Source organism: Paramisgurnus dabryanus, chromosome 15 (genome assembly GCF_030506205.2).
Source record: "Paramisgurnus dabryanus chromosome 15, PD_genome_1.1, whole genome shotgun sequence".
Taxonomy (NCBI): Eukaryota; Metazoa; Chordata; class Actinopteri; order Cypriniformes; family Cobitidae; genus Paramisgurnus; species Paramisgurnus dabryanus.
Window position 1 is genome coordinate 11,428,075 of NC_133351.1, and position 60,948 is coordinate 11,489,022.

The 60,948-nt window shown below is 37.0% G+C and overlaps 3 protein-coding genes across 5 annotated transcripts; 1 reads left to right on the forward strand and 2 right to left on the reverse strand.

The window, feature by feature from the left end:
- Positions 1 to 25,358: 25,358 nt before the first annotated feature.
- On the reverse strand, positions 25,359 to 33,322 carry inhbb (inhibin subunit beta B). Of its 2 annotated transcripts, XM_065251980.1 has the most exons (3): positions 32,843 to 33,322; positions 32,411 to 32,732; positions 25,359 to 27,466 (listed from the first exon to the last, which is right to left on the reverse strand). In XM_065251980.1, exons 2-3 carry the CDS (start codon positions 32,595 to 32,597, stop codon positions 26,685 to 26,687), a joined length of 969 nt encoding a protein of 322 aa, XP_065108052.1. In that variant the 5' UTR covers positions 32,598 to 32,732; positions 32,843 to 33,322; the 3' UTR covers positions 25,359 to 26,684. The 2 variants fall into 2 exon arrangements, with proteins under 2 accessions (XP_065108052.1, XP_065108051.1); XM_065251979.1 differs by having other exon boundaries at positions 32,411 to 33,322.
- Positions 33,323 to 34,315: 993 nt separating this feature from the next.
- klhdc3l (kelch domain containing 3-like) lies at positions 34,316 to 40,935 on the reverse strand. Of its 2 annotated transcripts, none has more exons than XM_065251978.1 (8): positions 40,818 to 40,935; positions 39,580 to 39,772; positions 39,342 to 39,424; positions 39,009 to 39,087; positions 38,829 to 38,875; positions 38,622 to 38,742; positions 36,977 to 37,157; positions 34,316 to 36,293 (listed from the first exon to the last, which is right to left on the reverse strand). In XM_065251978.1, exons 2-8 carry the CDS (start codon positions 39,740 to 39,742, stop codon positions 35,702 to 35,704), a joined length of 1,266 nt encoding a protein of 421 aa, XP_065108050.1. In that variant the 5' UTR covers positions 39,743 to 39,772; positions 40,818 to 40,935; the 3' UTR covers positions 34,316 to 35,701. The 2 variants fall into 2 exon arrangements, with proteins under 2 accessions (XP_065108050.1, XP_073668103.1); XM_073812002.1 differs by having other exon boundaries at positions 39,580 to 39,792; positions 40,818 to 40,925.
- Positions 40,936 to 42,338: 1,403 nt separating this feature from the next.
- On the forward strand, positions 42,339 to 59,314 carry ralba (v-ral simian leukemia viral oncogene homolog Ba (ras related)). Its single transcript, XM_065251977.1, has 5 exons — positions 42,339 to 42,495; positions 57,068 to 57,224; positions 57,435 to 57,643; positions 57,765 to 57,939; positions 58,280 to 59,314. The coding sequence occupies exons 2-5, from the start codon at positions 57,111 to 57,113 to the stop codon at positions 58,400 to 58,402; spliced, it is 621 nt and encodes a 206-aa protein (XP_065108049.1). The 5' UTR covers positions 42,339 to 42,495; positions 57,068 to 57,110; the 3' UTR covers positions 58,403 to 59,314.
- Positions 59,315 to 60,948: the final 1,634 nt, after the last annotated feature.

Below are 60,948 nucleotides of genomic sequence, written 5' to 3' on the forward strand. Positions count from 1 at the left end.
TTTTAGAACTGTCGAAATTAAAATAAAATAAGGATGAATTTAAAAGGCACCAAACACTTACTTCCATGTTTTCCCTATTTAAAGACTGTTACATGAGTAGTTACACGAGTAAGTATGGTGGCACAAAATAAAACACGGGATTTTTTAAGTTGAAAAAAAAAGAACTTGTATGTAGTTTGCAGCACTTCGACCTTGAGCGCAGTAATATTTACGGAAGTTTGAGCGAGAGGGGGAGTAGTCAGGAGTGATGATGTTACTGCGCCCCGAGGTCGAAGTGCCGCTAAGTGCTCTTCCGCCATACAATATAGTTCTAATTTTTTATCTGCTTAAAAAATCGCCACATTTTATTTTGTGCCAAAAAAACGTACTTGTGGAACTACTCATTTAAGTCTTTAAATAGGGAAAACATGGAAGTGTTTGGTGTCTTCTAAATTCATCAATGTTTGGATCCTAAGGAATGAAGGGGGCTAGGCTAAATGCTAACACATTCACGATGCGCTGTACAAAGATCAAGTGTAAGCATTGAAAAAAGATAAGTATGTATTCATTTGTCTAAGTTGAGGTAAGAACATAAAATATTGAAAAACGGTGGTGTTTTCCTTTAAAGAACCATCCTTTCAATATTTGCATTATTTGCTTCTGGTTTGTACCTTTTTAGTTCACAGAAATTCTACAAAGTATGTTGTTTCCCAAAACCGTGTCTCCTTTTTGTCATAACACATACATGTTTCCCTAATCTAAGATAGAGTAGCCTATAGGCTAATAAAATTTCTGGACTCCATCATCAGGGGATTAGGAAAATATAAACAGATGGTTCAATAATTTGGTAATAAATGCATTTTTCAAAAAATTATATTTAAAGTTTTGACTGCAAATGTCACATCCATAATGCTGGAATTGCTCATTTGTTCTTCCTTTTTTGCAGATACTAAAATATTATAATTTTTAGTCACACTATAATTCTCTTTGTTAAATTTGTCCTTAACCAAGGCTATGTGTACACAATGATGTAGTAAAAAACATACTTTTTTATAAAAAAATTCACATACACATGACAAGGCTGCACTTCAAAAAGTAAGAAGTTGGATAAACTTAAATGGAAAGTTTACCTCAAAATGTAAATAATGTCATAAATGACCCATCCTCATGCCGTTCCAAACTCGGAAGGACCCCGTTCATCTTCAGAAACACCGTTTAAGATGTTTTAGATTTAGTCCGAGATCAAAGTAGTCCATGTGACATCAGTGGGTCAGTTAGAATGTGTTGAAGCATTGAAAATACATTTTGGTCCAAAAACCCCCCAACTTTACACAACTTTTATCAGCATTGTCTTCTCATCCGGTTCTGTTGTGAACCACGTGCACAAGACTAAAGTCACGTGACTGCAGTGGCGCGGCTTATTTTTGGACCAAAATGTATTTCCGATGCTTCAACACTTTCTAACAGACCCACTGATGTCACATGGACTACTTTGATGATATTTTTATTACCTTTCTGGACATGGACAGTAAACCGTACATTGATTTTTAGTGAAGGGTCAACAAGCTCTCGGACTAAATCTAAAACATCTTAAACTGTGTTCCAACGATGAACGGAGGTCTTAAGAGTTTTGAACGACATGAGGGTGAGTCATTAATGACATTATTTTCATTTCTGGGTGTGAACTATCACTTTAAAAAATGATTTCATCTGGTAACACCTAAAAAAATTGTTAAAATGTTTTTCACTTAAACATATAAGTTAAAACAATTAAAACCAATCAAAGTAATTTTTTTAGTTGATCCAACTTTGTATGTTAAATCTTGCTGTCTACAAGAAAGTATTGCAATACTAAAAATGGCTGTTTTATCATTTGAATATTTTTCATGTGGGCCATGAGAAAAAGTTTTTTGGCCAGTGCATGCTCTTTTAAAGTTAAGAGACACAAATACAAACAGTTATTGACAGAATAAGAGTAAAGCTGTAAAAATTGGGTAATAAATGTTTAAACTTTGGCATCTTGAGCATGATGCTAGCAACACCATGGTCAGGGCTTTAATCCTCAGAACACAGAAAATATATAAATGTATAAACTGCCAAATACATAAATGTAAATGTAATTAAAGATGTTAATGTCAAAACTCCTTTATAATGTTTGCCCGAGAGCAAATGATCCTTGGCGCTATCTTCTGTAGATAAACTACATTTGAAGTCAGTGTGCTTAGGCAGCAGGCTTGACAATGAGAAGAGACCAATTCATAAACAACTAGGAGATCAATGGCAATGGGGAGGATCTCGAGTTCAAAGCTGGGTCACAGCATTTAAATCCATATAGAAGAGATGGAACAGGTGTTGGCTACCTCAGAAAGGCGGTTGGATGTGGGCGATGAGGGCTTTTTCGGTATCTATTCAGGTAGTCCCTCTTAATCACACCTGGGCTTGTCAGCACCCCCAGGATGCAGCTTTGAGATCACAGCATTATGGGAAGATCAAGGGAGACAAAGTCTGCATGGTCAAGACATCGTATACCATGCAAGTCAATAGTTTTCCACCCATTAAAGAAATATAGAAAAAATGTCTTTACTCAGTCAAACAGAAGCCGAATGGTTTAGCAACCACAACCTAATTTCCTCTAATCGACCATGAAGCATTTCCTCGCTTTCCTTGCCATGAAAAGCCGAACTGATGTGTGTCTTATGGAAACCTGCATGCTGTCTGCTTCTTTCAGCCCAACCTCACCTATATCCTTATATTTTTTCATAGGGAAGCTCAAAACCTCAGCAAACACAACAGAGCGCTGTAGCTTTTGATTAACGATTCTTTTATTGACATGCTCCCTCACATGTGGTTTGGCCATTGTATTGCATGTGGTTAACCATGATATAGTAGGCCTTACGTAAGGCAGAATATCAGACTTCAGCAGCAGACCATTGCCTATTTTAATCCTATTTATGACATTGTCATGTGCTAATAAAAGGGCATCATATGTGAGCCTGTCATTATTGTGTTTTCAGCTTAAGTCGAAATAAAAGACTTTGCAACTAAACGGGGCATTGTGGAGAGCCTTCAGGTCTTAATAATGGGTGTTGATAAAACCATGACAATAGAGAGCTTGATTTAAGCTTCATTTTTTTATAAGTATGACGTTTTACATTTCTGGGTTGTAAAACACTGCTTAATGAATAATCCATTGTAATTTTTAATACAGGTGTATCCTTCCTGTGGCCTAAAATTCTGATAGACGCGACTGTGCAAAGGCTACCCAATCTCACGAAATTATGTACCTATAGTCAAGTAATTTTTTTCATTCTTTTTCGTGATACTGTCACGAATTTCCGAGTTTTTTGTTATCGTATCACGAATAACATTCTGATTATGTGTCATTGTCATGTATTCCTATTTTCAAATCATTGCACTGCAAAAAATGACTTTCTTACTTAGTATTTTTGTCTTGTTTTCAGTAGAAATATCTAAAAATTCTTAAATCAAGATGTATTTTCCTGATGAGCAAAATGACCTAAGAAAAAAAATACTAGTTTTTAGACAAAAAAATATACAATTTAAGTGAATTTGTTCTTAAAACAAGCAAAAATATCTGCCAATGGGGTGAGAAAATTTTACTTTAATTAAGTGGTTTTTTTCACCCCATTGGCAGATGATTTTGCTTGCTTTCAGGACAATTTCACTTAAATTGTATATTATTTGTCTTAAAACTAGAATTATTTACTAAGGTCATTTTGCTCATCAAGAAAAAGCATTTTAATTTAAGAATTTTTAGATATTTCTACTGAAAACAAGACAAAAATACATTGCAGTGTGTCGCTTCAGTTTAGGGTTAGATTTGGTGTTTGCATTAGGATGTCACTTTAAGTATTGGTTTATACTATTTTTTCTGATAGATTTTTTTATATTTTCTGATTTTTAAACCATTGTCGCCTGGCGTTAGGGTTAGAGTTGGGTTTGGGTAAGGATGTCAATTTATGTAAATCTAACCCTAAACCGAAGCGACAATGGTAAGAAAATAGGACAAAACAGTTGAGTAACAAATACGTGAAAATGACACGTAAACAGAAATTCGTGATACGATCACGAAAAAACGGAAATTCGTGACAGTATCACGAATAATAATAAAAATATTACGTGATTATATGTACGTAATTTTGTAGCGGGTTTGGTAAATGGATGGATAGATGGATTCAGGATTCTGCTGTATTTAATGTAAGCAAATTTGTGACATTGACCATATCAACAATGCTGGATACTATTCACGGCCTATCCAACATCCCAACTGAATTAATTAAACTGTGTGAATCACATCCGAAAAAGTGAGCCCTGCAGTGGCTGAAAAGGCGGTGTCACAGGATGCTTAGCTCATTCTGACCGGAGAAACGTGCCTCGGTTATGTAAAAAAAAAAAAAACATTAAAAAGTTGACTTTGGGCCTGTGCCACCATGTTGGAAATAATTGAAAGGATTTGTTGTTGTTTCCCGCTGAGACTTTGTTATTAAGGCAAATGGTGCAAAATAGCATGAAATTAGCTTGTAAAGCACAGCACATTAAAGGAGTGGAAAGTGTTGACTCTTTCCAAACGTATGCAGAAGCGTGTTAGTTTAAAGAGCATCGTTCTTGAGTTTCTCACTACCTGCTGTGTCAGTCAAAATGAGTTATGTGGCCTTTCTGCTATCAATAAACCAATCAAGAAAATTCAGAGACTGACTTAACCTCCTAAGACCTCCTATTATATTTATTGGTTCTTCCTAACCCCAACTTAGCTGGAAGAAATCTGAAAAAAGACTTAACCAAAGCTCAGGTCTTAGGAGGTTAAAATGTCCAGTATTGACGTATGGATTTGGTGAATTGCACATTAAAGACATGGCTTGTTAACCTTGTTGTTACAAACCTGTATGAATTTCTTTGTTCTGATGAACACGGTGGAAGATATTATGAGGTATGTTTGTAACCAAACCAATCATGAGCCCCATTCACTTGCGTAGTAGAAAAAAAATCTTAAGGAAGTGAATTGTGCTCATGAACGATTTAGTTACCTTAAAATATCTTCCTTCGTCTTCATTAGAACAAATAAATTTTTAGAGGTTTGTAACAACATGAGAATGAGAAAATTATGTGAGAATTTTCATTTTTGGGTAAACTATCACTTTAATACAATTGGGTGATTCTCGCAAAATTAGACTTATGAGGTGTCATGAAACATTTTGATAAAAAAGTAAATGAAAAGTAAGAGGATCAAAATAAGAAGCATACAGTTACAAACATCTCTTCATGTGCTATTTTGCATATGATTTCAAATGACATCATACAAACCAATATTGGTTGTCTTTTCCACATTTAAGGGGAAAATTTTCATTACCGCAACGTGTCCATGATTGGATTTGGGTTCTTTAACATTGAAATATTTATAATAAAAAAATCTAAAACATTAAAGCTTCAGTGCATGTAATACTATAAACATTTACAGTAAAGAAATATGTGGTATTTGGTGATCATTGGTAAATGTAGAGACAATAATAAGAAATATGAATGTGTCCAAGACCAATTTTATCATCCTCCTCAACAATTTTCAATCATTGTTTAAGCCTTCAAGGAACTAACATTAAAAAAAAAAAAAAATAGTTGGAAGAGACATAATTTACTGTGACACTCAACCAGGTAAGCAGTTCTTATTTTTTCTCTCCAGATAAAAGTTTTTTTTAGAAATTTTGTTTGTAATAGTACCTAGACAACTTTTTAGTTCTCATAACCGAAACATGAGTTTGTAAATGCATATATTTAATGTAATGTCATGTTGCGGTAATGATCATTTTTGATAATGATAATCTAAAAAAAAATGTATAATTCTATATTTTTTAAATCCTCTAACAATAATGGTTATAGTAAGTTGTGCAAATATGTGCAAAAAAACTATTGGCTTCAAGGGCTTTTTAAAAATTCTGATGCTGGACACCTTAATCTGGATTTTGTTAGAATCACCCAATTTGACTACTATACCAGGACTAAAAGTTACATATAAAGAATGCATATTACGTTTCCAACCCTTGCTATCCCTATCCCTACACTTTCAGAAAAAGATACAAAGCTGTCACTTTTAAAAAGCTCCTAATATGTATGTATTTGGTAACAATATGTACCTTTTTTTGCATTAATATACACTTTAGGGCTGCTTAACGATTAATTTCCAAAAAATAGTTTTTGTTTGCATCATATATGTGTGTGTACTGTGTATAATAAGGATGAACATTTTGTATGCACATTTTCAACAAACATCATCCTGTTTGATTTATAAGCTTGTTTCCTCATGGGGACCTCAAAATGATCCCACAATGTCACAAAAATATTGGTTTTCCAATACCACAATTCCCCACAACGTGATAATTACCAGGTACACCACACACTCACACGAATATATACAAGAAATATTCACTTGTGTATATACATTTTTATATTTAGATATATTTTATATTATATATAAATATAAATACTTAATTTATTTTTTAATTATACATGCATGTGTATCTATTTATATAAACTTAATTATTATTCACAGCACACATACATATTGTCAGAATCCTGCCGGATCCTGTTGGTATTTAGATCTAGTTTAGCATGGCAGGGTTCTGACAGTACATATGTTCTATGTGGGAAATGTGTGGTTGTAGTATTGGTTTATTCTGACCACGCATTTCCCGGGTCTCGTCACTTTTTCCCCGATCCCTTACTCGTGATTATTTTCCAGGTGTATGTAATTCACTTTGTCCCTATTTATTGTCCGTGTGTTTGCTGTTCTTTGCACGTTCGTCTTGTCTCATGCCCTGTCGATTCCTGTAAGTTTGTATATCTCCAAGTCTAGGTCTGTTTTGTGTTTAAGAAGTTTATTGTTAGTCTTGTTAAAGTTTAGTGTCAGTTTAGTGTAGTGTTGTTTCCCTTGTCTTGTTTTGCCCCCTCGTGGGTTTTGTTTTTCTGTTTATCCCTGTGTTTTTTAATAAATTCTTTTGTAGTTTATGTCCGCATCTGGGTTCGTGTTTTGTGTTCCCCGATTCCTGACACATATATGATATAAAAAAACTTTTATCCTGCCAACGATTAGTCGCGATTAATTGTTATGCAGCCCTGCTCTTTAGGTGCAACGGTGTACTTTTAAAATGGGTACCGCCCCAGTGACCACTTTTCTACCTTTATTTCTGAGAAGTGTACTTACTCATGTAATCATTCTATAATGTAAAATTGACTAATTTGGGCATTAAGTATATGCATTATTAAAGATGACCAGTATTTTATTTGATTAACCTTTTAGTTAAAAATCATAAATATGATGGACACGCTATGGTTGATTTTATCATTGACAATAAACATTTACATGAATCCGAATAATATAGAATTTCACATGCTTGAAGTCTATTTGTACAGAAAATGTTACATTATAAACACAGAAAACAAATTCATTTAAATCTTAAGTGTCTCTTTTGTCAATGCATTGTATATTGATTGTCACCCGATGAACGCTCAGTATAACCAGGTGCTTAACCGTGTGTCTTATGAGGCGTCGGCTCTTCTTTACCAGTCCTGAGCAATGAGCCGTTGTTTAACTTGGCAGAAATTGGGCCCTCCCAGGAGCTACACCACAAAAGAGGTTCTGTTATTCACAGGAGAGCTTATTGTTGAAAAATTACCCTGAGGGGAAACAAGAGAATGACAGTATTCTGCAGGAAATATTTTTAGCCAATGATATCTACTTGGCTGGGCCGATACCTGTGGATTGGTCTCTAGTGGGCACTTGGAAATGAATCAGGGGGTTTACAGGGGAGTTCCTCCCTTAACTTGTTTGGTTGTCATGTAATTGATGGGTAATTCTTTCTTGATTGTCTAACACAAGCTTTAATTCCCATGTGTCAGTGATACCGTCTTCAGTTTGTCTTTATATATTAAATCGTTCAAAACCACATGCAGGAAATCTTTCTGACATATGTTGATAGTCACATCTTGACAAGAGGGTTAACGTATAGGGATGGCCTGCGGGTATACCATCAGAATTTGTTAGTTGTACTATAATTATTATTTATGGTCTGTATGTCATTATTATTACAGCAGCAGGAATGAACTTTGAGCTGAAATGTATACTTTGCCATTTTATTTTTAAAGTTAATTTATAAGTTAAATTATTTTTTTTTTGTAAACCAACAACAACAATTCTGCCAAATTCCTAATAAAAATAATGTTTTTTATTTGCATTTATTTACCGAAAATGTAAATGGGGACAAATGGTCAAAATAACAAAAAAGATCCATTGTTCACAGATCTTAAATTCTGCAAAGAAAAGAAATTATATATATACTTTTAGACAAACACAATGCTAATATTTTAACATTTATTAACAATTCAAAAGTGAATATTTGATAAAATATCCCTCATGGAATAACTTTTAATATAACTGTGTGTCAAGCTCTGTATTTTTTATTTTAATTTATTGTGTCACACATTTGCATAATTCGTTTTTACCCTGATGACAAACACGGTTAACGTAACTGTAAAATATTGTATTGTGTGTGAAGTTTTCCATGTAGCGTTTCCATTTTATGATCAGTTTAAATAAGGATCAAAGGTAAATTAGTTTGTTTCTTTAGTGTCTTCTTATTTTGGCATCTGTCCTCCAAACCTCGTCCAAAAAGGAAAGGAAACCAACACATATAACCCAGAGTGATATCTACAAAGACTCTGGTTTAGCTGTCGTTTCAAAAAGAGGCCCTTAAGTAACTCTACTGTCAACGTTAGAGGGGTTCTGGTTTTTGAAAGTGTCAAGATCAAAAGACACTTCTTACAATACATGCTTTTCTTATTGCTAAAGATGCCATAAGCTTTTAATGTTGGAAAGCAATTACTGTAATTAAGAACAAGCCTTACAACTCTTGGATCTCTGCAGAGGCTTTGAGGAATGAACCGCAAGCATTAAAAAAAAGAAAAAACACTGACAATAAAGGGGATGCATATAAATACAAAGTTCTTTTTGTGGAAGAGCAAATATAAAGCCGGGCCGAAGGGTCTCTCATCCGTTCAAAGAGTTCAGAGCTGAACAAATTAAAGGGAGAGTCGTTCAAGCATGTGTTTACAGTGAGAGACTTTGCAAAAAGAGGATATAAAGAGAAATTTCTATGAAGTTTTCAGTGTGCCAAAGATCGCAGGTTCTTCAGTACTGATTGTATAAACTAAAATAATAATAATAATAATTAAAAGAGGGTTTTTGTTCAGGGAAAATACAGCTCACAAAATACATAGTTTTTTTGTGACAACATGCCCGGCTATTGAGGTATGTTGTCACAATGCAATCTGCCAAAGATATGGGACAGCTATTAGTTTATTTAATTGGAAAATTGGAAGATTTAATTCACAAAAAATGTTTTTAAGTGTTTGTTTGTAAGACTCCTAAAACAAAATGTTTAAAAGCAACATACAAAAACACTAACTATTTCTATGTTATTTCCTTGTAAATACACCCATAATGCGGAAATTTACAGACATTAACTAGCATAACGGATTACAACATTCCAGTCCTTTGGCCACAATACTTGTAAAAACAAATAATTGTTTATTGTCTTAAAAATATTTAGCATTAACCTCTTTATTCCCTTTTATGTTTTCTCTTGCATTTTGCTTTAGTCATTTATGAGAATAGTTTCACCTTCTCAGTTTTCTCTTTCATTTCATTTTCTTGACACAATAGATGCTTAAAGGGACACTCCACTTTTTTGGAAAATACGCTCATTTTCCAACTCCCCTACAGTTAAAGTTGATTCTTACCGTTTTGAAATTCATTCAGCTGATCTCCGGGTCTGGCACTAGCACTTTAAGCAGCTTAAAAGTTAGCTATGCTAAAAGTGTTAGCGCCAGACACAGAGTTCAGCTGAATGGATTTCAAAACGGTAAGAATCAAATGTTTAACTCTAGGGGAGCTGGAAAATGAGTGGAATGTCGCTTTAAAATTGCTTATACTACGGTCCGATGAAAGCTTGAATCTGATTGGCTGATGAACATTCTGAGGTGTGCAATTATTATCTGGGAAACGCACGGCGAACGTAGTTCCAGGCAGCTCTCTTGACCGCATTAGTTCCATATCACTTCGCATAGTTAACTGTAATAACAGACTAACAAAAACAACATGACAGACGATTTTCCGAGGCAATAAGAGCGCTGTTTAGAGATGCACAATCTCTCTCTCTCTCTTTCTTGCTCGCTCACCCTCTCACTCTCTCTTTCTTTATTTCTCTCTCTGTGTCTCTGTCGCTCTCTTTCTAATAACTTCATTAATAACTGCATTAGAATGCTATGAGGCTCCATTGCCAGCTTTAAAATGACGTATTGGAAAAAACAAAAGAGCCGTTGGATGAGAAGCGGAAGAAATAGTCCTACTCACAATAGCGATTTAAGTACAAAAACTTGACGAATCCCTTTAAATATATCATGTGATCGATGCCTTGAGGTGTGGTAAGGGGTTGTGTACACCAAAACTTTTAAACGCGGCTGAAAACGCCTGGACAATGCCGAATGCCAGCTGTTTTTGAGCTGATTGCCAGCTTTCTTCAGCTAAGCGCTTTGGTAGCTCTGATACGTCAGCTGTGAGACGGTTGGTTGCTGTGGTAATGTCCCGCCCCTCCTCTACTGTGATTGGACGGCCGCGTGAGAACTGACATTGACGAGCGGAGCATTTCTGCCAAAGTTGAATCTCTTTCAACTCTCGACGCTCAGCGCCGAGCGCGGAAAAACCGCCGAGCGCCGGTTTTCAGCGCGGAAAAAACCCGCTAGCTGCTGGCTTATTTGAAAAACGCAGAGCTTCCATTGGAAACAATTGAAAACATGCGCCGGCCGCGGGCGTAAAAGTTTTGGTGTACACAACCCCTAACTGTGGTATAAGCGGAATAATTGATTCCTTACTTAAAACTTTGAGTTGTTTGAGTCTAAGAACAAAATATATATTTTTTTATTAAATTATCCTGACACTTTCTCTGAATGTAATGAACATACATATATGTTGTAATATACACAGTAGCCTTACATCCATGGGTTGGTATTGGCAACATTCATAGTATTACCATAGTACCATGCAATTTAATATTATAATAAACCAATGAATGTTATTAATTTCAATACTGCTTCTGTTTCAGGTCAAAGCTGTTCTTCAGTTGGTCTCTGTTCCCCTCCGTGTGGGCCACACTGAAAGCTGCCTGAGTTGACCCTGGCCTGAAGATATTGTTCACAGAGCTTGGTATTCCCCTCGCAGCACGCTCCAGCCTGTGAAGGATGGCCTTTTAGGACCTCTTCAATTCAAGTTCTCCTTTTTTCACCCTTAAATTCACTTTACCCAACCCCTTTTCTAACCCTGAAGGCTTTCTCTAAACTCACACTTTATACACAAATTGAGCTCTTCTTCATAAATGAATTTACTTGTGTTGTACCAAAACACAACTTTCTCTTGATTTTTTTACTTTAATCTTTTATGGATAATAGTTGTATTGCTGATTTGCTCAGTCATAGTTTAGGTGACTTATTGTCTTATAATACTTAATGTTATCAGCTCACTTAAAACTTGAAGTATATTGAGATATGATCTGAGCATAGCTCAAGAAGTTCATTTTGAAATCGCTTTTGATTTACAAACTCTGAGCACAGTTTATGACACTGTTGAGATCTTTTCTCTGAGAAGCAGATTGAAGCAAGTCTTCACTTGATCTCATTGCTGTCTAGGGGAAATAACTGATATATTAAGAGATCTCATTTGTTATACAGTACTGTGCAAAAGTCTTAGGCCACCATGCTGCTGCTAACATTAGATTTGTTGTTTTGGCAATTGTATAGAGAGATCATATATAATTCATTTTTAGTCTCTTTATTAAAATACAACCAGAAAATACAGGAAATGGGTATGTAGTATTAAAAACAGTATAAAGGTAGAAGCTGAAGTGTCAAGAATTTAAAGTAAACTTCCCTTCCACTTGAACAATATCAGGCAGCTGCAGGATCTCTTAAACCTAAATGAAATTAAATCCTATTTTGAATTCTAATCGAATGACAGGACTTCAGTCTCCTCAAAAAAGCTCAAGATGTGTTTCGTGCCAAAAGAGGTCACACTGAATACTGACTCATGCCTGAAGAAAGACGTTTAGTTCTGAGATCTTTTAGTTTTTAATTTTGTGTACATATTTCCTGTATTTTCTATTTGTATCTCAATAAAAAGTAAAACTCAAAACTGGCAAAATGTATCAAGGACAGATGTAATGTTCTGACTCAGTGAGGTGTACAGGGTTACAATAAAAGGTTCATGTTTTTGATATTTGCTGTCAGGGACCTTTTCATCCAGCATAAACATACCTTCTCTTGGGTTTTTAAAGTCAACATTTACATTAAAAAATTTATTCAAATAAATAAAATAATAACTAAAGCTATTTTTTATGCACTTCTGGCCTTATTGCAAAATGTCTTCATAAATCATTATTCAAATTTTGTCATTTTAGTCTGTAAGTATTATTTGATAATGTTAAACATTAGCCAGGTAACTATTAAGCTACTGTTTTAATACATTTGCATTTGGTGTGTAACCATCCATTTAATATAATCCCCTTACAATCAGGGCCCACTATATGCACAAAAAATGCTGGGATCTTTTAAACTTATAGTGTTGGGTCAAAAAGGGAAAAGGGGGTTTAAATTTAACCTATGCTGGGCTCTTTCGAACCAAAATGCTGAGTTATTTCAACCCAAAATGCTGGGTTGCTTAAACCCAAAATTCTGAAATATGACAATTTTCTGGGTTAATTAAGGCCAGTGGGTTGGGTGTATGCCTTTTTGACCCAACCCAGCATTTTTTGTGTGTACATTTTTAATATTCACTTCAACATTCAAAGTTCGCATTGTTATGGAAATGAAATGAGTTGTGAGACGCAGTCTTGACTTTAAATTGTCTCCTGCTGTCCCATCACAGCTTTTTATGTCAGGAAACACTTTACTTACTGAACACACACACAGAGAAAGAGAGAGAGAGAGGGAGAGAAAATTTACAAATACCTTTTCATGCCTGTGTAATGACAGAATATGCAAATATTCTCCCCACAGAGCAGAAACTGCTCTGTTTAAAATTATTTGTAATTTGGATAATGAAATGCAATTCCTTCCAGGCTACATTTACATAGTAAACCTTACACCGAGTATCCTGCATGTTGTATACCTGCTTTGTGCCCTTGTGAAGGTGTTTGCTGTTAGATGCTATCAACCGTCCTACAAGGGTATATTTTAGTGTTCTGTATCTACAGAAATTAGAAATATTTTTTCAAAATATACATTTTAATTGTACTGATTAAATAAATAAAATCATATTAATATAATGTGATCTCTGGTACAGGTACATTCAGTTGTTTTTCTTAGACAGCAGTGAGTTTAAAGGTGCCGTAGAATGTAAAACTGTATTTACCTAGGCATAGATGAATTATACGAGCTCTGTACATGGCAATGACATATCGTGAGCCTCAAACGCATTTGTTTCCTCCTTCTTATGTAAACCTTGTGCATGCAAAGAAAACAACCTCGACATAACAACCACTGTGATTTTAAAGTTAAGATGTACACCCCAATATTAAATTACACATACATTTTACAATCCTAAAAACAAAATTGTGACAAAAGTTTAAGTGTCATAAACATTTGTTAAACACAGAGCTTATGTTTTTACAATAATCCAAAAATCTATAGGAAAAATTAATGGGCTTTTTAGCAAGGGAACCAGTGTCCCGCTAACTTCCGGGGTTGGCCTTCAAAAATAAGTTATCCCTGCAGCACTCTATTCACATTATCTTTCTATGCGTACTGTATATACAACAAAATGTCCTATTTGTGTGTATTTATTAAGCAATTGCAAGCAATACATAAGAGATAAAATAAATCCAACTTAAAAGTTATTGATTTTCCTGAGGTTCAAAAGAGCAATGAGACCTTCATCTGCATTTGGTGCAGTCACCGCAAATCTGAAAAGACTTCTGATGTGAATGTTATTGTTATGATATGGTCCTTGATTCTGTATAATCTCACTATGCATATTTGGAGACCTGACATTGAACATGTCTCAGTCTTTTGGTTTTTCATGTAATGTCCAAATAGTTTTTGGTGTCCCGGGAGAAAGTAGTGAGCAGGAATAGGATGGAGACACTGTGGAAGTTCTCTAGTGTCCACCATCAGCTGTGGAGGGTCTGCTCTGTGTTTGTTTATTTCTCTCAGCTGTCTAGACCTTCACTCTGGTTAATGTCAACACATTCGGTCCCTGATGCTGATTCAACTTGAAAGTGATGAAGGCAGCCAGATTATATGAGACTAACATACTGTTTGAGTTGAAGCTCCAGTGTTCAGATACAGATTTAAAGATTTGGCAGACGCTGTTATCCAAACTGACCAAAGATGTGTATACTGATATATCCGTTTGTACTTTATGTACTGATATATCCATATCAGTATGTGTTTCCTACTGATCAAACCCATGATCTTTGCACTACTAACACACAATGGTTTACCTTTTTTTACACTTTCAATCCAATTTTCATTGACATACCATTGAAACCGTGTCTTTCCCTTAAAGGATTAGTCAATTTTCTTAAAAAAATAATCCAGATAATTTACTCACCACCATGTTATCCAAAATGTTGATGTCTTTCTTTGTTCAGTCGAGAAGAAATTATGTTTTTTTAAGGAAAACATTCCAAGATTTTTCTAATTTTAATGGACTTTAATGGACCCCAACACTTAACAGTTTTAATGCAGTTTAAAATTGCAGTTTCAAAAGACTCTAAACGATCTCAAACGAGGCATAAGGGTCTTATCTAGTGAAACGATTGTCATTTTTGGAAAGAAAAATAAAAAATATCCACTTTTAAACCATAACTTCTCTTTTTCCTCCGGCTGTTTGACGAGCCAGGACGACCTCACGTAATTGCGTAATGACGTCAAAAGGTCACGTGTTACATATGAAATGCGCATTTGTGGAACCTTTTAAACAATAAACTGACACAAAGACATTTATTAGTATCATTCCACACACAACAACGTCGGAACGGTCCTCTTTCTCCACACTTGTAAACACTGGGGCGTAGTTTCGCATACGTCATCCGTGACCTCGTGACGTGATGACGTATCACGTGAAGTCACACGACCGGAGGAAGACGAGAAGTTGTGGTTTAAAACTGAATATCTTTTCTTTTTCTTGCCAAAAATCACAATCGTTTCGTTAGATAAGACCCTTATGCCCTGTTTGAGATTGTTTATAGTCCTTTGAAACTGCAATTTAAACTACATTAAAACTGGTAAGTGTTTGGGTCCATTAAAGTCTATTAAAATGAAAAAATCCTGGAATGTTTTCCTCAAAAACATAATTTCTTCTCGACTGAACAAAGAAAGACATCAACCTTTTGGATGACATGGTGGTTTTTAAGAAAATTGACTAATCCTTTAAAGGGATAGATCATCCCAAAGTGAAAATGTTGTCATCATTTACTCACCCTCATTTTGTTCTTATATCAGTTTCTAAATTCTCAAGACTTTTTGTTTAGATGGTGAGCTCACAGTTGACTGTACCCATTGACTTCCATAGTATTTGTTTTTCCTACTATTGAAGTCAATGGGTGCCGTCAACTGTGTGGTTACCATCATCTATCAAAATATCTTCTTATTGTGTTCAACAAAGAAACACAAGGATGAGTACAATTATGGCAACATTCTCATTTTTGGGTGAACTTTCCCTTTAACATAGCACCCAGACCTAAACAATGCATGTCTTTACTGCAATCATAAATTATGTTGGTTTGTCATTTATGGCTTAAGAAGGCTATTTACATAAGTGAATTGAGATAAACAGACTATCCACAGATGTCAATCATAATCCTCTCCTTTCTGACGTTGAATAAATGGCCCCATTTTACAGCCAACATTCTTGGCTACCGAATGGATTTACTGTGGAATTCGAAAGGTATGTGACCTCCAAAAAAAATCAAACAAACATATTTAAAGTAGGCAAATCTGCGTAAGAGGGTGAAAGTATTCAACCCTCACGAGCTTGTATAAGCCCCTTAATGAAACGAACTGTGCAGTGGGCCCGGATGACTGCGCTCTTGACTGATGGGATCACTCATACCATAAGATTAGTCAAATGCACACGGGGCCTTGACCTGCAAACTTCTGTACGCTTTGCCCTGCACCATACCTGAAGTGAACATGCAACAGCAGGCACATGAGGCACAGGGTCCTATCCGAGCCTTGTGCTCCGTTCCGGCATCAGCAACCGGTCAGGAATGCCGAGCTAATCTTCAAGTGCCGGAGCAAATTCCAGCCTTTTAGCCTAACAGGCCTTCGTTTTACAAGTAAACAAAGTAAAAGTTATCGCATACCAAGATGCATTTTTCTCTCTACATCGTTCTGCTTGTTTACTTTACGTATCATTTACAATGTTTGAACAGCACACATTTTCGTATATTTAGGGATATTGTGACATAACCTTCTATATGAGCAGGCACAATGGCATACGTCCAGCAAGGAAGCGTCGGCCTCTACTGTCAGTTTGTGGTTAGATGTCTTCACTGTGGTTTACTAGCGCAGGGATGAGTAAATGTTGTGGGTGAGTCATCATGGGACTTTGCAAAAAGCTCCATTCATTTCCTTATCTCCGTTGTTGTTGCCAGAGACTTCATGTTTACCACTGGACAGCTGAACATCTGCTGTGTTTCCCCCCACCCCTTTTTTCTTCTGCAGTCAAACATTCCCAACATTAGTACATTGGCTTTATTGTTTTGTGTGGTACTGTTTCACGTGTCAAAACGTGAGACGATTGATCGCCCAGTCATCATAAAATATTATGGTGTCATTTACTGTAAAGCAAAAAAAAAGTGTGTAGTCAAATTCAATTTCAACATCACCTACATGTTTTATATGTTACCTGTTTGCCGCAACTTAAAAGCAGCATGTATTACGTTATTACAGTGTCTATTTTTAAAACAGACATGCCTCTACCGTTCTAGGTTAGCTTACTTTCAATCCACATATCCCAAAGGCTTGCTCCACCCTAAACATAATATTTCATCAGATACCAACCATGTCTTTCCATGCTGCACACATTACAGCAGCTTGAACCTTCTGCTCGGAGGCGTTGCCTCCTCTTCCTGCGAGGATCAGCGTGTCATCGCCGATAACACGACAAAGGCCTGCTGGTCCTCTCGAATCTGAACGCAGACCAGGGCTGGATGTGCTTTTCATTGGCTCTCGGCGTGCACGTATAGAAACTGCTGCCCAAATTCCCCAATCTAATCTTTGCTTTGGCCCTGCGCTCTGCCGCTTGAACGCTGGCCTTCACATCAGCTGATAGACTTGTGGTCAACATCAGGAAGTGGCTGAGATAACTGGGGGATTATTCAGTGCTGCGGGGCATTAGGTAAGATTTGTGGAATCCGTGGCCATTACTTAAGGCTCACTTGAGCAGCACACACCCAGTGCCACCTTATTTGGGCAAATGGCTCATGTCATCATCATTGTGGAATTGGAAAAAAACAACATTACACATTGACATGTGCTTTGTTAATGTGAAGTGGGATTAGGCTATAGCAGTTGTTGGGCTTTGGTTACTGTGGAGTGGTAAGAAAACAATATGAATCACAGTGTTGTATTGTATCACCTTTTAATGAAGGGTGAACTTAGGAACTCATTAAAGACTGAGAGTTCACACCCAATGGAAAATGTAATTGCTCAGAAGAAACTCATAAGATTTTATATAATATTCTCAGTTCTTTTTATGTATTGTTATTGAATCAACTTTGTCTTAAAAAACTGGAATAGACAGATATGTTGACAGTTATTTATAATAAGTAATAATAGGTAAGATAATTCAGAATTTTGGAGACTTGGGCCTCTATGCAAATCTAAAAAAAAGTTTCAGACAATGTTGAGATCTTTTATGAAACTTGCAGGTTCATTTCTCATGAGAAAAAATAAGATGCATATATACAGGATGTACAGTACTGCCCAAAAGACACTACATGTCACCCGTCTCTTATAATGAGGTCGTTAGGAGGGGTTCCTAATTCTTGTTGTCCTAGTAACAATTGAGTAAACATACACTGCAGGAACCTTTAAAAGATGGATGACGTGAACTTCACGCTTCACTCCCATTGGTAGTCGCTCCCGAAAGTTCACTGAAAAAAAAATTACTTAATTTTTTTTTGGCAAGTTTTTGCACTCTTTGGCAAGGTTTTGCAATTAAATTTCACACTTGTGAAATTAAGTCAAATTTACTTAGAAAAGCTAATTTAACTTAACAAAACAACAATAAGTAGAATTTACTTAAGTTTACTAAGTAAAGTTACATTATACTGTAAAAAATATGTGATGATATTATGTATAATATTGTTACGAAAACATTTTTAAGTACTTTTTAAAGGTTATTTTTTTAATGGAATCTTCCTGATTTATTCATATAAAATGTCTTCATTTCTTTACATATTTATTTTTATATACCACATTATGTTGAGTAAGTAAGAAGAGACTTATCTCAGTACTGACATTAATACAGTTATTGCTCATTGAGTGAATTAACACACGTCATGATTTTCATAGTGTCACCTATTCTTTCTTTTTAGTTTAGATGGTGACCACAAAACTCAAAACAGAAACTCTTCTAAATCTCAAAGATAAATGAACATTAAACACTAACAAGTCTTTCTTTTTAGTTAAAAACACATAAAATAGCATTTAATTTAAAATTTTACTCTCCAAATGCAGTCCCATGCAAAGCACGCTGGGAACTACAAGTCCAAGTTACTTATATTTAGTAGTTTTGAAACAAACAACTTCTTACAAATGTAAGTAGATTTTACATAATAAAATTAAGTTGAATTTACTCATTAATGTGTTCATTTAGAATTACTTAATTTATTTATTATTTAATTATATTAAATTATTTATTTTTACTCCAGAATTTTATTTTAAAACAAGAATTGATTTTTTAATATTTTTTAATTTATTTACTAAGGCATAATCATTTTTTACAGTGTTGCTCATCTTTTCCATAAAGTTAAGGGTTTTTCAACTTTAACGTGTCACTGGACTCGCTCCATCCGTTTGGCCAACAGTCAATGTTGCTTGTGTGGGCAGGTCTCCATCAACTATTTCTACAACATTGAGGGTGCATCCCAATTCAGGGGCTGCGGCCTTCCAAGGCCGTATTTGAAGGCAAATGACATCACCAGGCCGCGGTGAAGGCTGTCCGAATTCGAAGGCTCCTTCACATACAAGCCTCAAAATGTGGCCTTTTTTCCCCTGAAACCAAGGATCTTTAAATGTTTCCTTCACAGCCCAAGATTCAATTCGCACCCATGACATCTGGGTATTTTGAAATAAATATTCCAAACTGTAGTTAAATAAAAGTGTACATTTTGCAAATTAAAGGTCCTTGTGAATGTTTTACTATTATAAATGATGTTTTAGTGATGTGAATTAATATTATGGCTGCAGTATTGTGCGTGTTGCGTTTTGCTTTTGTATTCGATGGAATATGCTAAACTATGCTAAAAGTGAAGAAACCATTTTGTTCTAAAAAAAAATTTGTTTTTACATTTTGTGTAAATATTTACTTTATTATAAGAGAGTGAAAAATAATTATGGATGGTCAATAAAACTTTGCTAAAACAACCAAACTGGTGGTGGCCTAAGACTTTACACAATACTGTATATACAGTATGGAGGATTTACAGATTATCTTTTTTATCTTTGCTGCCGTGTGTTTTAACATGATCTTCACTCAGTCCTTGTTTATACTCCCCTTAAATAGTTACCTGTGGTGTGGTTCTGGCACAGTTCTCTGGAATGTTCGCTATGCACCTGTAAATGTCATTCAGCAATGTATTTACATTAAATCACACAATGGGATCCACATTAAAACAGAGGCTTTTGTTGTGTTCGCTTCCCCGGTGGTAGATTATGGGCACGGGTCCAATCTCACATAGTGAGGCCTTTTAGAGTGGAAAATTTAAGATGGTATCTACAGCCAGAGCATCATCATCATCAGAGCCACCGACGAACCGCACGATGTGTGTGGCTCTCATCATCACTTTGACTCAACGCTCTGTGAAATTCATTCGAGTCGGATGATAACCATAGACTTTGAGTCATGTCCAACCCCCAGGGAAAGTTTACCAGATGTCTAACCGTGATTTCCACTTTTTGAGGCTGTGTTGCCCAAAAGCATCCCATTGTGTTTTTATCGACATGAGATAATGCCAGAAAATAAACATCTCCAACTCACGGCAACTGTTCTTCATGGTTTCTATGCGCCAACAGCCAAGGTATTCAGGATTTTAGTGTTGTTCTCTTTGCATAAGAGATACTTTGGGTTTGCAATGCAAAACATCAGTGGAATTCTTGATGCATGGTCACCTTTCCAATGTGAGGGCTTTTAAAAACAAAACAAGCTTTAAATGTTAAACTCACAAACCACACATTTATTAGTTGGCTAATGCACTTTTTTCTACTATTACATACTATTGAGAACATACTCCGTATAGATCTTACATTGAATCGGTCCACAGCCGAGTCGAAGCATGAAGCATGTCAAGTCTTTTCATCTGATCAGGTTGCCTTTCTCTTTGTGTCATTGTTTCTGGCTTCCTTTTAACCGAGAGGCGTGTCACCCAGGAGCGACATTCCGTTACTCTTTCCCCTGCCGTTTCTCTTACACATCTCCTCCGACATCATTTTCTCCTCACAAAGGTCTTCTTTCTTCCTTGTGATGGAGACGTCTGCATCTTCAGACACTCAGCATCCCGTTTTGGTAAGATCATAAAAAGCCCCCGAAGGCGGAACAATGGTACACAATAATGCACCTGCAAAATAATGAACCCTCAGTCAGCCGTGATGAACCACGCAGGAATGATGGCCAGAAAACAATGTATAACCGCACCTGAAATCCCCTCCAATGGAATTCCCCTCACATCCAAATATGCCCTTATTTTTCCCCATATTTTCCTTGTGTTGTGAGATCAGAGAGTTAGTAGGGCTTTGTCTAGGAACTCGAAGAAAGAGCCGAGTTGCAGTTTCACTTGTACGTGTCATTGTCACAATCACCGTCAGCGGTTTCAACCCTTGCATGCACCACGTCACATGAATGTGAGCAGAAACTCTGCCCGCCTGAACAAAAGGCCAGCTGTTTGCACTTGGCTCTCCTGCGATGGGTGCGAGGAGCTTTACTCAGCAGCACAAGTCGTCTTTCTCTCCTGCTTTCGCCGGTTCTCCAAAGGTTAAAATAATCTCATCCTTCAGAATATTGCCACAAAGCAGCCTCAGTTAGCCCAGGCAATTTGCAGACCTATAGGTCTATGACAGTTTTATTTATTAGTAGAGACAAAGCTAAGCAATGTTCCTGAATTTCAAAAGTTTAGGGTCAGTACTGAAATGTTTCTTACCTGATCTGTAGAAGTAACAAAAAAAATTTGTGTGACCCTGCCTGTAAAATGCAGGATAATGAAGTCTCATAATCTAATAATGAGATTAGGAGCATTTCAATTCAGTTTGATTTCAATTAATGATTTTACGTTAAGTTCTACCTTATTCAGTCGTTATTAAAGAGACACTCCATAATTTTTGAAAATATGCTAATTTTCCAGCTCCCCTAGCGTTAAATATTTGATTTTTACCGTTTTGGAATCCATTCAGCCGATCTCCGGGTCTGGCGGTACCACTTTTAGCATAGCTTAGCGTAATCCATTGAATCTGATTAGACCATTAGCATCATGCTCAAAAATAACCAAAGAGTTTCGATATTTTTCCATTTTTTAAACTTAACTGTTCTTGTTGGTTCCATCTTGTACTAAGACCGATGGAAAATTAAAAGTTGTGATTTTCGCAGCAGCCGAAAATAGTCCCCTTGGTAACTTTCAATAGCAGAGGACTATTTTCGGGCACTACGTAATATCATTGCGCCTCCTGCAGCCATGTTACGGCAGCAAAGTCCTTGATTATTACGCCAGAATGAGAGTATAATTCTTAGCCATATTGGCCAAAAAAAAAAATCGCAACTTTTAATCTTAGTCTTAGTACACGATGTGACTACAGAAGTGACCAGTTTTAAATAGGAAAAACATTGAAACTCTTTGGTCTAATCAGATTCAATGGATTATGCTAAGCTATGCTAAAAGTGGTACCGCCAGACCCGGAGATCGGCTGAATGGATTTCAAAACGGTAAAAATCAAATGTTTAACTCTAGGGGAGCTGGAAAATGAGCCCTTTTTTTTTTTTTAAAAAGGAGAGTGTCCCTTTAAATATATCAAGGTTGTGTTACATTATGTAGAATGATTTTGTGTGGAAAACAGTAAATCCCAAAAAACGACTTGCCAAATTATGAGGCTATATTTGTTTTTTCCACATCTTTTTACGTCAGCCTTTTGGCTTGACAGTCGATTTTCAGTTTTGTGCGAGTTGGTTTAGTTTACTATCGGCTCTTACACTGTGGTGACTCTTTGCTAAAGTTCCCTGTGGAGGTGATCCTTGTTGATCTCTGATCCCCAGTCAGTGCTAGGTAAAACCACAACACAAATGGAAGCTTTGTGGCCTTGAATGTACCCTAGTGCTCAAGGAGTCATGAGGTCAACGTGGAGGAGGGCAGGGGGGAGAGAAGTGTGACAAACCAGGCTGTTTTCTGTCGACCGTAGTAAGAACCTTGTAAATCCACACTTTAGACATGGACTTGGTGTGTAGTGCAATCACATGCAAGATATTTCTGTGTAAATGTATTGATATATAATAATGTATATGATTTTTTATAAAAAGTTTTAATGTCCATCCATATTTATCTTTCACTCTTTTTATTAAGATACAAACAGGAAATATGTACACGAAATTAAAAACAAAACAATTTTCAGAACTAAATGTCTTCTTTAGGCATCAGTCAGTATTAAGTGTGACCTCTCTTGGGACGAAAAAACAGTGGCGGCTCAGGACTGCTCATCCGAGGGGCGCGTTTTCGGAGTGTCATGTGTGATGCTTGTGTTTTCAAAATATGTGTTTGTTGCTTCATGTGAACCATGTGCATCACGTTTCGTCAAAATAAGTGCCCGCTTATGATAAACCTTTTATGATAAAAGAGACACCCACGTTCACAAAATACACGCAAGACACTCCCTTAACAGTAAACTCTGATTACGCATGAGATTATGCGAGTATCTGGCAAATGCGAGCATTTCTTTTATCATTAACCCTTTAGACGCATCTACAGCAGGCACTTATTTTGACAAGACACGTGATGCACATACACGCACTCAATGCGCAGAACACATATTTTGAAATTACGAACCACACACACGGGCTACATACATGTTGTGACGAACTTCGCATCGAGCGGCCTCGAAAAAAGAAGTTAAACATAGCAAACTGCAAACATCTTAAATACTACATACACATTTCCTGTATTTTCTGGTTGTATTAAAGAGACAAAACACATCATCAACACATCTAATGGAAGCAAGACTTTTGCACAGTACTGTATGTGTTGTGCGTGGAATTAAAGCCTGTGACCAACGCAATGCTCAACCATCCGATTTTGAATGTTTTTCCTCAAGACTTTCTGTGCTTTACACACATAGTTGTTGCATTGTTTGTCTAAACACCTGCAAAAGCAAAGGTACACAGACTGGATTACACACCTAAATTCTCATTGGCTCTCTTAAGTATGCTTTTATGTTTTCAAGCCTTTTCCTTTCACTCTATAATCCCCTATAAGAGCGCACAGGCCTTGTGCAAGCCAAGGGTTAAATATGAACCTGCATGTAGAAGTAGCTTACCCCAAACTAAAAATCTTGCAAACCTGTATGACTTTTTTTCTGCAGAAGTGAATATCCTGTTCACTTATTGCACGTGGAGCGCTTTATTGTTATTGAAATGATTCGCTTCTCAATTGAATGTTCAGAATAACCACGAGCTATGCAGAGCGTGTTCTACCTCCTGTCATCTCGCATTGGATTTAGTCATCATAAATCTTTTGACCTCAGATAGTGTTTACAGATTGTTGGATCATGTGGGATGGTTGAGGTGTTTTTATGTGTGTGTGTTTGTGTGGGTGTGTGTGGCTTCACGAGTTTGCCTGCAGCGTATCTATGGTATCATTAACATTCCAGCAGTCGTGGCGGCACCGTTAACACTCCGCTACATGACGAGACAGCTCTGCCTTTACTGCTCTTCCTGCTGCACTTTCTCTTGCAGAGTCCTCACCTCTTCGTTTTCTCACACATTGACACTTGCAAACACACATGTTGGTCCTGCTTATGCAAAGACTTTCCATATATATATTAAATAGTATGCATATTTATATATACATACAGAGAGAGAGAGAGAGAGAGAGAGAGAGAGAGAGAGAGAGAGAGAGAGAGAGAGAGAGAGAGAGAGAGAGAGAGAGAGAGAGAGAGAGAGAGAGGAGAGAGAGTTCTCACCCCCCCCATGTAATAATAAAAAAACATATATATATAAATATGTACAGGTATAGACCTATATATATATATATAGGTGTGTGTGTGTGTGCATAACTACGACAATCATATCAAAATATTTTCCCTTAGTTGTGGGTGTCGATACTGACTCATAGCACATCATTCTCGTGCTGTCATTTTCAAGTGACTTCTACAAACACGTAATTTTTCACGCCACTTTGTCTGCCTCTTTTGACAGATGCACAACAGCTACACTTCAGGTAATTACGTGACTGATGTCGATGTGCTCTGCGGTGTGTTTTGGAATGCGCTTGTTGTTTTGCAGCGTTGTACTAGGAATCGACTAAACCACCCCGACCGTTGGTAGGTGTGCAGGCTCGCTTTGTTTGCTTATGGTATTTTAGTGCAGTGTGTTTGCATCTATGCCTCTAGGGCTCAGAAAAGGCAGTACATGTTAATAGGGCTTCCAGGGGACCCGCTCTGATCTAATCTGTCTTTGTGTGGCTACACGTTATTGAGTAAGAGACCTGTTGCCCTTGAGCTAAGTGTGTACTAAAAATGACAAATATTTTTAAACCAATGAGCTCATTACATGGACATGAGGGGTATATAACCCGGTGTACATATCATGTATCTTAAATTGATCTGACCTTTAAATCAGTATGAGATTTATCGTGCTGATGTCTCGCACCAGGCACTCCTGTAGACCTCAGGCCTTGCAGGAACACGGCAGAGAATTGCAACTTTTTCGAAATGCATGCAAAGATTGGGCTTGTTTATGCAAAGTCATTCACGCACTGATTTGCAATGCAACATCCGTGTTGTCATTCCGATGTGGTTAAAAGCAAATGCTTCACATTTCAAAGAATGTAAAGTAAGAATTTATTTTCAAGTTACAAAATATTTAAGAAAGAATATTTTACATAATCTGTACAGAGATGACATCAGTTTATCTAAATGGCTAGGAAATAAATCTTATTAAATAGTAGACTGAACAAATGAAAGACCAGGAAGAGATTGTGTTCCATTGGTTGCTGTACATAGTAGAAAAATGAGACTACGAATAAAATCCATAATGTTGTACCCTGATTATTAGGCCTCTTGAGAAGGATCAATATTTATTTTATACACACATTGGAATGGCCTTGCCATCTTTTTATAATAGCTAAAATATTGGCCTCTTTGGTACAATTCATAAATTTTCACAAAAATCGGTTTATTACTACAAAAATAACATTTTCAATGGCAGTTTTTTGTCTTTTAACTAGTCCCGCAACTTTTCAGTGCAAACATCGTAACAATGATCCGCTTCGGAAAGCAAGCGAAAGATCACATTTCAAGTATTGATAAAAAGTTAAAGACAAGCAGTACATAAAAAAACAATATTCAGGATTACTATACATTGCATAGTTCATGCGGCACTTTATATTAAAAGGACTATGATCAAGGGTAGGTCCACCTCTTTGTACCCTTTTGAAGGCTTTGCAATATGCAAGTGCTTTAAATTGTGCATTTTGAGAGTTTTCGCAAGTGCTTTACTCACTGTAAACCAGCTGGACAGAATATCAGCCGCTTCGCAGCACGTGCTGCGGGCGCATGTCAGCCACTGAAGTTTGCTTTAAACCGGTTATGCAATCTGCCACACAACACGATTTTGTCCAGAGGTGCTCGCAGTTTGAGTAAAACCCTCACGTAACAATGCCGCAGACGCCTGAAGTCATTGCTCTTAGGATTGTCTCTGGGAATGACTGGGAAAATGACTTTGAAATGTCCACCTCAGCTGGAATGATTTGTGTTAAGGAAGCTGTTGAAGTGCTGGTGTTCTGAAGTTGGAGGGACATTGAAATGTCAGTGCTCGTACAACCGCGTGAACGGTTTATAAGTACTCAGTGAAATGTCCCTCTCCTTTTTGCTGTCGGAGGGAATTGTGTTGAGCCACTTTATTTAAATCTAGAAATGGCAAACTAGAAAAAAAAACCCATTTGGTGTTATCCTTCCCTTATCATCCCAAAGCCTTTTTGTTCATGAAAAAGTACCAACCGGTCACATATCTGATGATCGACTGCTTGATGCACACACACGTGTGTGATTGTACTTTGTGAGCGCACAAATAATAACACAATCTATATGCATGTGGTTCAAAATGATCATAAATATGACTGTCACTGCTCTTGTAACATGTCCTGACATGGACTTTAGCAGGCATCTCAAGCGCAGCCGCACTCCTCCACGATCATGTTAGGCACGTCACGCTTGACGATGTTGTATTCATCGTCAAAGTAAAGCATTGACATGGTGCTGAGTTTGGTGGGTATGCAACAAGAGTTGACAGATCCGGGGCTCATGCCTCTCATGCGGTACTGGTTTACCACTGCGGTGTGGAAAGACGAGGCGGAGCCGGGAACCCCTGCCATATAAGCCGGACAGCTGCCCTCGCAGTAGTTTCCGTAGTACCCTGCCGGTGCGATGATCCAGTCGTTCCAGCCAATGAGTCGGAAGTCAATGTAAAACTGCTGTCTGCAGCACAGACCCCCATTGGTGCCGTCACATTCAAGGCCACGCTTACGGATACGATGCTTAGAGTCTGCCTGCTGAGCACGAACCACCAGGAAGGGACGGTGCGAGGGGTCATTCGGGTCCACCAGGATGGGCATAACGTTGGCGGCCTCGCAACCTTCACAGTAGATGTCTAAGTCTTGCCGGCGACCCCCTTTGCCCAACAGTTCCCTTATAGCCTCAGACAGAGGAAAGGTGTGCCAGCCGCTGCGCTTCAACTCCACGCGTTTCTCCATCACGGGCCAGTGCACGCTCTGTCCACCAGGCTCGTAATAATGCACTCTCACCGTAACCTTCCGCCTCGTTCCTTTCTCCTGAGTACCTGGCAACAGCTTGAAGTAGAGCCACAGGTTTGCCTGCAACACGTAGAGGTTTTGGTTGCCCTCATTGGAGATCAGGAAGTAGAGGTTGGACTTGGATGGATTTGCATCGTCTGTAGGGGATCAAAATAATTGTTAATACACAATTCGTCATATGCAAGATGTGCAACAAAATAACAAGGCATGTTTCCTTTGACTGTAGCACCAACACATCCTGACTTCTTTTAGCAACGTTCATTAACATAAATCACCTTAATTGTCCAGATAGACTAGGTGCCTCAGTAGAGCTCTGGGCCCAAGTCCAGTTGGCCTCGTGGTTTGGGCTAAAGATGTTTGGGCAAAGAGGGTGGGAGGGGTCGGACGTGGGCCTTTCCCCAGGGGGTTCATTGAGTGCACAAGGAGCGCTGAGAAAACCCAGAACTCCTGGAGCCTCAGAGACTGACAACACAATGCCCCGTGAGAGGTATTAGGAGACTGCTATGGCACAGCCAAGCATTAAGCGTGTGGCCTTCAAATAAAAGGCATGATGAGGCAACATAAAGGCTATTTACATTACACTGGCCAACAGTGTAGTAATTTGTGAAGTCCATGATGCAAAGCTTTTTGTCATCTGATTCTAAAGACAATTGGAAAAATTCACTTGAGCTGAAGTTGAAAATTCATAATGTTTTTCTGTAATCTTGATGTAAGTAAAGGAGCTATAACCATCTTATGTATGGATTAGTATGGTTCAATCATAATACCTATGGATTAGTGTGCTTCAGTTTGTCACATATGATGGCTTTACAATGGGTCACAATGGTTGACTGACTAGTCTAATAGTGAGGTTGATTAGATTAGATATATTTTTTTTGTTTTGATATTCTTATTGGTGATACTTTAAGTAGATAAAATTAAAAAAATATGAAATTAAAAAAATATAAAATTAAGTAATAATCATTTTATATACATGATTAATCTTAAGATAAAGTAGGATGTACATTGAAGAAAGATTTATGTTTTTTTTATTATATGTCTGCTTTATCTTGTCCGTTTTGTGTTTTGGTAAATATTGGGGGGTAGGATAGATAAGCCTATGGCTTCTATCTTAGTATGAAAAAAATTTTGTTTAAATTATTTAGATAATTATTTGTGTTTTCCTCCCTTGTATTTTTTGCCTTTAAATTTTTCGAAAAAAAGTTTTTTCTTTTTATTATTTTTCGCCTTTATTTAATAGATAGTAATTAAGAAGACGACAGGAAAGTATAGGGTGAGAGAGGGATTTCCCAATGACCTCGAGCTGGCATTCAAACCTGGGTTGCCAGAAGTGCGTCTGCACCATGTGTCAGAGCGCCGTCCACTACACCATTGGCTCCAACTTTTCGAAATAAAGTTAAATCAAATATTATTAAAACAAAGAAAACATAAAAATGAAAAACAATACATGGAAATTAACAACCGATTCAATAAAAGTTGTATTATTTGTTCAGGTATTGTACAATATTCTATTTTGGGTTACAGGTTTTCATTGGACGCACACACGTTATCGCGGTTACGCTTCTGGACAGAAGGTAATTTCCGGTCTTTGTTTGTTTAATAGTCTGGCTAGTGGCTAAACTGAACTCTGGAACAAATACCTCGTCGAAAATAACAAACGTTTTGGTTTCCTAAAGACTAGAGGAGATGGCGAGCATGGATCACCGCTGTGTGAAGGGAGGCGGATCTGTAGTTAACATTGTATACATATAGTACACATTTTACACAGTAACATTAGCTCCGTGTAGTTTTTGATGCACTTTAGCTATGATTTGAACTAAGGTCATCTACTTTTTTAAGCTTATTATTCAGAAAAACTACTCTAAAAGAACTCTGTTGTTATTAATTCTTTGCAAAGTTTACCGAAAGTTATGTTTGTTCCGCTCAAGCCTATTATTTATGTTGTTACTGCTAAAACCACCTATAGTGTGATCGTTAAGCAGACTAAGACAAATTCACGTGTGCTGGTTAAGCTGGTAGACAATGCATAGCTGGTGAAACAGGTTGACCACCATGGCTTTTACTTAAAAAGCCTAAGGGGACCACCAGCATTACACATTGGTTGACCAGCATCCAAAGCAACAATTGCAGGTAACCAGTAATTTTGGACTTTCAAAACTGCTGGGAACCCAACCCTCTCATATCCCGCAGTGCAGACACAGAGCGACAAAGAATCGAGCCCTGGAGATATGTCAGGTGTGAACAAGTATGTACTATGATAATAGGGAACACATTCGTTAAGACAATTCCTTTGCTATTTTTAACTCCTTAACTTCCTTGATATGCCCCCTGGATAGAAATCTTCTTGCATAACGTTGTGTACAAATGTTCCAGAACCTGTCTTAACAGCTCCTGCTTGACATTAATTTATTTACAGAGTAAGATATTGTACACTTTGTGGCCAAATCACCCACTGTCTCTGCAGTGACCGGTTATTCACATACTTATTAGAAGGATCTCAGACATTGCATTACCTTGAATACCTTGCTTCAGTATTAAGATCCTTTAAAAATAATCTTACAGTAAGACCTCATCTTCTGACCCCTCAAGTTCTATATTTTGCTATATTGATTCAGCTAAAACACCAATCAGACGTCCAACAGACACAAAAAATTGGTAATAGTTTTTGTGGTTCACTGAAAACCGCTCTCATGCTTTAAATGCTTAATGTGAACCGTTTGTCAAAGATCAATAAGATCAAGAGCATGGCATGATGCCTGATTAGATTTTGACTGCCCGTCAATCAATTAACACTACGGGCTCTCATTTCTTTGCTCGGATCAAATGTCAAAAACACAAAGATACTCTAAAGAGATCGGTTTGGCTCTTTGACCTTACGGACACTGTGCCACACTGAATAATGTGTAATAATGAAGTCTTAATACCCTGCGCTGAACCGGTCCTATAGAGTTCAGCGAGTCCGAATGGCTATGCTGACAAATGAGAAGCGAACATCTATCGCTCCGCTTCTGTGGCTACGGGACACCAAATACTTCTGAAATGGCCCGTAGGACAGTGTCAATAGAGACCTGAAATTGGCAGCAGGCCTCTCCTGTACTTTGGCAGCCCTCTCCTTATTGCTCTCCTGAAGCATGGAGCCAGATAGGAACCATCTTCTGGTTTATGATCATACCACATAACAGAGCGAGCAGGGAAGAGCATGCAACACTGGAGGCGGCACAGTCGCCTGCAGCTGCAGTGATTTGCGCCTTGCACCTGACAAATGTAACTTTTCCGCTCAGCACGTACCTCTGAGCAGAATACATCTGGGGCTCTCCTATAATACCACAGCCTGGCTGGCAGTCTTTACACAAGGGGCTAGCGCCAGCTGGCCTTGAGGCAGATGGGGGTTTGGAGACCCGGTTCCATGATGCATTGCTGCTCAGTGGTTCAAAGGTGTCATGAATAATAGGGGACACTGCAAAGAGGCCTGATGAAGCTTTGATATTTTAAATGCATGTTCAGAGTAGGATATAAGAAGACCAACCCCCACGCCAGCCTCGGTCACCCGCGACTCAAATGTCTCATGCATTATTCTGAGTGATATCTTTTGTTTTCTTTTGTTGTTTTTGTTCCCAATGTTGACATATTGGGTTAAGCAAGAACGCACAGTACTCCCAGTACTGTCATGAGCGTGTTCAGATCATTCTTACTGGAGCAAGACGTTCGGATAATGTCCAGGATAATTGTGCTACACAGTGCGAGACTGGAAGATAAAGAAGCCAGTTTTGCAAGATTTAGGCTCAATCCCTGACGTGCGTATAGGCTAAAAAAGATAGAAGGCATATATGTGACCCCGTGTCTGTGAAATCTGAATGTAATTTTGATATCTGGTGCATCAAACTTTGATTTTTACTCAATTGTTTTCACATTGATATGATCTTACTCAGTCAATATTAAAGATATGAAGGTAAGATATGAATCACTAAAAATGACTTTAGCTGGGTTTTACACATATATATATGGTACCAACTTGCAATAAGGTGTCATTAACATTAATTTATACGCTAACAAGAAACTAATAATGAGCAATATCTTTGTACAGCACTTATCAATCCATTACAACTTTTTATTGTTTATTTATGGTAGGTTATTGTGTATTAATAAATGTTAATAGGTAATTTTATAATAAATGTTTCAATTAAATGGTGGAGAAGAATTGTTTATTGTTTGCTTGTTTAACTGTGGTTTAAAAGTAGTTAACAAATAAAAACTTAAGTGTTATATTAAGTGTTATTATAGACAAGGTGAATTCAGGAAGGTTGTGACTTTTTGGGACATTGAGATGATGGTCAAAATCCTTGTTCCAATCTACCTGAATTCACCTACCTGTACGGTGCGCTTAACTCCCACAATTTACTGGGCAGTGGGCCGATGCATATACATATATAGAAACTTAGTACAGCATTGTTTTAATGGTGTAAAGGGTCATGTGTTCGATTCCCAGAAAACACAAATACACCCTTTAATGCATTGTAAGTTGCTTTGGCGTTTGCCAAAGTAATTAAATGTGAATGTAAAATGTAAGATTATGAAAATGATTCTATATTTATTGACTATATTAACTCTTTTATACCACAGGCCTGTAATTGATGAACTTTGCAGTTCATGAAATAAGATCTAGTAGGGCTCTTACCCCAACTTTGCTAATGACTTCAAGGAGACACATATTCCTTATGGTCATTAGGAACAAAGATTTTTATAGGCATATTATGGTTTAATAAAGAAATAAAGGCGTGACACTGGTCTTGCCCTCTTATTAGCAGATTATCCATAATACTTTGATTACCATGTTGTTTGATGCTCACTTGGCGTTCCCGATGATGCTCGGATCGTAATTTTCTCAACACCCACCTCGTAAAGGTCACCATCCGACAAACCAGTCATTATTATTTGCCAACATATATCTAATTATATGGGGTCACGTATTCTAATCGCATCAATTACATCTGAACGTAAGATCAAAGGGCGCACGCCCCATTAAAACCAACCAAAGTCATTGAGCTATTTAACACAGTTGGCATGCGAGTGCTTTTACACACCTGACTCGGCGAAACTGATTATTTCCGACGTTTCTTCTTGCACGTCGTTGTTGTAGGCGGCGTGTCCGTCTAAGTTGGGAATCTCAACCCTCCCGTCCTCCCTAACTTTACCCGCGTGCAGTTTGCGCAGCGCCGTAACCATGGCAGCTTTAGGAATGGGATGCGTGATATTGGGTCTTTCTCTCATCTGAAGTCGGTTCAATATGTGCCGTTTAACCGCTTCCAGAAAGTCCGTGTCCACTTGGCCCGTATCATCCCGATGCCCGAGTCCACACGAGACGCATTGGGAATCCTGAGACACTCGCTCAGCAACCACAGTGTACTGGAGCGAGAGCACGCAAGCCATCAAACAGGTTACAGGGAAGATGTAAATACTCATTTTCTTAAATAACGTGTCCACAAAATCAAACAAATCAGTTCATAAATCCCTACCGTGACCTACAAACAGGACACGTCTATACTTCCAACGACCTCCTGTGACAGATGTCCATTCATCGTAATGTTTTCAGTCATTTTGCGAGGCAGAAAGTGAGCACATACTGAGGAATACTGATGTTTACACGACAAAACTCAAGTCTTTATCAGTTTCAGTCGAAAACACGCGAAAACATCTCGTACTTGCCGAGAAAAGAAAGAGATTATACACGACGTGTACGTACGCAAAGAATCACAAAAGAACAAAATAAAGCGGTCACTGGCGCTCCGTAACTTTCCGCGAAACGGAAATAAAAACACCGATAACTCCGTTAAAGTTCAGTGTAGTCACAAAAGTCGTATCTTTCCAGTTGTATCTCGTTAAAACTGATGCTCATTAAGTGATAGTGTTGAAAATCCCGATGTTTTGAGTTTCTTCAGTCTCTGGAGAGATGTTGTCCTTTGGTTTGCTCTCTCGTGCAATCACGACACTAAAGGCACCTCGCGCTGAAACTGTTTTATATCTTCAAACCACGTGGGACCTTCAGCCAACGGGCATGAGAGATTATGCGCTAAAACAGGTTAATGAATGAATGAATACAATAGCCAAAATTAATTTAAGCCAGTTAGAAAAGACACTGGATCGTTATATTATACGGGACAATCATCTAAAACATTTACTCTATATTAACTTTCTACATGTACAGCTGTTTACTTACAATGTTAATATTTTCTTTAAAAAAATGCAATTTTGTATGTATGTATTTGAATAAGTATATGTTTCTTTCAAATGTAGTTTTATATTTATTTGACAAATGTTTATCAACACTGTTTTTTGTTACAGTAGAAAATATTTACATATACATCAATTGTCTTTAATATATTAGTAGTAGTTGTTGGTGCAGTTGCAAACTTTACTATTTGCGTTATTATTTATCTGTACAATCAAGTGCAACCTGCATTACTTTGTATGATCAGTTTTGTAACTCATTCCATAACTGTAATATTTCAAATCTTTATTTATATTATACAGATGCACTTGCAAGGTCCTAGACAGGTTTTAAGAAATTATACTTGACTAACAATCGATTTGTTTGTTGGACTAATACACTTGTCTATTTTCATGTACAGTTTGCTTTGTCAAATGTTTCTTCAACAATGGCAATCCTTTTCAGTCGATGCTATAGCGCCATCTATCGCGCTTTTTGGTTCTGCCTCATTTCATTCTTAGTTTCCAACTATTCGACATCAATTAATTGTTTAAATATGATAAAAATTCATTTGAAGTTCATATAAATTTATAGTCTACTTATTGTAGTATTACAAAGAGAAATATGCACGTTTTTAAACTCTTTATTATCGTAATGGGTCTCCTTTCTTTAACAACTTTTTAACTTTTTGATGAAAGTACAGTTTATTATTGCAAAACAAGAGTTGTCTTTTTTTTTTTTTTTTTTTTTTTTTTTTTTTTAACAAGAGTTGTCTTTCAAATTTGGTTTTATATTTATTTGACAAATTTTTATCAACAATACAGATTTCTGTTTTTTTGTTACACAGTGCAGTAGAACATTATTTACATATACATCAATTGTCTTTAATATATTAGTAGTAGTTGTTGGTGCAGTTGTAAACTTAACTATTTGCGTTATTATTTATCTGTGCAATCAAGTGCAACCTGCATTATTTTGTATGATCAGTTTTGTAACCCATTCCATAACTGTAATATTTCAAATCTTTATTTATATAATACAGATGCACTTGCAAGGTCCTAGACAGGTATTCAGAAATTATACTTGACTAACACTCTATTTTTTTGTTTGTTGGACTAACACACTAGTCCTTTTTGCTTTGTCAAATTGTTCTATAACAATGGCAATCATTTCCACCCGATGCTATAGCGCCATCTATCGACAAAAGCCTTTTGGTTTTGCATCATTTCATTACTAGTTTACAAAAATTCGACATCAATTAATTCTGTTTAAATAATATGGTGAAAATTCATTTGAAGTGTAAATTAATTTATATCTACTTATTGCAGTATAAAGAAGAGACATATGAATTTTTATTAGACTTTTTATCAAAAAAATGGCTCCTATTTATACTCGTAATGTTTCCTTTCTTGAACAACTCTCTAACTTTTTTGGGAAAGTACAGTTTGTTACTGCAAAACAAGCTATTTTTATTGCTAAATATGATCAAAATTGTCTTGTGTGGCACTGGTTAAGTGTCGCCCTCACGTGGTGCAGAACACTATAACATCGTATGTACGTGTCTGTAACAGTGTAGGAAACTTGAGCATATTTTTCACTATTTATTTTTATTATTTAAATGTTACATTATTTTTACAATGTCTTCCTTTTTCATATACATATTTAGTTCTAACTTTAATGCAAAATATGTATTTTTGTCTGTACAAAACACTGTGTAAAGTTATGTTTATATGATTGTTGAGAATAGATGTCATGTAATGTAATACATATTTAAATGAAAATGTACTTTTAAATGTACCAACATCCAGTATAATGCATGTTTGGGAGCAGCTGTTTTAAGGCAGTAAAGTTAATAGTACCATTCAAAAATTCAGACAGTGCAGGGTAGTAGCACTAGTAATGTCCATAGATCCAACGTTTAAATCATACAATTTTGTTCAAAAAGAACATACAATTTTCAATAAAAGTTCAACCTCCTGTATAAGTTTGTATTTTACAGTACCTGTATATAAAAATTGTTTTAGGATAATAATGACATACACTGTTAAGAGTTTGCACAAGACTGAATTCCATTTTAATGCAACCCTACTGCCACAGGATGTGGGTATTGCTACTAATTTCTCATAGAGAAAATAAGATGCAACACTAAAATCCTCTTTTTTCACATTTATGCCATTGGCATATGCCACACTGAAATCCGTTGGTGTCCTTGTACAGGTTTACCTCCCATTACTAAAAGCAAGTCTGGTATATGTAGAATAGCATCCTCAGCTTCTTCTGTCATGTGACTACTAACGTGTTTCTCACTAACAGCCTCTTGGTTCTCAAAAGTGAGACAGTTGCTTTTCAACTTGGCTTCTTTAAGTGCAAGTGTACTAAAATCTGGTAAAATCATCTTATTCTCCTCTTTAAAAGTCTGGAGCTCAATGTAGTTTTCTTGCATTGGGGAGTTAGACGGTAGGCACTTGTTCTTGAAAGGTCTCAGCTTATTATGTATGAAAGAATTAGGTATTTCCTTACAATGGACACCGGGTGGTACTGTGGGTTGGAAACTGGGACCTAGACCAATGCTGCAGTGATGAATCCGGTATGGAGAGGTAGATCCCGTTAGCAATGGGAGCTTCTTCCAGGTCATTGTGCTCAGGTTGAAACTCCACAAGATATTCTGAGGTAAACTCTGGGTTTCCCCCCCACCATAGATGAGCATGCTGTCCTTAAACAACACAGCAGAATGGCCAACCAGTCTTGAGGGACCTGAACTGCACAGTACAAAGAAATCTTTAAATGTGCATCAGATAATAGAATCGAAAACATTTCAAATAGTGGAATTATTGTTTAGATGCATGTCTGATGAGTACAAACAACAGCATTAAACTGTGTGGCAAGTAAACGTGTACACGGTTCGCAAAAAAATCATGTTATTTGTGTTGGAATAGCCTCCCGTTTGCCGATTTTGACTTAGGCCACGTAAACGACATTTTCAAGAGGAAACTTTATGTGTTTTGGATGTTCGTTTATGCAAATGTGGTTTTGGGGTTCTGAACACACAAACTTTTTGAAATGGTTTTTGAAAAAAACAACAACACCGTTATCATTTCCACGTAAACTGCAAAACCACAAATCTGTCAATCCGGTAATGGGATTCAGGCGGCCTATAGGAGTATGTTTACAAACCTTTTCCGCTTTATTATCCAGGCAAAACTTTTCATTGCTTTTTGTTTGTATTTTCACAGGTGTGTAATGTTTCTTTACAATATAACATTAGTAATTCCAGGCCTGGCATACATAATGTAGTGTTTTTAGTTATTTTGCAAATCTGTGTGAAAGGGGATTGTTTTAACAATGTTGTGGTGTGTAAGTGAAATTTTAGATGCCGCTAAAAACCCACCTTTAAAATGAGCAAATACGACAATGACATATGGCATAAAGAAAAGATACTTACTTGAATTTGATGCAGCTCCAGTTTTGACAGGTAAAATTCCATCTCCACAGGTCTTTCTGTTCCCTAAGGCCCTGAAGGCCACCATAGATGTACATACATTCCTGATGTGTTACGGCTGAGTGACCATGTCTGGGACCAGGACCACCTTGTATGTTATTAAGTAGTGACCACACCTCGGAATCTGACATAGAAAACATGATCAAAAAACTTTCCAAAATTCCAAAGTGTCCATTCAACTTTATTAAATATCTATAATAGATAAATTATTAAACTTGTGTTCAACGCAAAGACTTTTTTATATAGGTTTTCACTTGCCCTGCCAAAATATTCACTGGCCCCAACAAAAAATACGGAGCCCCTAAGGGGACATGGAGCAAAAATTAAATAAAGTGAAACTTTGGCGTGCGCACGTGAAACTATTGCACACACACGCGAAACTATCGAGTTTAGTTTTGCGTGCGCATGTAAAACTTTCACACATGCGAAACTAAACTTTAAAAAAAAAATCTGCACATGACGGTTTCGCGTGAGCACATGTAGCTAAACTTTAGATTTTTTTTTACTCCAATGTCACCTTAGGGGCTCGGTAAAAGAAGATTTTAGTGTCACATATTTTAAATAATTCAAAAGTCAAACATAATTGTATATGTAACATCCATCAGGTGCAGTGCCCTTATGCTCCGCCAGAGGGCACTCCCTCTTGGACATTATTATTCATTATATATTATCTCCCATAATCCTTTGCTTGGACTCATTACCCATCATAGCCCACACCTGTGTATAATTATCATCTGTTACCCATGTTTATATAAACCTGGTTCATTGTCTCATTCATTGTGAAGTATTGTTTAACTGTTACCCTTAGTTGTCTTGCCTTATTCATGTTTCAGTCCAAGGGTTTATGTTTTGTTTATTGATTAATTACCATGTATGACCTTTTGCCTGCCTATGGATTATGTTTATGGATTAAACTTCAATAAATGATTGCGTTTGGATCCACACCTTGCCTTGCCTTTGTCTCCACGTACTGTCAGGATCCTGTCAGGATCTTGTCTTGTATTACATCTAGTTCATTGTGACAGGGTTCTGACAGTACCATGTTTTGTGTGGGAACATGTGGCTATGGATTATTTATTATCAGGCCATGTGTTTTCCTTGTCCCGTCACCTTTTACCCGATTCCTTACCTGTTATGATTTTCACCTGTTCCCCTCATTAGTTCTCTTATTTAAAGTCCTTGTGTTTGCTGTTCTGTGTGCGTTCATTTTGTAATACTGTGTCCACATTTTGTTATCTCGCCTGTGAGTATTTTGTATCTAGTCTGTTATTTGTTTAGTTTATTGTTAGTTTCCTTGTCAAGTTTAGTGTAAGTTTAGTGTTCATCCTGTCTTGTTTTGCCCCCTCGTGGGTTTTGTTTTCCCTTTTTTGTTCAATAAAGTCCTGTATTGTTCACCCCTGTCTGCGATTGGGTTCATCCGTTGGAAATTCCTAACAGTATAAATATACATTTTATTCATCATTTTTTAAGACAAAGTTAACATTCGCACCCTTAAAATGTGTCTCGATAGTAACACTGCATAAAAATATTCTGCATGTTTTTCAAGTACAAACGCGCAAATGTCATGCCATGTTATCGTTCTTCTCACCAAAATTAAATTTCCAGAATTCCTTTGTTGATCCTCTTATATCCATGTATCCACCATAGACATACATAGATGACCCAAAGGTGACTGCACTATGCCCCTTCCTATTTAATGGTGTCACTCCCTATAAAAACAAATCACTATAATTAAAGCCTTATACGGTAACTGTTTCAGCTGTACAAGTACAGATTTTTTACAAGAAATATTTACCAGTACAGTTTCAATCCCAGTTTTCCAGTTAATCCAGCATTCTCTAACTGCAAAGAATATAAAACAAAAGAGGTGAACAGCACAGTGGCATAAAGCAACATGGTTATTAAAACAACTTGGAAAATAACAATGCTGTTATTATGTGCCTAAATATGTGTCACATTACATAATAAACAATACCTGCATCAAACACCCACAGAGGTATTTTTGAGTTACTATATGCTGAATCTTGCAGTCCTCCAAAGACGTAAAGAAATCCCTAAAATGGAAGATGATATAAGCTATCTTCTTAACAGTACATGGCGTTCTCAAAGACCAGTCAGTTGTGGTATTCTATTTTGCATATTAAATGCTTGCTGTATATTTAACCATTTTTAACACAAGTGCTTCTCAAAATCTTCAGCGTGCGTAAATTAGAGAACATACTGTAAAATCTACAAAAAATCATGACAAAAGTCATGATTGTATCTGGTGAACCATTTCATTTCATATTTGTGAGCTTGTTGTATTTACCTGATGCGCTACCATGGTATGTTCCTCCAGTTCTTCAGGTGCTTCCTCACAATTACAGGGAAGCTCAGTCCACTGGTTTAGTACTACAAATAATACACAATATCACTGAATGAATGACCAGACCATCACAGATCAATGCTGCAGGAATGCTGTTTTAGAAAAAAACTGCATAACAGCAATAGAAAGCATGTGTCATAAAGACCAGGCCAGGCAGCATAGATATTTAACAATGACTTACCCACATTATATTTCCAGAAATCTCTCAGTGAGCATTTTTCCCTGCCTCCTAGTACGTACACATATCCACTGTGTGCACAAGAAGCATGCTTGTAACGATCACGTGGTGCAGGGGTGTCCTGAGATACTGAGGTCCACAAACAAGCACCGCTCCCTTGGTTCATACTTGGGCTCTGATAGTCTCATGGGTTAACCTGTGAACACACAGGGACCGCTAATGAAGTCAGGTTAACAATAGCACACAGAAAAAGCAAAACATTTATATGGAGAACAGGATTTTTTACTATGTGTTTGGTAATACATTAGACAACTGTTAAGCAAATATGTGACCAGGAATAACGAGAAGTATGCATACTGTAGTAAGCAACATTGAGGTTTAGAGCAATGCACATAACAGTATTTGAATATAAAAACATGTACACTTTTAAACTACAGAAATTAATAAATATATATATTACATAGTTACAGACGTCTATAAGTGTTGCATAGGCACAGTTCACCATTAATACAATAGTGTCTGTGTTAACATTTACACATTTTGCAGACAACCGATCCAACAGCCTTTGCATTGCAAATGCTCTATGACCACGAACAGTGAGTCACAGGGTTTTCTGCCAACCTACCAATAATATATTGTAAAATCTTAAAACAGGAATACCAAGTGAATGAAAAAGTATGTTTAACAGCAAGTTAACATGCTCTGAACTAAAACCTTTATGAATTAAATGCCTGTTATTGATACATTGATTGTGTTTACATTGATTCATCAGGCTCACATTGTTTTTACGTGTTGATATTACAAGTTTATAAACAAGTAATTAATGGTTTAAGCTTTAATCCTTAAACTTATTTGTAATGTTTTTTTTTTATAAAACCCCTTTTTATTAGCTAAAACGTATTCTCGACGTTCACGTGCAGTTACTGTGTTAGCCCGTTATCCAGTAACGTTACATATGTCTCGTTTCACACGCGTGTAATATGAGCATTATCGTGTACCCATGAAACAATGTTTCACAAAGACTTTACCAAGATGGATTAATTTCGTACAGTAACTTACGTAATAAAATAAAAAGCTTGTACTAGACTTAAAGAAAGTAGTAAAGACGTCACATGACCGCAGGGAAGAACCGTTTCAAAAACTGAAACTTCTCTTCGTAAGACGCGTAAGTTAAGTGTTGGTGTCGTTATTGTAAACATTTAGATTAACTTGTTAGTGATTAGTAGCATTTCAACGCTTACCGATAAGATTCGTCAGTGAATTTCCTCCGTAATCCTTTTTTAAGCGATAACCGAAGATATATAACCGATCACATGTACAATATTTTTCCACTATCTGAGAGGGCGGGGCAAAGACTTGCTGCGCTGACTTTTCTTAAGAGGGTCTCGATACTGTGACTGCATACACTCCCTTTTTTTTTTTTAACAAAGCTTACCAGAAACAACTGTTTACGTTTCAAAGATGCTTTTAACCGAAAAACATAAGGCAGATTAACTGCTTATATCTAGCCTCGTGATCGCTGACCATCATTTCAACCTTGCTAGATATCAGTGTTTGTAGACATTGAAATGTTTGATGTGTGAAGCTCAGGCAGTGCACAGTACAAAATAAAGAACATGGGTAAAACAGCAGAGAAAGTAAAACAGTATCTAAAAATGTTTCAATAGTGTATATATTTACAAATATATAACATGTGTAATGTTAAAGTACGCCTTTTAAAAGAAAACACTAGTGTATGCAATACAAATATTGGCATGTAAGGTATGTGTGCAAAAATGTTGTATGTTGTTCTGTGGTCGAGCCGAAATCCAGGTGTGAACTTCAAAGTCACACTCACTAACGTTAGTTACTGTACATGAAAACGGAAATTTTCAGACAACCAAGTGTTAAAAAGAGTAATAGGCCTACATCTGCTAGTTGAGATGCCTTGCCGTATACTAAAAATGAATTCTTGCAGACTTTATATTTACATTTGTGCTTACTTTTAGATTTAGCAAACACTTTTGCCGGAGTGAAAATATTAAGAGATATCTGACCAAATTAGCAAAGCTGCACTGAGATAGTACCACCAGGAACTCAGCAATGATAACCTGCCTAAATTACTATTTGTGGCACTCATGCAAAATGAAGTTTTTTAAGTGACCTGTGGCCCCACAGAGGCATCCATATCACATGACATCCGCCAGGCTATCATTCACTTGAACAATAAAATCATTAATGTTGTTTATTGACTTCAGTTTAACATTCAACATTTGTATCATGACCAACATTTTCCAACAAACTCTCAATATTTAGACTGAATACACTCTATATATGGATCCTTGATTTTCTAACTAACAGATCCCAAACAGTCAGAATGCATTATTTTGTTTTTTGTTTTATGAAGGGGTATTTATTTGATGGCTTGGTTAGGATAGAGGAAATAGGTAAGTATGTACAGTACTGTATGATCTACTTAAGGATGCCCCATAATATCCAGACACGAAAAGTAACAAATGGCTTAATTTGAATATTTTAATAACATTTTATATAATTTATATGCAACATTGTCACAAGTGTTATGCTGAAAGGGACAGAGGCAGACTATTATACTCAACCAAATATAACTGCAATATTTAAAAAATGAAAGTAAAAACATTAAAACAATGATAAATGTATAAGGAAGGAAGACAATGTATTATCTGTGATCTGTTTATTACATCATATCCCGCTTGTTTTTTTCCCTTACTACAGCGCGTCCAGAAGGCGGGGAGTACGCGTAATGACATCACATCCGGTTCATTTGCATGTCGTGAGGGTGAGGTTTTGGTAAAACCGACAGTGCCTGAGAAACTCGAGTGTGTGTTTGATACGGAACAGGCGTTTAATGCGTTTCACCAGATAGCATCCAGACACTGTGGAGGACAAAGTTACCGAGTGGTAATATGTCTTTATTTACTAAATGTCTATTGATTTGTTATTTCTTTATTCTGGATCCAGAAATGATCTACGTTAGCTCTAGCTTTGTTACTGCTCGAGACACAGTTACATTTCCCATGGAGCATTTGGTTGTGTATGAAAATGTCACTTCAAGAACAGCCAAAAACACAATAATTTCATATCTACAGAGGATGTCAACTCATGTGATGTCAGTATGCTCACGACACGCGGCCGTTTTTGTTAATGTCAAACTCATTCGGTTAAAGCGTATCGTTAACGCCTTAATGTAGATTTGTTGATTAAAGCAACTGGTTAACGTTAATCAAAGACATTTTGTATTGTATTTGGATGTGAATTTGAATTACTTGCTGTAGTCGCCCAGTTATTAGCCACACAGTTATTGACAGTCATTGAAATCATCAGCTAACGTTATGTTCAGTTTTTGTTCTCATACTTTTGTGTACATCTTAGTTATTTGTGTTTACACAATACAGTTTCAGCTTTGAAATGTTTTGGCTTTTACAGCTTAGGATTTCATCATTTTGACGATTCATAATAGATGGTTATTCATGTTTGCCTGTTTAGGTGGTAAATTAAGGTTGAAGATACCTGCATGCACATTAACCTTGAAAGCAGGCCATTATGTGATTTGAGCACAGTCAGCTGTTTTGTGCGGTTTGTTTATCATTCAGTGTTTTTTATGGTTAGCATGTTTTTTCATTTCATGTATCAGTTCTTGCTTAAAATTCATTCATTGTTTGGGTGTAACCTCACTAGCATTAGTGGCTTTGCACTAGTATTCTTATCACAATAAATATGGGAGGGGTAAAGTCCTGGCTCTGTTACCTCAAAGTTGTTTGTTCCATCTTAAATAATGACATAATTCCCCTTAAACACTTCAATATTTGAATGCTTTGTTTCTAATTTAAAGTCCCAAAATCTAATTCTATAATATAAAAATATTTTTTTGTTATTAACTCCATTTCATTACCAACCCATTCATGTGGAATTGAAATAAAATTAATTTGAAGAATGTTTACTGAGCTATTGCATTGAGGCAAATATGGAAGTATGAAAGTGTATATGAAGAGTTCCGTTGCAAAACGAGACAACTCCGTTTTTAACATTTTTGTCAAAACATGTTTATTATTATGTTTTCATGTTATTATTTTGTTTTATGGTGCTACTTAGCTGTATTTTTAAGTTATGAAGTTTTAAATCACAACAAACCAACTGCAGTTGAATTGATATTAATTTGAATGCACAACCAAAAAAACGAGATTTATGAAAAATAAAAAAAGGGAGTTTTCTCGTTTTGCAACGAAACTCTTCATATACAATATAGGTGGTTTCAGCAGTAACAAACACACGTCTTTTGTGGAACAAATGTAACTTCTGTAAACTTTTGCAAAGAATCAATAACAATAGAGTCCATACAATGTTAACTACAGATTTGAAAACCTCCTTTAAAATAGTGTTGATCCATGATCACAGTCTCCCCTCATCTTTAGAAAAAACAAGACATTTGTTATTTTTTACTTTCAACTGGGTATTTGTCCCAGAGTTCAGTTTAGCCATTAGCCAGACCATTAAACAATCAGAGACCAGACGTGTAACCCTGTCAACGCGCGTGCGTCCGATAAAAACAGTCTTTAAAGAGTTATTTAATTTTACATACACCGATTTAAAAATAGTTCATATAGTAAATGTTTCTAGTGCAGTACCTCACATTTAAATGACATATAAGTTTCTTATCCCTTTAGGTTGCAAGAATGTCAATTCGCTAGTTTAATCTGAAACAAACAAACAAACCTGCCCATGCTTAACAACACTGTCTACCATTCAGTTATGTTGATGTAGCCTGACAAGTTAGTAGGTTGATGTTGCTTTAGCTTGCCTTTAACTTGCTAGCTATATTGTCTGCTTCCTGCCTGGCTTTATTTGTTATTACCTTTCCAACATAGATGAGATGTTTAGAATAGCTGTTGAATAACATCACCTGGTCAGACATTGCTCCTTAACATACAATATAACCAGTTTAAACAGTGTCTTGTGTCTCTACTCAACAACCTGTAATGCAATTCAGAATAGAAATAAATCTAATTCTGACAACTAAATGTGACATCTGTGTGGGGTCAAAGAGCTGAGGTGACTACTGCTCAGCTGGTCATGTGATCTCACCATAGCAGCCAACCGTGAATGGGTGCACCGTGAACCCTCATGAAAAAATCATCTTAGGCGTGCATAATTTTGAACACATTTGTTTACAGGTTTTTATCTGTTTAGTCAGCCCTTGTGATCTGCTTACTGAAATGAAACCAGTGGATAAAGAGCAAGTTCTCCTTTTTATTACCAGCTGCCTCATACCATCATATAGTGCATACTGTTTACTTCCTCGGCCAGAGGAAAAATGTACTTCGGTACATGTCCCTACATGGTAGCGGTCCTTTCCTGGTCTTCGGTCATGTTAGCTTAGGTTAATGCAAAGGTTAGGTTAATTCGGGTAGGTTGGATTAGGTTATGCAAATGTTATGGGGTCAGGATTTTTATCATTGGATACTCTTGTTTATTGTAGAACAGTACACAGAGGTTGTATTCTGAATTGCATCAGTCTAAACTTGTGGCAGCAATATGTAAGACCATCAAAATCAGTCATTAAATTTTTGGTTTAGACTTCGTGCTCTTAAATACTGTGACATGAGATTGTTCTCTTGTACCGCACACCCCTTAAGTGTGGAGTGGAGTTTGTGTCTGGCGATGCGATAAAATGGTTTGAGATAAACAGAGAGGGTCTGCTGCAAGTTTAAGTGCATTTTTATTGGATACAGCACTGGATTACATGTCGAGAAATAACTATAAACTAACTTTTTAGTTTTGTTATTTCAGAACAATGTATAAATATAATTTTGGAACGGTACAAGAAAAATGCCTTGCAGAGACATCATTGAGTGTTTTTGAGTTCTGACTGAGATGGTTTACGGTATTTCACTTGCTCTGAGGATTGGTTCGGTAAGCCAGGCTGTTGAAATTAAATACGCTTTTTTCCACAGAGCAATGAGCAGCAGTGAATAAAAATAATTTAATATGGAAAGTTAGTAAAATAATTGTTCAAATCTGTTTTTATTTGTTTCCAAGAGTATAATATTGTGGCAGCTCTTGTTTGATGGTTCATGGACATTAGTGCTAGAGTTTGTTTGAAAAGATTATCCAGCAGCTCTGTGAAAAGAGGCTATCAATTGGAGGAGAGCTTAACACCACTTCATGCCAGATATGGGTAACAAAATGCCTATAGTTCAGCACCATGGCCTTTTAAATATCTCAATGAGGCCTCTGTGTCCCAGCTTTAGATGGTTAGTATTCATCAGAGATGGTCACCTTGAATTTGTGGAGGAAGCAGGGGATTTAGAGGAAAGAGGATCTTTTGCATGTTTCTGCACAGACTTGTGCATTTTTTGTAGTTTTTCATTCATTTGAAAAGAAAACCCATATAGGTAACTTTCTAAAGGGACTTTCTAAAGAGGAACAACTTGAAAGGTATAATTCTTCCATAATACTTTACTCACCCTTATTATGTTGTAAACCTGTTTAGGGCTGCAACTAACGATTATTTTAATAATCGATTAATCTGTCGATTATTTGTTCGATTAATCGATGAATCGGATAAAAAACAAAAAACAAGAAAAGCATTCATTTCCAACCCCTTATTCAAAACAGAACTAAAATCTTTAGAAAGTGCACAAACTTGTTGCTCATTGAACACACCTGAGCTGTTGCAATAATAATAAAATAAAATTAAAATGGACTAACACAAAAAATACACATGTATGCTTTACATCTGCCAAATATATAGACTTTTTATGATGCATTTCCCATCAAGAAGCCTCTCTTGGTGGGATCAAAAAGATAGTATACGAGTACACTCTCAGAAATAAAAGTACAAAAGTTGTCACTGGACAGTACCCTTTCAAAAAGGTACACATTTGTACCCAAAAAGTGCATATTAGTACTTCAAAAGTACATATTGGCAGTTCAAATATACATATTTGTACCTAAATGGTACATATTAGGACCTTTTATAAAGGGTACTGCCCCAGTGACAGCTTTGTACCTTATATTTGACTTTATGTGTTTTCTCTGATCGGATAGCTATCTCATTTGGTAAAACTGTTCCATTACATTTGGCCACATAAATGCGTCTTGTGAAAACGGAAAATGCGTCTTCTACTCCCGCCCAAAATGCAAATACACCATTCATTACTTCGCCTTAAAAATGTAAGACGCTGTTTATGCAACAAAAGGCGGCACTTACTGTATGTTGTATTGTATGTTGGGCCGGGCACGCGCGTCTCCTTGCTCTGCATGAGCTGGAGCGCGCAGTACAGAACAGCAGGAGAGTGACGCCGCGATGATTTAACATACAGGTCCATGACGGGGAAAAGCGTTCATACAACTCTCTCTCAACGTTTTATTTCTTTGTTTAATATCATTAGAGTTTGTCATTGGAGTTTTTTTCGTTCTAGAAACTTTTTTTACTCGCTGTCGTCGCTCCATAAAGCATAAGCGTGTCGTCTTTGTTTGATTACCTCTTTGCCGGCTATAACTTCCAGGTGACGCGCTAACGTTTGGGAGGAGTAAAACACTGACATGTGGTTTTCCTCTACCTTTGCTGTTTTTTTTATATTTTCCCCGCCGCCCTGTAATTTCTCCGCCCTGTCTATGAGGCGCCAAACTCTGCAAGCAACAGTGCGCGAGAGAGACCGACGCTCCGTCCCAAACCGCATACTTCCATACTATATAGTAGGCGAAAAGCACTACTTCTCGTACTCTTTGCCTACTATATAGTAAGGAATTAGGCGGTTTGGAACGCAGTGCGAGTGTGTTCACTCCGCTTCGCGCTTAACTGAAGTTTTTCCTTTTTTTTTTTAATTAAACGTCTCTGCGTCACGCGACACAACGAATCGATAATGAAATTCGTTGCCAACACTTTTAGTAATCGATTTTTATCGATTAAATCGATTCGTTGTTGCAGCCCTAAACCTGTTTGAGTTTCTGTATTCTGTTGAACACAAAATATGATATTTTAATAAATAATGATAAGCACACAGTTGACGGTACTTACTGTCTTCCATAGTTTTTGTAGATCAATGGGTACCATCAACTGTGTGATGATGACAGAATTTTCATTTTTGGATGATGATCCTTTTAAATTGTGATGAACTGTAAAATCTAACAGTTATACTATTTATTTTATTATAGGTATTAGGCAAGCCATTGCTCATACATGGTTTCAGTGGCAACAATATAAACACACAGATTTTTGGACCAAACTCCGCTTCTGTTAGATTTCCGCATAGAATCAATAACAAAGAGTCCCTCTAGAGCAGATTATTTCTGATAACAAGCAAAATAAAATAACCAAGAAATTACCTTAATTCAAATCAGAGTTAAGCGTATCAACCATTACACTAAGCTAACGTTATTAATTTGTAAAATTAGTGTATCCAGTGTTGGGTACTAAGGGTGTCACGATTTAGATTTTAAATTGCAATCAATCAAAATTAAGTCACAAACTCGAACTTCGAATTAAAAAATAAAATGGTTGATGCTGCCACGCCCCCATGTCATGTCTGTTCTGCTTGCCAAGCGAAAAAAAAAAAAAACATGTGTTGAGTGCTGCGAGTCAACCTCCTCTAACTTCGCTAGCTACAGCCAGTTAAAAGATAGCATGGCAGATGCAGGAGACACCACGCGAGCTGCTTTTTACCCTTTACATGGGAAACAACAAACAGCAAGCGCCTTCAGCTGAACTCAATCAGAGCAGCATCTGTGACAGGACCGGTCGTTTCTCTGAACTGAGATCTGTTTAAGTTTCATAACTTATTTCAGTTGCTTAAGAGTTATAAAAACAGCATTTAAACATGACTTATTGGGGTATAGTCTCACAATCTCGTCTGACGAAAATAAAAGCGCATTTTTAAGGTGCAAAGTACTGACAGGAATGTTCATCTAACAGGAAGTTTTGTTTTATCAGGTATGTGCATGTACCATATTTTTCCACTGGCAGCACAACTAACATGGCCGAGGATTTGGAGAATCGTGATACGCCTTTTAGCTACAGATCCTTAAATTCCTGCCTGGCGGCCAAATCCACACAGCTGTGTGATCCATGCTCACTGTCTCCCTTCGGTTTTTGGAAACCGAAACATTTTTAATTCTCCAAAAGGTATTTGTTCCAGAGGTCAGTTTAGTCACTAGCAAGACTGATAAACAAGCACAAACCGGAAGTTAGCTTCAAGCCAGGTGCGTAACCGTAGCAACCTGCATCCAATGAAACTGTCATCAAGTTAAAGGTCTGTCCTCTTATATTCTAATGATTCTTGTAGCTTAATCTGGCTTTTGCAAGCGTAACAAATTGCATTATTTGTGGTCATCCAAGCAGAAACTAGTTTTACACACCACTGTGCCCTCTAATATAAAGCTTAACTGGTACCAACACTACAGTTAAATCAAAGATAGGAATCATGTTGGGTTTGCATTTGTCTGGGAATTTTTTTATTCTGTGTTGTTAAATTTGTTTCTCTGCTGCAAAATAAAGGAAGCCGATTCAGGGCTCGCAAAATCCCTGGTAGCCCTTCAGGCAGGCACTCTTTCATTTTTGGTAGCCCGAAATGAATATAAGTAGCCAGAATAAAAAAGACACTGTTCAATGTAGAATATTGATAAATCCTGGATTTCCATGTAAGCCAACTATTCCTGCCCATCCCCAGCTAACAATTTGGTTCCCAAAACTTTCACCTAACATTAGTTTTTGGTTTCTAGAATGTTATTTTCTAAGGTTTTTGGTTAATAGCAAGGAATGTTTTCTTAAAGAAATTGTTATTTTTAGATTATTTTAACGTTCCCCTAACGTTAGAATAATTGAATCGTTATATTACTGAAATATTATATGAATGTATTATAATAACACAGGTTATTTTTAATAAAAATACCTCAACACATCACACATTGTATTTAGATAACATATTTTATCAAATATAAACAACCACGGACTTTAACACAATATAGAAGACTTAAAACAGATATTTATTAAAAAGGAATAAACATTTAATTCCCTTTAGGTTAACAGATCTTACCTTAGTCGTTTATTTTCGCTAGAATAATGTTAGACTCTGAGGTAAAACGAAATGACAAATAAACATTCTATTCGCTTTAGGTAAACAGATCTTACCACTGCTGTTTAGTCACCTATCAAAGCTTTTAACATCATATTCTCCTAATAGCGTAGACGTGTCAAATCGATCGGAAATCCCTCAAATATATTTTCCTTCTCACATATTTAAGTTACGTACTGAAGAAAGAAACACTAAAACAATGTTAGTCTATGAGATAAAAATGAAATAACATTATTATTTTTTTTAAATGACTTGAGTTTGCGCTTTTTTCTGAGCACAAGAGCAAGCAGGTGCTCGTGAAGAGCAAAGCCAGGAGAAGCGCGTGCAGAGGGTAGCGCGCATATCAGACGAGCACATTAAAGGGTGGGTTTACTTATACTTTCACTTCATTTCCCGACAGTTTCAATTGTAACGTGAGGATAATGACTGACAAGAGGACGCTGAAATACATACAATATAATTGCCTAACTAAATCTGAGACAAAGCAAAAACATTAAAGTATTATTTCCTACCCAAGATATCCCAACGGGCAGGGCAGAGATACATTTTTGTAGCCTGACAGGAATTCACAATAGCCCCGGGACGTCGGGCTAGTGATTTTGCGAGCCCTGCGATTTAGATTATATGTGCAAATCTGAAGATTGCGCACACTAGTGATAGGCCCATATATCGGGCAGATATTTGCGAGTTTTATGTGTATCGGCATCCACCAATAGATGGCTGCCGTGTTCGCCGTTTTTTTCTGACATTAGTAACAGAAAGAGATCTGGAAGCCGCTTGCGATTGCAGGTCATGTGACCAAAATCAACCAACCTTTCCATGAAAACATCGAAAGCTCGGCCTTACAGCTGATCATAGCTGGACAAAGCAGGTTTTTATTTCTCATCTCTATGGGGCGGTTTGTTCCGGACAGGGATTAGACTAGTCCTAGACTTAAATAATTGTAAGAACTGTCCAAACTTATAACATCTCTTTTTAACATCAGTGCCCTGTGTTTTGCCTCAAAATGGACACATGTAATGTTTTTAGTAAGGCATGTTTGTTAAAACTAGTTATATTTCCTAAGTAAACTAAGCTCTAGTCCTAGTTTAAGATAATTCCTGTCTGGGAAACCACCCCTATATATATTTGTAGTAGTAAATGCTAGGAATCAATATCCTGATAGTTCCTCATCATTGTGGAGAGTGCAGTTCATGGTTCCATAGCACCCTCACCTGTTTTTACAATTTGATAAATATAGTTTTTTTTTAAAGTTCAATAAATGTTACTTTTTTAAATTGAGACTTGTAACATTTGGCATCATCATTGTGTCATTTTTATGATGTAAATTGAGTGAGCAAAAGCAGTATCGGCTTCAAATATCAGCTCAAGAAAATCGTCAGCCTGTATCGGTCATCGGCTAAGGCTGATGAAACAAAAATCGGTATAGGCATCGGCACTGAAAAATCCATATCGGTCGATCCCTACTGCACACCATTACCAGCGTATGGATGTGAAGTGATGTACTACTAACATTTTACAAAACCTACAAAACAATTTGCCATACATGCTCGTATGAATCAATAGTGGAGGAAATTAATTAATTGGGCTTGATTTACTCTCTACACTTCATTTACTGTGTTGTAGGATGTGTAAGTATTTCAGTTTACTTTACAAAATAGGCCAATGATGCAATTTGGCAGGAAATGGCCTTGAACACATCTGAAAGCAATGGCTCGTATCAATAAACAATGATGTCAGATCCTGGCTTGTCATCACTTTGTTGTTTTAATTAATTTGATATTTTTATTTTTCTTATCAAGCATACTATTGGCAGAAATGTAATTTGTTAAGGATACTTTAGGATCCTTAATGCTGTTCTCACCTCAAATATATTTTAAAACTGTAGTGACTGTATGTGTTCAGTAGTGTAGTTTATCTGTGCTTCCCTGGGGCAGAAACCGTCTTCATAACCTGCCTGTACTGGCATGTTTTTATCTTTCTTTTCCTGTAAACTACTTCCTCTAGTATACTTGGTAACAGTTAGGTAGATCTCTCTTATAGAAGAGAGCTTATCTTTGCTTTCTGTTCCCTGCTGGCAAAGGGGATGAGACTGTACAGGGAAAGTATGCAGGGTAGTGAGCACATAATTTGAAAGCAGAGAGGGGGGTTCAGAGCTCTATCGGGACTTGGCCCAGTTATCCCCCTGTTTTTCCCATCAATCTGGGCAGGAAGTTCCAAACAAGCCAGCTTAGTGAAGAAAAAGTCATCTGGTTTCCTGTAGGTCAGATATTTCCTCTAGCACAGCATGTCAGATGGCATGCACAGATTTTTTTAAGGTTGTTTCCAGCTACTCAGCTTAAAGGGATAGTTCACCAAAAACTGAAATTTATACTCTAAAAATTATGGATTATTATCAACCCAGCCAAAAGTCAAAAAGGGATAAAGGCAACCTGTTAGGTTATATTTAACCCACTATGCATGGTTGTTTCAACACAAATGCTGGGTCGTTTTCAGTAGGGGTGCACCGATAAATACACTAATAATAGGTGGCCGATAACTATTCTGATTTGCACAGCTGATATTATTCACAGCTATTTCATGTACTACGACTACAGTAAGTCCTTATCGATCTGAAATCACTGTTAGTTTGACTCGTTCATGACATGCACTTGATAAAGCAACACTCATCAAACATAATAGTTATACATATTCTTTATTATCATGAAAAATGCCATTTCCTGGAGCTGCGTGTCAAAGCTGCGTGTGTATGGTTCTTCGTCTTTAGCGCATATTGAGTTTCTGCACGAGAGCGCCCTCTGGCTTTTGGATGTTGCGGCATTTCACAGTAATTCATTGAGAAGCATAGCAAGCATCATTGGCCGATATATCGGTGCACCCCTAGTTTTAACCCATTGTTGGGGCAAATATAAACATTTTCTGTTTCTACCCAATTGTTTGTCCCTTTTTGACCCAGCGCTGTTTGAAAATAACCCAGAACCTGAATTATTTTCTTCTGTAAACCAAAAGTATATATAAAAAAATCACAGTTATTGTAAGAGATGGCCGTGTCTACAACATGTATCATTTGTCTTTGTGTTGTAGGCCTACACACACACACACACACACACAAAAAAAATGCTGGGTTATTTTCAATCCAGCATTGGGTCAAAAAGGTACAAACCCAGCTGTTGGGTTAAATTTGAGTTTCTATTTGACCCAACAATGGGCCAGGGCACAAAATAAAGTATTGTGTGCTTGGCCCTCAGTCACTACATACAGACAAACAAACAGAAAATATATTGTATATTTATGCAATGTTACCATCGAGACACATTTTAGTTGTTGCAAATGTTAACTTCTCTCCTACCTTATTGGTTGTTGTGGACACTGCGTGTGCTGCGTATTACATCAGCTGGTAGAGCAAAGAGACGTTAGGTTGATAAGTATGAGGCCAAATTGCACAGTTTGTTTCCAGGTAAAGCAGACAAGTCGGGAGCCTTTTTCGTTGGGACAAGCAACTACCATCAGGGCTCAACGCAAATAATTTTTTATACTGGCCCGGTCGGGCCAGTGGTTCAGGTTTTCACTTGCCCTGCCAAAATTTTCAACGGCCCCAATAAAAAATTTCAGTGTCACTGTCACATATTTAAAAATAATAATTCAAAAGTCAAATATAATTGTTTACATATACAACAGACATCTTACAACGGTAAAAGGATCCCAACTTTTCTGCTTTACCCGTAAACTGACAGCAATTGTTTATTTCGGCGTGTTTTACCCAAGTAAATGTCTGCTTCCAAGATCTAAATTATATACATTGATGAAAATATATCCTAGTGACTGAGGGTGCAGCACTGGCCCGATCGGGCAAGTGACAATACTTTTTACTGGCCGAACGTCTCTCATGCTTGCCCCGGGCCACCAGCAGTCCTTTATGTTGGGCCCTGACAATAAACAAAACCTTGAAGCTTTTAAGAAAAGCTGACAGCACATGAGGCGTGCATGTTGTCTAAAAGGGTTGCCAAAAACTCTTTATCCTGATATTCCTGATATATATGACTTTGAAATCCTTTTTTTGGTGGGGCCAGTGGAAATTTTGGCCGGGCAAGTGAAGCCTGAAAGACTGGCCCGACTGGGCCACTATAAAAAATTATGTGCATTGAGCCCTGAATGGGTTAAAACAACCCAGCATTTTGGTTTGGAACGACCCAGCATAGGTTAAATAGGTACCTTTTTGAACCGGCTGAAAATAACCTACTTTTTTAGAGTGTAAAGTAAAACAATGAGGCTGTTTACACTTGGCAATAACATGCGTTTTCGTCGATCGTATCACAAGTGGACGACGTTAATGCCAGGTGTAAATGGTGTTCAAAACGTTTTGAACGCGTCCACTTTCCACCACTTTCAACCACATCCAGAGGTAGTCGAAACCACTTTCGATCCGATCGCTTTAGAGTTGCGGAACGCAAATGTGGTTGAATGTGTTCGAACAGCCACACGCGACCGCCTTCTCTCCGCCCATTTATCTATCTGAGGTATTAAACACAAGTTTTACGTCTTTTTTTGACTTCTGGCATGAACATACGGTGAACAGCGCTATTTTTAGCCTTTCATTGATAAAACTAAAGCGGAGGATCTCCGTAGTCTCGTTTTGAAAGCATGAAAGTTGCGCGATCCTATTTCATCAATTGCGCTGAAAATTCAGAGAAAGCTCTCATATATACACGTAAAAAAACACTGTGCAGCATGTATACTTGCTAAACAAGCAGCGGACTCCGACATAATATTAGTTTGCGTCCATATAAACTCATAATTACTCCCGCTCGCGTTTGAATGACAGCAGAGAGACTCGCCCACCGTCTCATGGACCGTCCCCTCACAGTATTCAGGACAGAAGTGGTCGAAAGTGGACAAAAGAGACGGATTTAAATACCAGGTGTAAACGTAATGTGTCTCTCTCGTCCACTTGTGATCCGATCAATGAAAACACATCTTAATACCAAGTGTAAACAGCCCCAATATCATGTCTTTAGAACTCTTAAATTCTTAGGCATTTCTGAAAGATTTATCAGTGAAGTATGCAGTATGAACTCTGCCTGATCCCGGCTTACTTCCAGTGAGTGTCACCTGCTATGCTTCACTGTGCTGTCTCTTTTATCCTTGCTCGAGCTCCTGACGTGTGGCATGATTACCCACAGTGGTCCTGCTATCAGAGAGATTGAGGCTGAATGGGTCAGCATGCCACTTCACTCAAGCGGCGGGCATTGGCCTCTCTCATGTGTGAAATCAGCGCCCTTCTGCTGATCTGGCCATGCTTTCATTGAATCCTCTGAAAATGAATGAATCGGTGTTGTGTGAGAATTAAATCAGTATGGATCTCTCCATCGATCTCTATGCATGTCGCTGAGAGCCACATCGAGCGACACGGCTCAAGATCGTCCATCGCTTTCAGTGGCACAGCAGCTCCACGGGCCATTCTCAAAGGGGCTTGGTGATGTACTGTATGTGTGTGGACTATAATGTAGCCTGCGTTCAGGGAATTCTAATAAATTCCTTCAGTCGATGGAGGAATAATGAATATTGCAGAAGCTGGTTGCTATACTTAAGCAGTGTTTATATTTAACTTAAATTTGCCATCATTGTATTAAGTCCAGTCTTTGTTTAACCCTGTTTAACTGGCATTTTAATGGAGATGATATTGTGCATGTATTCTCCCACTATGTACGTTGCACTTTTGAGTTTGGACACGTTCTGCTGGGGCTGCTTTAATTTGCATATTACTTTTCCATATTTTTTATAAAGTGGTATACACATCCACATGGCTGTCAGTGGGCATTTACTGTTTTGTGGATTTGATGCAATGTGAAAACAGAGCAGGACAAGTTAAGACAAGGAGGAACTTGTATTTAAGGTGTGTTTGTCAATGGCACATGAAGTGGAATTTAGTTGTTTATGGCAGCTTGTAGCAGTAGTTAGCTATTTAACAGTTACTAGTGCATAGGGGAGAGCTTGGCACAACCTAACATTTTTTGGTTTTGGCTGAATTATTCAAAAAATATTTGAGTTTGATTAATTATATTTTTACACAAGCAACACGCACATCTATGCCACAAATGAACATTTAAAGTTTTTTTCTAGTACTTAGCATTCTTGGACAATTTAACCAAATGTGACAGAAGTGTAAACGTTACAACTTACCCCATAGGTGGGGTTAATTGTAACGGGCAGGTGGTTAGTTGTAACACTTGCTAAAATTTTATTTGAAAGCAAGTATTTCAATAATATTTTGTCTATATACTTGAACTGGATATTGTTTATATATCTGTCTATAATAGACCGGTATTCACACTGTATTCATTCATCCAGCCCTTTTCTAACAATAGTTTGATTATAAATGGATACAAATGTTTTAATATGTGAGAAAAAGCAGCACAATTATAACCAAACATTTTTAATATGTGACCCAGTCTGTAATAACCATACTACAGTTTCAAAATCAAATTCTGAGATAATGAGCATCAAAGTCTGATTTTAGCCATTCATTTCATTATGATTTCAATCTTTGACGTGATCTTATTCAATCAATATTAAAGATATGAACAAAAATAAATTTGACGCACGATTTTTGATAAGACAGGCACATTTATTTTGTTGGCATCCAGCAATCATTCGAGTGCAGCCTATTTAAAACAGCCACAAGAATTACGCTAACGTTAGCGGGTTTTTATACCGTAAGTGCTGAAGGGTTAGTTGTAACACAGCGTTACAATTAACCCCACTGGGTCAAAATATTTTCAAGCCTACCAAAAAAGTTGCTAAAAGCTGCAGACATATTTCAAAACGATGCTATGTTTTAGTCAACAAGACACTGATTAATATGACATAGCATTGGATTTGGTATTTTGCACACCCAACTTAGAAACCCCCAAAAATATGATTTTAAAAAAATTTAAACTTTTAGTTTGCACAATGCATTAATTATTTCCTTGTTTTGTTTAGAAACTTAAACAATATGAAATAACTTTCATTGGTAAATAATCAAATTACCGCCCATTTCCACTGAGATGACCGTTTTCAAGGCTATTAGCACCTAAAGCTTAAAAAACCTTGGTTAGCACAATCTTGAATGTCTTCCTATGCTGTGCCCCAGTTTCCTATTGTGGTTCCCCCAAACTGGAAGTCTGCAGGAACAATAGCTGGAAGCATTGGGTCATGTTTTCTTTTCCTAGGATTATAACCTTCCTTTGTGATCCTTGATCCTGATATGGATTTATTATCTGAAGATTTTTATGAATCACTACTGTACACTATTTTTTTTATAACACTAAAACCTTTTACAGTTTTGTAAGTACTGGTCTTTCAGGAAAATACAAATTACTGTATTACTGGAGTTAAAAATATGATATTTTTCTCTGCAGGTGGTGCCAGTTCGTGTTGTGTACTTGAGGAAAGGATTCAGATATGGCAGCCAATAAGAATAAGAATCAGAGCTCGCTGGCCCTACACAAGGTCATTATGGTGGGCAGTGGAGGTGTAGGAAAGTCAGCACTCACACTTCAGTTTATGTATGATGAGGTAAGCCAACACATCATATACTTTACAAAATAAGTTGTTTTAAACAGTTTGGAGTACATTTATTGCAATGTTGACGGACGCTTTCAGTCTTGATGTCACCATTTCCTACCATGTCCTTTTTCTCCGCTCATCATCATTTCCCTTCTTCTCTCTGCTATGTATCTGCTAAAGTAAAATAAATATATTAAGATCTTACTTTGACCCCTTTAGTTTGTTGAAGATTATGAGCCCACAAAGGCTGACAGCTACAGGAAAAAAGTGGTGTTGGATGGAGAGGAGGTGCAGATTGACATTTTGGACACGGCCGGGCAGGAAGACTACGCGGCTATCCGAGACAATTATTTCCGTAGCGGAGAGGGTTTCCTGTTAGTGTTCTCCATAACAGAGCACGAGTCCTTCACAGCCACTGCGGAATTCAGGTCAGCAAAAATTCCCTTCCCGTCGTCTTCCATTGTGACCTAGTAAAGTCGGAAAATTGGATCACCCGTTATTATAAGTAGAAGTGTCAGTATGTGTGTGTGTGTGTGTGTGTGTTTACAGGGATCAGATCGTGCGGGTTAAAGAAGAAGATAAAATTCCGTTGCTCGTGGTTGGAAATAAGTCGGACCTTGAGGATCGGAGACAGGTTTCGGTGGATGAGGCCAGAGGTAAAGCTGAAGAGTGGGGCGTACAATATGTAGAGACTTCAGCCAAGACACGTGCCAATGTGGATAAGGTACGTTGTGGGTTATATGAATTCAGATGCTTAATATATCTAAACAGTTACAATACACACATGCTTTTATCAAGTCAATCCAGACAATATTTCAGAAAAATGTCCCAAATTCAGCATTTTAATGATGTTAGTGTAATGCATGCTTGTAGTGCATTCTGAATTAAGCATGCTGTCAATACAGCGCACATGCATAGAGCTATTAAGCGAGTATGGAGCAAAATGTACATTGAAAACTTATCATTATTTAAACTTCAATGTTAAGGTCTTTTGCAAGCGTTTTATTTAATGAAATAAATGCTCATTTTGAGGAATAATAAAAATCATTTTGTGCTTCTCTAAGGTGTTCTTTGATCTAATGAGGGAGGTTCGGGCTAAAAAGATGTCAGAAAATAAGGACAAAAATGGGAAGGGAAAGAACAAGAAGAGCAAGAAGAGTTTCAAAGAGCGATGCTGTTTACTTTGAACTGAACTCGGACTTTCACGCCAAATCCGCTTAAAACTCTTGAGTCGGAGCCTTTTCTTTCTTAAAATCAAAAGTGAATGATGGGGTTTTGTACTGGTTCGAGGTAAAGCCTTTATCACAATCATAGTCTTTCACTCCCTCGTTTTTTTTTTATACCTAGATCGAGATCAAAAGGTTTGTATATGATGACCACTATATGTATGGCTACTGGTTAAAGAAGACTGTGGCACTTTCGTAATTTCATTAAACAGTGGTCATGATGCTCCCAACACTAACTGTATTATTCCATAATTTATATTTGCTTTCAGTGTTGTGTAGAAAACATCTATAGTAAACAGTTATTTTTATTTTTATTACCCATTAAGTATTTTTTAATGATCATTTTAGTTCAATATGGCATCAAGAAAGCTTTTTACATTAATATGTATGTACTGTAAAATAATATTGTGACATTCAATTGTCGATTTCTTTGTCTAAAAGCACATATGCTATTGCTTACAGAGAGCTAATAGTGCCACCTCCTGGTTCAAAATAAGACACCATGCGGGATGACATTTTGTGCCTGCAATTTACTAATCTTTGTGAACTGTTTGCCATTATGCTTTCGTGTTATATTGAAATATTTTTCTAGGACTTTACATTTCCATCACTGTCTTATAAAATGAATGTATTCAACAAAAACGTGCCAACAAAGCATCGCTCGACTTTGTAGCATTCTGCGACTGAAATTGGGAAAGCGAGATGCATTTTATTTTGTGTTTTGTTTAGCACTCTGATCTGGAGCTACTTTAAAACTGCTATTTTATATGAATGTCACCTGACCTACACTGCAATTTGGATTGTAGTTCCCACTGGCTTTTAGATGAGTGACTCTAAAAGTATGTTGCCAAATAAACATTTTCTTTCTTTGTATTACTACATCTTCACTTTTGGGAATGTAAGCGTTCTGAATAAAAACCGTGCCATACATCATTATGCGAATCACAGCGATAAAGGAAAAAGCCTTTGATCTTACAGCAGGTTTTCTTTCCATTTCAAGCCTGGAAAAGTCATGTAGACGGATATCTTGTAAACATACTTGCATGTCGTTTACGGGGACTCCATATAGACCATTGTTCTCAACCATGGGGCTGGGGCTCACAGAGCGGCCTCAGCAGATTTCCAAGGGGGCTTCAAGGTGACATAAAGGGGACATTTCACAAGACTTTAAGATGTCAAATAAATCTAAAGCTCAAAATATCATATAGATAATTTATTATAGCATGTTAAAATTGTCACTTTGTAGGGGTGAGCAAAAATATGCTATTTATGGGTGTGTCCTTTAAAATGCAAATGAGCTGATGTCTGCACTAAATGGCAGTGCCGTGGTTGGATAGTGCAGATTAAGGGGCAGTAATATCCCCTTCTGACATCACAGGGGGAGCCAAATTTGAATTACTCTTTTTTTCACATGCTTAAAGAGAATGGTTTACCAAAACTAAGTTACTGGGTTGTTTTTTGTCACATTTTTCTAGTTTGATAAAAGCACTGATGACCCAATAATAGCACTTAAACATGGAAAAGTCAGATTTTCATGATATGTACCTTTTAAAATTATTCAAAATTTTAAGCTCTAGTTCATTTTATAAATTGAGTGGGGACCTTCAAAAAAATTTTGTGGGCAACAAGGGGGCCTTGAGGTGAAAAGGGTGAGAACCACTTTAACACACCCCCTAACCCACATGGAAAACGTTTTCATTTTTTTTATTTATACAAATGATAATTTAAATGAACACCTAAATACAACACCTTTTTAGTGAATTTGAAAGTATTGGTGTGAGGATTGATATAGTATAAATATTATTAACATACTATAAATTACCACTAGATGGCAGCCACGATGTTTCCACATGAACAGATCAAATTGTTTTGTGAATATATTCATCAGTGGTTCTTATGGACAGTTTTTTTATTTCCACATTCCAGTAGTTGTATGTGCATGTCATATAGCATGTTTGGCCAAGGAGGAACCATAGGGTTTTTGTTTGCTTGTTTGTCTGTGGTACATGCATAAACATTCTTTTGGTTTTTCTACAAACCCCAAGTATATTCTTTTGAACGCCAAACAATATGCAAATTTGTTTACATGATTTAGGCTGAACGGGACAATTGCCAAGTTTAGTTTTGAAATGTTTATTCATATAAATTTGACGGTGTAATAATTTCTGCAGTTAATAATTCAACTCAGAATACAGTGTGGTCAGTATAAACCAGATTTATACCTCATGCTCAATCTTATGTTGCATTTTCTTTTACTAAATTCATGCTTTTCACTTTTCACACCTATTTTCATAAACCTAATTTGGCTTGTATCTAATGACAAAATAGTTTTGCACCCTTTTAGTTTTAGTAATGCTCTGTATTTAAAGTTTAACACATTTATTAAGTGTTATGGGGTTAGTTGCATATCATTGCATATAACATTTTTCCTTCTGCTGTCCATAATATAACACTTTCTATATATTGTTCATTATTTCTCATGCATTTTCTTTTGTCTGGAAGAAAGC

Coding starts and splice junctions, on each gene's coding strand:
- inhbb (XM_065251979.1), bottom strand. CDS start 32,789: ATGAGTATTTACATCTTCCCTGTAACCTGTTTGATGGCTTGCGTGCTC. Junction 27,467..32,410: donor AATCAGTTTCGCCGAGTCAG/GTGTGTAAAAGC, acceptor GATCCCCTACAG/ACGATGCAAATCCATCCAAG.
- klhdc3l (XM_065251978.1), bottom strand. CDS start 39,742: ATGAACCAAGGGAGCGGTGCTTGTTTGTGGACCTCAGTATCTCAGGAC. Junction 39,088..39,341: donor ATACCATGGTAGCGCATCAG/GTAAATACAACA, acceptor CTTCCATTTTAG/GGATTTCTTTACGTCTTTGG. Junction 37,158..38,621: donor ATTCTGGAAATTTAATTTTG/GTGAGAAGAACG, acceptor TTTCTATGTCAG/ATTCCGAGGTGTGGTCACTA.
- ralba (XM_065251977.1), top strand. CDS start 57,111: ATGGCAGCCAATAAGAATAAGAATCAGAGCTCGCTGGCCCTACACAAG. Junction 57,225..57,434: donor TTCAGTTTATGTATGATGAG/GTAAGCCAACAC, acceptor TGACCCCTTTAG/TTTGTTGAAGATTATGAGCC. Junction 57,940..58,279: donor CACGTGCCAATGTGGATAAG/GTACGTTGTGGG, acceptor TGCTTCTCTAAG/GTGTTCTTTGATCTAATGAG.